The sequence below is a fragment of the Lactuca saligna genome, chromosome 8, assembly GCF_052625555.1.
Source record: "Lactuca saligna cultivar CGN05327 chromosome 8, ASM5262555v1, whole genome shotgun sequence".
In the NCBI taxonomy this organism is placed as follows: domain Eukaryota; kingdom Viridiplantae; phylum Streptophyta; class Magnoliopsida; order Asterales; family Asteraceae; genus Lactuca; species Lactuca saligna.
The window spans coordinates 8,984,759-9,054,558 of NC_136424.1; the positions used below are offsets into that span (position 1 = coordinate 8,984,759).

Here is a 69,800-nt window from a genome sequence, read left to right on the forward strand (position 1 = left end):
GGAACATTTCAACATAAAAGAGTTAGAAGAGATTACATACCTTTTGGTGAGTTTGGTTCTAAGGAGTTTGAGGGCCAAGCACCAATAGTGTGAATGCCTCAAATGGAATCACAAACACCACAAACTCTTGGAAAACTTTGAGAGAGTATACACCTTGTATAAAATCGGCCACACACATGCACACACACACTAGTTCACTAGTTTTCTCTTAGGCTCCATTTCATGCTTTATAAGCATGCTTATATAGTGTGCATGGTTAGGGTGAAACCCTAGTAACCCATGTCTTTTCCTTTCCAAGGATCCATGGGTTAAAAGCTCCATGGATCATCCATGGACTTCCACATAAGCCTAGCCCATTAACAAAGAGTATTAGCCCACACTATATAAAACAAATAGCCCATAATCTAATTAGTATTCCTTTTAATCTCTAAATTAATTCATAATTAATATAAGACTAAAACTAATTAAATAACGTAACTTCATATTAATATATTATAACTCATAATATATTAATAAACATATGTGTATAACTCTCATAAAATTATCCATAATAGTTTGGATGAGATGCAACCCAAATGGACCATGTCGGTCGGGTCAAGTATATACCAAATAACTTATGGACTTAGACACCTTATCCAACAGACTCCCACTTGGATAAGTCTAATAACTATATTTGCCTATAACTTCAGGAACCAACCAACAATCGTAGCTCTCGAAAACTCCCTCAAACTATGAAGACTCTGTCGAACTATGAAGCGCCATTTTAGATAAGTTATCACATAATCCTCTGTTCTCATGATATCAGCCGGACAAACACATGGAACTATGTCTTGCTTATTGTCTAGCAGTTGTTTCTCGATTTTCCGATTTGTTTGACGAAGAACTTCACTGAACACATCGGTTTAGTTCTGACCAGGCCTGGTACATGGGTCAACACAAAATCATCGAGGGGCCCAGATATCGCTTCTATTTCTATAAGGAACAGATAAACTTCGACTGATATGCTTGTTCTACTACTTATTGAATTGTACACAAAGGCACGTTTTATAACATCAAGTTACTGAGGTGTTTACGTGCAATCAATGCACAACCAACTCATATGTAACAACTCATATCTCTAGGTTTAAAGATTTATATGATGTTATCGTCTCACGATCACTCGAGATAAATTCCATGAAGTGATACAAGTGAGCGTGGGTTTATACCAATACTCATAACTTATGAGTACTCATGAATGTTGCAGCAACCATTGCCATGTCTAAACACCTTTAGGGCATCTACAAACCCAATTCATGACAATCTTGATTCATACCTACTTCCGACGTATGATCGATTGTGGAGGTTTGAATAAATTAATTATTCTGGAAGTCAAAACATGCAAAACTGAAACAATAGTAAATAATTGACAATGATAGTAACACTTTACTCATAAATAAATCACAAATTTTATTCATCATCAAACGTCAATTACATTTTACAAGTTTCAGGAAAACTATCTAATCTGTAAAACTAATATCGTCCCTCAGCCCGATGCGTCTTGCATGCTGAAAATGCTTAACCCTCATCATTCCCTTCGTAAGGGGATCTGCAGGATTCTCATCCGACGATATCCTCCTTGTCACAAGGAGTCCTTCTTCAATCTTGTGTCTTATGAAGTGATATTTTATGTCAATGTGTCGGGATCTGCCATGATCTCTTGGTTCCTTGGCTAAGGTAACCGCACCACTGTTGTCACAAAAAATCTCTATAGGTTCTTTAATAGCTGGTACAACTCCAAGGTCTCCGATGAAGTTCTTTAGCCATATCGCCTCCTTCGCTGCTTCACTCGCCGCTATATACTCTGATTCACAAGTCGAATCAGCCACCGTCTCCTGCTTGGAACTCTTCCAAGAAATTGCCCCTCCATTTAAGGTAAAGATCCAGCCCGACTGAGAGCGGAAATTATCCCTATCAGTCTGAAAACCAGCATCACTATACCCTAATACTTTCAAGTTATCACTGCCACCAAGGGTAAGGACCCAATCCTTAGTCCTCCACAGGTACTTGAGAATGTTCTTTACCGCTGTCCAATGAGCCTTGCTAGGGTTCCCTGATACCTGCTGACCATGCTCAAAGAAAATGCCACATCAGGACGGGTACAAGTCATAGCATACATGATCGAGCCAACTGCGGAAGCATACGGTAATCGGCTCATTTCAGCTATCTCTGCCTCTGTACTCGGACTCTGAGTCTTACTCAATTTGGTATTGCTTTGGATCGGTAAATCTCCTTTCTTGGAATTCTCCATGTTGAACCTTTTCAACACCTTATCCAAGTAGATACTCTGACTAAGTCCAATTAGTCTTCTACTCCCTTCTCTTAATATCCTTATCCCTAGGATATAGGTAGCCTCCCCTAGGTCCTTCATAGCAAAGCACTTCCCAAGCCAGGACTTAACCTCCTGCAAGGTTGGGATGTCATTTCCTATGAGTAGTATGTCATCGACATACAGTACCAAGAAGCTAACTATACTCCCACTAGCTCTAACATACATGCAAGACTCATCTTCGCTTCTCGAGAAGCCAAACTCTTTTACCTTCTCATCAAAACAAAGATTCCAGCTATGAGATGCTTGTTTTAATCCATAAATGGATTTCTCAAGCTTGCATACTCTATTAGGGTACTCTGCACTGACAAAACCCTCTGGCTGATTCATGTACACATCCTCAGCCAATTTTCCATTAAAGAAAGCGGTTTTGACATCCATTTGCCATATTTCATAATCATGAAATGTTGCAATGGCTAACATAACCTTAATAGACTTAATCTTTGCTACCGGCGAGAAGGTTTCATCATAATCAATACCTTTAGTTTTAGTAAAACCCTTCGCAACCAGTTGAGCCTTATAAGTATGCACTTTTCCTTCCATGTCTGTCTTCTTCTTGAAGATCCATTTGCACCCGACTGTTTTACGGCCTGGTACATGGTCGACCAAGTTCCAAACTTGATTGTCATACATGGACTGTATCTCGCTGTCCATAGCCTCCTTCCATTTAGCAGACTCCGGGCCTGCCATGGCTTCCTTTACACTGCTAGGTTCATCAAAATTTACCAGTGTACTATCACTGATGAACGTATCACCTTCCGTAGTAATATGAAAACCATAATAAAACGAAGGTGTGTTCCTAACCCGTGTAGAACGCCTTGGAGGTACAGACTCGTCAGCTGGATCAACAGGAGTTTCCTCCTCAGGTTGATTGCTAGTGTCTGAGGTTCCTTCACCAATTGATTCCTGAATTTCTTCAAGATCAATTTGCCTCCCACTATCTCCGTGGCTTATAAATTCTTTCTCGCGAAAGATCCCTCTTCGTGCTACAAAGACCACATTCTCACTGGGTTTGTAGAATAGGTAACCGAAGGATTTATGTGGGTAGCCAATGAAAATACACCTTTCACTTCGGGGTTCAAGCTTATCATGAGTTTCACGCCTCACGAAAGCTTCGCAACCCCAAATTTTGATGTGGTCCAAATTGGGAACCTTCCCAATCCACATCTCATGAGGTGTTTTGGTAACCTTCTTTGTAGGGACTAGATTAAGAATACGGGCGGCAGTCTCTAAGGCATACCCCCAAAAAGAGATTGGTAACGAAAATCGACTCATCATAGAGCGAACCATGTCCAACAAGGTTCGATTACGCCTCTCAGCTGCACCATTCAGCTGTGGTGTCCTGGGAGGAGTCAATTGTGAGACAATCCCACACTCCTTAAGACAGTCAAGGAACTCGGTACTAAGATACTCACCACCTCGATCGGATTGAAGCATCTTAATGTTCCTGCCCAATTGATTTTCTACTTCCTGTTTGAATTCCTTAAACCTTTCAAAGGTTTCGGACTTATGTTTGATTAAGTAGACATACCCATATCTACTAAAATCATCAATAAAAGTCACATAATACCGATTAGCATCCCTTGTGGCGGTTTTGAATGGACCACATACATCAGTATGTATTAGGTCCAACAAACCTTCACCCCTCTCACAAGTTCCAGTGAAGGGTGATTTTGTCATCTTTCCAAGTAGACAAGATTCACAATTATCATCCGATTTAAGGTCAAATGATTCCAAGACTCCACTCTTTTGGAGTTGGCCTATACGTTTCTTGTTTACATGTCCAAGACGACAATGCCACAATGATGCCTTATCTAGGCTAGTAGAAGAATCAATATACAACACATTATTTCCTAAGTTGTCTACAATCGACACAGTTTCATACACACCATCACAAGGTAATGCTTTAAAATAAAACACATTATTAAAGAAAACATTAATACCACCACATTCATTATCAAACGAAAAGGTAAAACCTTGTTTGTACAAAGCATGAAAAGAAATAATATTCCTCGCCATTTCAGACGAGTACACACATTTATTCAAATCTAATTTTAACCCATTATTAAGAAACAAAGTATAAACTCCAATCTTGGAAACAGGTGAAGCCTTCCTATTCCCCATGATCAAGTTTATCTTCCCGTGCTCCACATTCTCACTTCTTCTTAGGCCCTGCAAATCAGAACATATGTGAATACCACATCCTGTATCAAGCACCCAAGAGTTAGAATATGTTGAGTAATTAGACAATATAGTGTAAATACCTGCATGGGTGGGTTTCACTTTCCCATCCTTTAGATCCTGCAAGTACTTAGGGAAATTTCGCTTCCAGTGTGCCTTTTCATGGCAATAAAAGCATTCAGCATCCTTGGGAATGGCAGAAGGAGTGGCAGAACCGCCCTTGGTCTTTGATGAGGAGCCTTCAAGAGACTTTCCCTTGGTACCCTTCGAAGGGTGCTTCCTCTTCTTCCCTTTGCCTTGCCCAATAGCTATAACAAGGGTAGATGTTGGAGTAGGAGTAGTAGAGGTAACAACCGCTTTACCCTTAAGACTGGTTTCAGCGGTCTTCAAGAGTCCTTGAAGCTTGCTGAGGGTAACTTCCTCCTTGTTCATATGATATGTCATTCAAAAATGATCATAACAAGAAGGCAAGGAGTGCAAAATGATGTCAATTGCCAACTCCTCGGGGATGTTAACATTCAGCTTCAGCAAACGGTCCACATACCTTTGCATCTTTTGCATGTGGCCCGTGACGGATTCACCGTCCTTCATGCGGGTAGTTATTATGGAGGAGATTATTTCATACCGCTCCTGACGAGCACTCTGATGGTACCTTTCCATCAGGTCTTGGTGCATCTCAAAAGGGTAGAAATCTTCATATGACTTTTGGAGCTCGGCTGTCATCGTGGCCATCATGATACATGCCACCTTAGTAGCATCTCTCTCATAAGTCCTGAATTCAGCGATCTCCTCAGGAGTAGCAGTAGACTCATCAAGTTCTTTTAACTCCTTATCGGGGACATATTCCTTGTCCTCGTAACGAGTAACCATCCTGATGTTCCTAATCCAATCCATGAAGTTGGAACCATCAAAGATGACCCTCCCACAAAGATTCATGAGAGAGAAAGAACCAGTTGGGTTAGAGCCTGAAGCATTAGTGTTGGAAGACATATGCAAAGAGAGTAAGTTTAGATTAGATATATATAGGATCCTTAATAAGACACCCAAATGTAATATTAAGGCTAGGATCCAATCACAATATATTACACTTAGAAGAGGGATGCCGTAATCTAAGTAATAATATATTTGAAAGGTAGGTGAATGACGATTCACCAATTTCCACCATGAAAACGAAATGATTTATTAGGTTTAATTGGATTTGAAATTCCTAGATTCTTTTGAGATTCATTGAACTTTTCAATGGCATGTTTCAATCTCGATTGTGCCCTTCAAGTTTTGTGACTGGGATGCCGAGGATCACAAAACAAGGTGTGAATAACCATGCTAATTCACTTGGTACTCTTAATATTATCACCTAATCAATGTGCCGGTTAACCACACACGCTCCATTGATCTATGACAAACATTAAGTCACCCTTCGTGATCCTTACTAGTCCTAGTTAGTGTGTCGGTTAACCACACACGCTCCACCAACGACTTGGTAAGGTACAAAGTGTGAATTCCATGGACTAGCACCATGTTCACATTTTTCCTAAAATAACTAAGATTGGGAATTAAAAGAGTTTAGTTACTTTATAATATTCATTATACTTTTAATGAGGATTTAAAGTCATTGTTCTACCCGTTCGGCTAACGACCCTCCACCGATCAAGCAAGCGGTGGGTGAGAGTATACACCCATTAAGTCGCCATTTTATAGCAACAACCTTATACCCACCTTATAGACCGGCTTCATGAATGAGGCCTACTAACGGTAAAACGACTTATTCTTATACATATATATAATAATTAACCATTAATGTTATAAATAGTATAAGGGTTAAATTTTAACTATTAAAACTCTAAGGGTTGGAATTAAAGTTTATTAAAGTGTGTGAAACTTTACAAATTCCAAAACTTGAGGGCAAGTTTTGTAACTTTGCAAAACTCTTCATTTCATAACTTATGAATTAAAGGTTCATAAAAATGAAGACTCTTCATTTTCATGTAACTTATGTGTTTTAAGTGTGTGTTAAATAAGAGTGACCTTTGGAAATCCATAACTTGAGGACAAATTATGGACTCCATTAAAACACATAAATGATCAAGAATTAATTCTAAACAATTCAGCAAATAATTCCTATCATTTTCTAAATTCATAAGAACATGAACATGATCATCAAAAATTCAAGAATTATATGAACACATAAAATCATGGAATTTTGATATATGCTATTGCAAATGGATTAGAACAACCATTACACCAACTAAAATAAGTTTTATAACACCAAAACAATTTAGGATAATGTTTATATTCCATTTCCAGCAGCAAAAGTCGAGAATCTGCACTCTTTCGATCCTACTCGTCGAGTGCAAGAACTGACTCATCGAGTAGGTTGAAGTTTGCCTTGGACTCGTCGAGTCCCCCCAATGGACTAGGCGAGTCCACCATGCAGACAGCAACGTTTTCGACTTTTTTCACTATTTTGCATCAAGTATCAAACAAGCAAGCCTAGGCTCTGATACCACTGTTGGGTTTTGAGCAATCTAACATTTCCTAAGTGTGCATGCAAACCTAATAAACCTTGGATCTATGTTTGTCTAAATACATGCAAAATAATAATTTTCCAAGGTTTATAACCTATCTAACATGGCATGGGGAACATTTCAACATAAAAGAGTTAGAAGAGATTACATACCTTTTGGTGAGTTTGGTTCTAAGGAGTTTGAGGGCCAAGCACCAATAGTGTGAATGCCTCAAATGGAATCACAAACACCACAAACTCTTGGAAAACTTTGAGAGAGTATACACCTTGTATAAAATCGGCCACACACATGCACACACACACTAGCTCATTAGTTTTCTCTTAGGCTCCATTTCATGCTCCATAAGCATGCTTATATAGTGTGCATGGTTAGGGTGAAACCCTAATAACCCATGTCTTTTCCTTTCCAAGGATCCATGGGTTAAAAGCTCCATGGATCATCCATGGACTTCCACATAAGCCTAGCCCATTAACAAATGAGAATTAGCCCACACTATATAAAACAAATAGCCCATAATCTAATTAGTATTCCTTTTAATCTCTAAATTAATTCATAATTAATTTAAGACTAAAACTAATTAAATAACGTAACTTCATATTAATATATTATAACTCATAATATATTAATAAACATATGTGTATAACTCTCATAAAATTATCCATAATAGTTTGGATGAGATGCAACCCAAATGGACCATGCCGGTCGGGTCAAGTATATACCAAATAACTTATGGACTTAGACACCTTATCCAACAGATAGATGCCTACACTCATTCAAATCATGCATCCTCATTTCTGATAACAACCTCCATAACCAAAACACCTTTCCCCGCTGTAACCTTCATTCCTAAATATTCCCCCTTGATGTCAATGCCCAATGAGCTCCCAATGGAATCATAGATACTCGATACACTACTTACAAACATAACCCAAGAAAATTAATTCGGCAATCAGGGCATTATTCTCGGATTCCTCGGAACACTATCACAGAACATCACAATTGCCTGCCTTAACCACTTATCTCCTACCCCCAGCATAATACAGATACAACAATACACTCCCTCCGAATCTCGTAATTAATCCTTCATTTCCTCAATGCGCAACTTCGGTGTATCCAAACACTTAATTGGAATATGGAGAAATTGCTAACGCTTCAGAACACGTTGACGACCATCCGAAATTCTTCCTTTACTGCTCAACCCATGCTAGAATACACATACCGACCTGGGAGTTGGCTGCCCGATCATATCCTATCTACCCCAAAGGGGAATATAACAATCCATTTATCGAACCACAAGTCCTCAATTGACAACACCCTCCTTACGAGCCTACCACCTTGAACATCCCTAACCACCACCAGGTTCCTGACCAATGGTCACCTGCCGTGGAGGCGCTCGCCCTTTCTCAAAATGTACCTCATGCATTATCTCGCTCTGCACCTCGCCTCGACCACCAATAACTCTGGTCTCATGAATCTGAACCACAAGTCTCTATATCCAAATCTCCAACCGCTCTTGAACAAGTCTTTGGTCCCCTCAATAAAATACTCGGTTCTCCCCCACCGAGGGTTCGAACGATCACCAATTGACGCACTAACAATCTATCCCACAGACTGTTTCCACCAGTAACATCGCACCTACTCTTGTAAGGTGCTGCACAACGCCTGATGATCTCCCCACATAGAGATCAAGCAACCCCAATTACCCTGAATCTCCGATGAAATCCTCAGGAACTTCTCATCACAACTGCCTCTAGTCCTTCCAAAATCTCATACTATCCCACTACCAGACATTTCCACTGTCCAGTAATAACCCTGACTATTGGACTGAAAATACTAAATCATCATACTCTTCATTCTCGACTTCTCAACCAATGTTCCAACGTGTGAATCATCACAAGAACAGGGACTTCATTCCCATACCCAATACCCATCCTAGACAAAAGAGCCACTGCCCTGAGATACTCTTCTAGATTACCCGTTGCTACAGCTAACATATGCCCTACTATACTCAAATAGGGTGTATCCTGGTCCTTGACCATTTTAATCCAAACTGACAACCTGTTCATGATATATCATCACTTCACGGCAGACATGCTGCCAGATACTCTGGTGGAAGATCGCCATCAATATCAACCCGTAGGGTTTACTCCTAACCCCAAAACTGAAGTCTCACACCTCTTATGTTTCCCACAAGAAATGGTAATAGCACCACTAAGGTCACAGAAAGTGACATCTCTTCTATCGGCTGATTGCTCATCTCAGGCCGTAATTCTCCATGAAAGCCATATCTACTCATCCTTGAGTCTTGCGACTCTATTTGACATCTCACCAAATATACCTTGGAATTTATCTTGACCTCCCTCTCAAGGGATGCTTCTTTGAACTCATTCATCATGGCCTTCTGGCCTCATACTATATCGTATCTGATCTCTACCAAATCAATCATGATTGGATAACCGAAGAAACCCCAACATCCTTTGCTACAAGTCATGGTATTCATTCCAGGACATCACCTCTCAATCTGCTACAATGCATGGTACTCAAACCATGACATCACTCCTCAATCTACTACACTGCATGATACTCGAACCATGACATCACTCCTCAACCTACTACGATGCATGGTACCCAAACCATGGCATCACTCCTCAATCTGCTACGATGCATGGTACTCAAACCATGACATCACTTCTCAATCTGCTATGACGCATGGTACCCAAACCATGGCATCACTCCTCAATCTTCTACGATGCATGGTACTCGAACCATAACATCACTCCTCAATCAGCTACGATGCATGGTACCCGAACCATGGCATCACTCCTCAATCTACTACGATGCATGGTACGCGAACCATGACATCACTCCTCAATCCGCTATGATGCATGGTAGCCGAACCATGGCATCACTCCTTAATCTGCTACGATGCATGGTACTCAAACCATGACATCACTCCTCAATCTGCTACGATGCATGGTACTCGAACCATGACATTACTCCTCAATCTGCCACATAGATCCCCTGGTCTACTCCATGTTTCGAGTATGGGTCCTCTACTTTCGGTAGTATGGGCCCATACTACCTGCCACATCTACCCATACTTTCCACATTGACCATCCCAGAGTTTCTAAGTAGCTGCTCAACTTTCTCAATCACCAATCCCATCACGCATGCTCGCTCCCCAGCGAAATGCTCTACTCTGCTAGCGTACTCATCCAACTAAGGTCACTCCCTAGGCTCTTCCCAGGTTCTCACACTTCTCCGCCATCAGCTGCTGAAGAACTTCTAACGATGCCAACCATCTACCTCCTGAATATCATCATATTCACTCAGTAGCTGTCTCCCATCATCGAGAGCTCTACAAAGCACGAAGCAAGCAACATTCGGGCATCGAAGTACCTCCTCCAGCATGTAAAAACCTCCTTAGGTTATTATCCACTCGCTCTCCTCATACTCGAAGGATATCACTGAGGCTCCTCTCATGCTCGTCTAGGTACCTCTCCTAGATTACTCCTCTACTCAAAATCCTCTAAATATGGGATTCCTGTTGGATACTCTTACATACTCGAAAGCACATCACTAATAACCGCAACTCCTAGGCTAAGGCATCACAAACCAGGCCACTATAGTCATAAATATGGAATACCCAGCCTATCTCCAGCATGCATAATATCTCATAACATATATCATAAGCATCTCATAACACAAAGTAAGGGTATTTTGGGAAATCACCGTTCGGGCTCTGGCTGATTGTACACAATGCTCCTTCTCGTTTTCTCTTTGAACTCTTATTCACTTTAGAAAAATCATTTCTTTGAAAAGTTTCTCAATTCCTCAGTTTGAGTCTAGATTTACCCGAAGGTGCATCCGAATCCCTCAAACCAAGGCTCTGATACCAACTTGTAATGACGTAAATTTTTCAAAAACTAAGATTTTCATTTAAAATCACTTAATTCTTAAAACACTCTTCATAAAATCTCATTTTTGTTTAATTTACAATACACACCTCCATATTCAGATAATTAATAATCCAAGATCTTCAAAAACATAACTCTTCTTCTGGTGTGTACAATCGAGCCGGTGCCGTCCCGTGATCTTGAGAAAATCTGAAACACATAACACATAACACATAACACGGTAAGCACGAAGCTTAGTGAGTTCCCCAAAATACCACATATAACACATATTAGCCATCTCGAGGCTATAACTCTATGGTCCCTTGGGCCCTAACTTTGTGGACCCTCTGGTCCTAACTTTGTGGACCTTCCAGTCCTAACTTTGTAACTTTGGGATACACACAACGTAAATCACATAGAAATAATGCAGTGCAATACATCACATATATAACATAAAAGATACTCTATCACATAACTCTAGTTACCACTCAAGGTAAATTATAGTGAGAAGACTCACCTAGCAAGCAGAAAGCAGTTATCCTCACTCTTGAATCTCGAACTCGCCGCCGCCTAACACATAAGGCAATATCTCTAATTAACACTCGTGATCTCAACTCTAATTAAACCGAAGATTACTCTTTCCCCCTCTAATCAGGAAGTGCGTAAAAGACCATTTTACCCCCCGAGGTCCCCATTACTTATATTGACCAAAACCCCAAAGTCAACAGGAGTCAACTCAAGTCAACAGTCCACACTTGACCCTACTCGTCGAGTGCATCCTTGCGACTCGTCGAGTCCCCTCGTATTATTAGAACTCTACTCAGGTCTCACTCAGCTCGCCAAGTTGATCCCTAACTCGGTGAGCCAACACTAGGTTAAGGCTACTCGGTCAAACCCGCTATAACTCATCGAGTCACCTCATGGACTCGGCGAGTTGGCTCCTACAGATTGCTCATTCTGCCATATGAGGTCAGATCTGCAACCCAAACTCATAGATCTAACCTCCCACTACCCAATAGTCACGTAAATGTCTGAACTTGAGGCTCATGCATGGTGTATTTTGCTCAATACACCATTTGGACTCCATTGAACCTCCATAGATTTAAAGCTCCCAAACAACTCTTTCATGGCTGCCTACTTTCTGATTCCCTGGACCTCACAAGGTCCAGATCTACACATGACTTGAAAAAAGGGTTTGGATGCACCCATAACCCTATCTAAATGGTGATCCAAGCCCTAACTTAATCAACCAAGGAAATACATACAAAACAAAGAAGGGAAGATCTCATACCATATCTGGAGCTTGCAATGAATATGAAACTGATCCTCTAACTCTCCTCTTAGATCCTTGCAACACCCTTGCTCCTCCTTTCCAAGAATCAACCTCTAATAATCCATTTTCTTCTCTAGATCACCAATCACTCTAGGGTTTCGATCAAGGAACGAAGAATTTTGTGGGGAGGGGCCAAGGAGGCTATAAGTGCCTTTAAATAGGTCCCAAACCCCAGAATTTAGGGTTTCTTTGCCCATCACCTACTCGGCGAGTCCCTCCTCGGACTCGTCGAGTCCACCCATTAAACCTGCGAGAAAAACCCGACTTGACTCGGCGAGTTGGACCCTCAACTCGTCGAGTCTCTCCTATAATAACAAAATTAACTTGCACAATAATAACCCTGAAAATCCGGATGTTACAACATGTTTCGACTTCCAGAATAACCGGGTTATTCGAACCTCTACAGTCGGTCATACGTTGGAAGTAGGTATGAAGGAAGACTGTCATGAATCTGTCTGTAGATTATCTAAAGTGTTTAGGCATAACGTAAGTTTGCTGTAGATTTCATGAGTGCTTTGATAAGATTAGAGTATTGGATTAAACCCACGCCCACTTGAATCACTTCATGGATTTATCACAGGTGATTAGTGAGACGATAACATTGTATATTCTTGAAACCGAGATGTGTGATTTGTTATTTATTGGTCAGTTGCACATTTATAATAAGTAAACATACAAGTAACTTGGTGTTATAAAACTTATTGTTGTGTGTGATTCGATCAGTAAGTGCAAGCGAGCATTTGAGTTGAAGTTTATCCATTCCTTTTACCCAAAGTGGGATAAAAGCGATATCTATGGGCCCCTCGATGATTTAATGATGACACCCTAAAGTGCTTGGCCAAGCCAGGACTGATTTGATTTGTTCAATCAGTCATGGTCATCATAAATCGGAAATCGGGAAACAGAACATATACTGTGAGAATGATCAAAATCCATATCTCATGTCTGTACGATATCTAGAATGGAGGAATATATGATCCCTTATCTAAAGGATACGCCACTGATAAGATGAGAGTTCGACAGCGGCTTTTGGTAGCTAAAATTTGCTAGTCAATTTTTGAAGTTATACTTGCAACTATAGTTATTAGACTTATCCACGTGGGAAACTGTTGGATTATGTGTCTAAGCCCATAAATATAATTCGTATGTACTCGAATTGATAGTAGCAATGTCCTTTTGGGTTGCCTTCAAACCTGGCAATGGACTAGGATAATTGTTGGAGAGAGAAGAATGATTTATTAATTTATTACTTGGTTAATAAATTAATTTGAAATCAAGATAAATGATTTATTAATGTATTATGGATATAGTATATTGATTAGAAATCATATTGTTTAATTAATATTTAATCAGAAGTTAATTTGGAATTAATTTTAGGATTAAAGGAATTAATTGAAACTGCAGGGACTAAAGGTGACAATGTTTAAAAGTTGAGAATTGAAGCATTCTAGAACATCCCTTAGAGGTAGGGAACGAAATCTAGAGTGTCCTAGGGTTTCCTTGGGCTCTAAGGGTGCCTTGGAAGCCTTATTATGAGATATGTATAAAACCCATCAGAAGTTTCATAGATGGGTGGGTTGTGTGAGGCCGGGAGGCCAATTATGAGATATTTAACATTCCTCTAGGAGTGAGGAGTGAGCGCTCACTAGGATTATGTATAGTGTTTTGGTGTTGTGATGATACTTGAGACAAATATGGGTAGGTGTGGAAGGTAGTATGGACCCGTACAACTGAAAGCACAGGACCTATACTGTTGGATTAGTGTCTAAGTCCATAACTATTTTGGTATGTACTTGACCCGATGGTGCATGGTCCTTTTGGGTTGCCTTCACCAAAGCAACTTGATAGGATGAATTATGGAGAGAAATGATTAAATATGGTTTATTAATGTATTATGAGAATAATATATTAAAGGAGAAATCATATTGTTTAATTAATATTAGTCAATAATTAATTGGTAATTAATTTTGTGACTAAAAGAGATTAATTAAACTTAAGGGACTGGAATTGTAATTATAAGATAATTGCAATTTGGGTTGTGGATTGTCTTAAATTAAGGAGTGGATGAATTCTATGGGGAAACCCATGAGGAAATCGTCCAAGGCCTTAAGGAAAGGAGTCCATGGGTTGCTTAGGGTTTAAGCATCCAAATTAGGGTTTCCTTGTTAGATAACCCTAATAGCCTCACTATATACAGAACCCTTAAGGCTCAAAAACGTGGGGAACTTTTCTTCTAGGGTTAGAACACGTTTTGGGTAGCCTCCATCCTCTCTCCTCTTCATCCTCTTGCTCTTGGTGTTTGTGAACCATTAGAGGAGTGACATTTGTGACTCTAAGCTTTCTAAAGTCCATACAAGGAGGAATTGGGATTGTTATTGCTACATAACAATCAAGGTAATATCTTAAACCTAATTATATGTTAATATCGATTTCCATTAGAATTAGGGTTTATAGTCTTGGATAACTTGCATGTACAATAGAGAAACCTAGATCCAAACATTAGGGTTTGTATGAGCACATAAGATGTTCTTATGACCAAAACCCATCAGTGGTATCAGAGCCTAGATTGGTTTCTATTGTATTGATGCCTTTTATGTTGAAAAAATTCAATTTTTGTGGTTCTGCATGATGGACTCGATGAGTCCCACTGTGGACTCGGCGAGTTGCTCCCTACTCGGCGAGTCCATGGGGGTACTCGGCGAGTTCGAGCGACAGATGGAGCTATTTTCGGGATTTCTTGTTGTTTATCTTTGAAATACTTGCCTTTAACATATTAGATCAATATAAATCCGATTTTATCATATATATGAGTATATTCTTGATTTAATTAAAGATATTTATCAATTAATAAAATATTTATTTCCTTATGTGATAATTGATTAATTATTTTTATTAAATTGGTAAATTGTTTTGCAAGAAATCATTAAATAAATCAAATATGGATAATTATGTGATTAAATGTTAATTTAGATTATTTGTTATTTGATCCTTGTTGTTATGAAAAGTTTCATATTTTCCGCTTTAAGTTTTATAGTTTAAATTTGAACCCAAAATTTTTGTTGTTTTGAAATTTAAATAGTTGAAACCCTAATGTTTTGAAAAAGGTTTCAAAACTTGCCCTCAAGTTTTGGAATTTAAATTTTGATTAATAGTTTAATTTTGATGTATATTTAAATTCTAAACCCTTATGTTTTTGAAATGTTTCAAAACTTGTCCTCAAGTTTTGGAATTTAAAAGTTGATTAAAAGTTTAATTAGGAATGTTAAATTCTAAAACCCTAGTAATGTTTTGAAAAGTTCAATTCACACCCTTATGGTTTTATTAATTAATTAAGGTGTATAATTAAAAGAGGTTTAATAAATCCATAAAAGTTTTGGTTTGCAATTTAATTGAATTAAAAGTATAATTATTAATTTTGACCACCTAGTATTTTAAAAGTGTAAAATACACCCTATACTATATATAATATTAAAAGTCTAACATTATATATATATATATATATATATATATATATATATATATATATATATATATATGTATGAGTAAAAGTCAGTCTTACCATTAGTAGGCCTCATTCACGAAGCTGGTCTATAAGGGGTGTTTAAGGAAATTGCCTATAAAATGGCGATTGAATGGGTATCCACTCTTACCCACCGCACTCTTGACTAGTGGAGGGTCGTTAGCCGAACGGGTAGGATAGGACGAAACCTTCCATTATAAGTATAATGAAATACAAAAGTAACTAAATGTTTTTACAAATTCCCAATCTTAGTTACTTAGGCAAAGTGAATTGATGCAATTCCATGAAATTACACTTTGTGCCCTTGCGAAAACGTTAGTGGAGCGTGTGTGGTTTACCGACACACTAAATGGTTCTAAGCAAAGGTAGCAAAGGGTGACTCAATGTTTGTCATAGTTCGGTGGAGCGTTTGTGGTTTACCCGCACATCGAATAGGTGACTGTAACATGTGAGGGCACCATGTAAGTTTGCATGGTTATTCACACCCGATTTGTGATCCTCGTCATCCCAGTAATAAACAAGAGGGGCATATCGAGATTTAAACATGCCATTGAAATGTTCAATGAATCTCAAACGATCTAGGAGTTTTCATAGATTTAAAACTTAAATTTCTTTTTCGTTTTTTTTTTCATGGTGGAAATTAGTGAATCGTCATTCACTTACCTTCAAATGTTCTGCAATTTGGGTTATGGCATCCCTCTCCTGAGTTATAAAATATTGTGTTGGGTCCTAGCCTTAGTATCTCATTTGGGTGATTTGCTAAGGACTCAATCAATCAACTAACTTGAATTCGTTTTCTCCCGTTTTGTAGATGTCAAAGTTCGACAATTATGGTCTTCCCAAATCCCGTGGAACAAGCATTCCACATGAAGATGGTATTCCACGATTCAATCGAGGAACAAGAAATCATGCTTCACTTCCTCCACCTCCTCCAATTGTTCTCCCTAACACACAAGATCGAAGAATTGAAAGGTTCAATATCACTAAAGCCCTATTGGAAATGAAACATGAAGATGGTAAACTCGTGTGTGCCCACATTCTAGGAATGAAATCACACATCGATAGGTTGATTATGTTGGGTGTGTCATTTCCCGATGAGTTGGCTGTGAACTGGGTTCTGCAGTCACTCACTCAATCATATAATGAGTTCAAAAGAAAGTATTATATGATGGATCATGACGATAACCTCGTTGACCTAACTTACATGCTCATTGCTGCTGAATCAGAAATGATTTGGCGAAGCAATGGAGCGTATTTGTTGGGAAAGTCAACCGACCATGCTTCCGAGGACGTTCTAAGAGAAGCGACCTGCGTTTGCTGCCAAGAGAAAGGGCGTTGGATACAAGTCTGCCCAAAGATCCTGTAGAGTCCAGAAGATGGGAGAGTCAAAGTGTATGGCTGCGCTTCAGGTAAAATCCACTATCTAACTCCGTTAAGTTCCTATTCATTGATTCTTAATACATAATGTGATAAGATTGCATTTGAATGTTTTGCAAGATCGGTGAAAAGAAAGGAAGCTTGATGAAAGAGCAAGATGAGTCTAATCACAAAGAAATGGATCTCGATCGCATGGACTTGAAGATTAGATTTTGAGCTTATATATTTATGATAGAATTGTTAGGAATATTCGACTACATAGTTTTCAATGGATTTTGCATTGTAAGGACAAATGTTTTTTGCTGCTTTTATAAATAAAATAAATTTTGTTTGACTTATTTATTTATTTGTTTATTTCCTTGTGATGAAATCGTTATGAAAATTGATGTTTACATATTTCTACAACGAATGGATATGATTCTTATTTATGGAAATATCGAGAATTTACCAAATATGGAGAGTTTCTCATCGCCCAAATTTCAATTGGACTGAAATTTGGAATCACGCAACTTGGTTGCATGATGAATGAGAAATTTCATATTTGGAAATTAGACTAATTCGTTGACAAAGTGTCAAGTGAAGGACTAGGAGATCGAGCACACAAAGTTGTGTGTTGATCAAGTCCACCATAAGAGTAACAAAGATATTTGTCATGATTTACTAAGGGTTTAGTAAATATGATTATACTTATAAGATTAAGTGTAATTCGAATTGATTAAAAAGGTTTAAATCAATGGCATAACGAATAAGAAGAATCAAGTAGACAGAAAGATAAAAGGTTCTCTATTCTAAGAAGAAGGGAGAGTACCTTTTATGTTTTATGATAAGGTCTTAATGATTAAGAATCATATCTTAAATGATCCTCTAAGTGAGTCTTAGTACAATTGTATGTTTAAGAAGAGGAATTAAGAATTGAAAAAAGGGTTAAATCAAGAAGTCAATCATACTTCGTTCCAAAACAAGTCTTAGAGTTAAGATTGTTGCAATGAGTGACAAGTATTAAAAGGTTTATAACGTTCATCAAATGTGGAAAGTTGTGATGTCTTGGATAAGACAAAGACAAACTAGGACCAATTTATGAAGTGTTTTGATAAAAAATACACTAACTCTTAAATATTTGTTTGTCAAACAAGAGAATCTTATATGTCAAGGAGTCAGTGGGAGTCTTAATGGTCTTGAAAGGTTTCAAGAACAAATCAAAATAAACCTTATCGATCATCACTAGCACACGAGTTGAGGTTTACAACCTATCGTGTTGACATTATTTTGTTTCTGTGTTGTTCCAGTTGAGTTAATTATGCATGTGAGTTCTATGAGTTCTCATTTTGAATGCATAAAAGGCAAGGCACCTTAATCAATGAAAGGTACATTGATAGGAAATGGTGAGTTGCTTAACTACTTGGAAGACATGGTGGGCAACTGTGCTACCATAAGGCAAGAAAACAAGATTAAGAAAGTTTGGTCCATATGAGTTTGAATTTGTCGTAAACTTTGGTTTTAGCAAATTCACATGGATAGAAACACATACACCATTTAAATCTACATGTTATAAGATTTCCTCCTTCGTGAAAATGATTGTGAGGAAATGCTTTCACTAAGAAAGATTTTAAGAAGATAGTGATTGTACAATTGCATTCTCCAATTCGATTATGGTTACGGTATCCCTTTCCATAATTTGAATTGTGAGGTTTGGCAATTAGTCTTAATTGTTTAGACACACATATGAACTATCTAAGGCAAAGGTGTATAAGTTCAAGAAGCCTTGATAAAAGATTATCAAAGCATTAAGTATTATAAACATGGACTTAAGAAATTCAATAGGTATTGTTTTTCTAAAAGTTAAGATGTTTATGAATACATGTCGAAGCTAGTGGGAGCATAAGTGTTATGTTTATAATAATCATCATGACAGTGGGAGCATAAATGTTATGATTGTATGATTATTATGGAAAGTATTGCAAGTTAGCAATATTAATTATAGAAAACAAGAGTTATACCTTACAAAGTCGTAAGGGTTGTAAAGTTGTTTTGCAATAATTAAGGGAGAGAATATTATGCTTCATTTCAAATCTAAAGGCTTAGGTTAAGAAATGTTGATAAATTTAGTCAAAGGTACATAGTGTGTTCTTAAAAATTCGATTGTGATTACGACATTCCTCTTCACAATTCGAATTTTGAGAGCATAGCAAATAAAACATCATGCATCGTGTCCCATAAGCTTCGGGTATAGGATCGATTACAAATGATTTAATATTTGACCATTCTAAAATTTTCCAAATGTCTAGCGCATTTAGAGGGAAAAGGGACTAGAATCGGTTTTGACTAAAATAATTAAACAACTATCAAAGGACAATCCAAAGTTCGACGAGGATTGGTTGCTTGAGAGTAGTTGAAAGCATGGTATTGGATGAACCATATCGACATTATTATGAATAGAAAATATTATATTAAGAATGAGTTGTCATATGGAAAATATGGCAATGTTTCCATATTGGATGGACTATATCGACATTATTACGAATAGATAAGATTCTATTAAGAATGAGTTGTCATATGGAAAACATGGAAGCGTGTCCATATTGGGAATTGAACATTGAAAATCTATGTCTAGATTAGAAACATTTATGCAAAAGGATGTTCAAAGGAATGTACTTTGAGTGAGAGACATCATATCTAAGGAATTGTCTTGTAACAATCTCCGATAGAGGACTTTGTAATATCATTGGCAATAGTCTTTGTGACTTTGGTGCAGTGACATTACGAAAGGATCATTGCATAAAATGTTAGAATCTATCATATTCTATAAGTAGCAAGAATTTGATATTCTTTCACTTATGGAAAAGGATTTGGAGTTGTGAAATGAGAATGATTGGAAATGTGTTAAATTTGATCTATTTCACAAAGAAAGAACCATAGGTAAACATTGTGTGCATGCTAGGAGCATGGGACAAGTGTAATAATTCAAGTAAGAAGTCGATTACCCGAAACGACAAATAATGAGTAATCAATATGGTGATAAATAAAAGGTGTTTTATTTATGCTCAAAGGTTTGAGGCCATATGGGATTAGTATTATTCTTGTGTTTCACTTTGCATGTTTTGACTTCCTGAATAATTTAATTGGTTTAGAACAGTCAAATTATTTGAACGGGCCACAGTCGTTCATATGTTGGAAGTAGATATGAATGACGACTGTCGTGAATTGGTGTGTGGATTGTCTAAAAGAGTATTAGACATAAGTAAATGTTTGCTGCAACGTTCATGAGTGCTTATGAATAAGATTTGAGCATTGGATTAAACCCACGCTCACTTGGATCACTCCATGAATTATATCACGAGTGATTGGTGAGACGATAACATCTTATATTCTTGAAACCGATATGTGTGAGTTGTATCTTGCAAATCGGTTGCACATTGATAATATGTAAACGCACTAGTAACTTGGTGCTATAAAACATATTGTTGTGTGTGATTCGGTGAGTTAGTGCAAGCGGGCATTGTATCAAAGTTTATCCGTTCCTTTTATCCAAAGTAGGATAAAAGCGATATCTTAGGGCCCCTCGATGATTTAGTGATGACAAACGTAAATGCTCGGCCGGGCTAGGGCTAATTTGATTTGTTCAATTAGTCAGTCGTCATAAATCGAAAATCGAGATATTGTACAAAGAGAGTGATTAGAAATCATCTCATACGATATCTAGAATGGAGGAATATATGATCCCTTATCTAAAGGACACGCGTATCTGATAGGATCAGAGTTGACAACGGCTTTGGAAAGCTACGATTGCAGATCAGGATCTGAAGTCATACGCATAATAGTTATTAGACTTCTCCAAGTGGGAGACTGTTGGATTAGTGTCTAAGTCCATAACTATTTTGGTATGTACTTGACCCGATGGTGCATGGTCCTTTTGGGTTGCCTTCACCAAAGCAACTTGATAGGATGAATTATGGAGAGAAAGGATTAAATATGGTTTATTAATGTATTATGAGAATAATATATTAAAGGAGAAATCATATTGTTTAATTAATATTAGTCAATAATTAATTGGTAATTAATTTTGTGACTAAAAGAGATTAATTAAACTTAAGGGACTGGAATTGTAATTATAAGATAATTGCAATTTGTGCTGTGGATTGTCTTAAATTAAGGAGTGGATGAATTCTATGGGGAAACCCATGAGGAAATCGTCCAAGGCCTTAAGGAAAGGAGTCCATGGGTTGCTTAGGGTTTAAGCATCCAAATTAGGGTTTCCTTGTTAGATAACCCTATTAGCCTCACTATATATAGAACCCTTAAGGCTCAAAAACATGGGGAACTTTTATTCTAGGGTTAGAACACATTTTGGGCAGCCTCCATCCTCTCTCCTCTTCATCCTCTTGCTCTTGGTGTTTGTGAACCATTAGAGGAGTGACATTTGTGACTCTAAGCTTTCTAAAGTCAATACAAGGAGGAATTGGGATTGTTATTGCTACATAACAATCAAGGTAATATCTTAAACCTAATTATATGTTAATATCGATTTCCATATGTTAGAATTAGGGTTTATAGTCTTGGATAACTTGCATGTACAATAGAGAAACCTAGATCCAAGCATTAGGGTTTGTATGAGCACATAGGATGTTCTTATGACCAAAGCACATAGGATGTTCTTATGACCAAAACCCATCACATACACGTAGCAAGGAAGCCACAACCCCTGGGGTTTAGTTTGAAGTTAGTCCGATGATTATGGTATGGATTATTCGAGACATTTTGAGACCGGATCCAGATCGGAATCGAGAGCTGGCAGCCATGATAGACCAGTATTATTAGAGGATCTTGTCAGAGAGATCACCCGGGAGGAGGAGATTGAGATCATTCGGGGATAGATTCCGAAGATGATTGGGTCTTCCAAGACCGCCGTGGTTGAGTATTTCTACGAGTGCTATGCAACCATAGCCGAAGCGGCTGCTATAACAGTTTCAACAACTGTAACGACGATAGGGAGAGGAGCTGGTCGAGTTTTCGAGGACCATGACTTATTACTGGTATATATTCTGATGGGCAGAGGGCTACAGTTATCTAGGATCAGTGAGATGATCTGTGCTTGTTGCATTCCGCGGGATACGCGGGAGAGGCTAGCACATGAGTTTCTAGACTTTAGGCTTCAAGATTTTGTTCGATGCCGAAATGTAAGCCGCGGGGACTCCAGAAGGAGTGATGATTATGTTCACCTGGGGTTTTGGAAATGGAAGTAGGATGGTTAATTGATGGATTGGACTATCATTTTATAGGGCAAATATTATTCCTTTCAATTTTCAAGCTCAAAGGAGTGGGTAAGCTTGTGATACCGGGATCAGGTTGTACTCCAGCTCGGGGTCAGTTGGTTGTAAGGATAGGCAACATTATTTCAGCGCAGGTGGGTCGATGTGGCATAAGTAGTTTGTGAGGTTTGGTTTGCCTTGGATCTCTTGTATTAGGCGGTGATGATTAGGGATGAGCAGTTTGTTCCAAATCCCAATCCCATACCGGTAGCGTACCGGAACCAGTACCGAATTTAAAAATATGGGATGGTACTTGGTACTCAAAATACATGAAATTCGGGAATCGTTACCGCCGATACCGGTACTAGTACTGAAAATCGGTATTCCCGGTACCAGTACCAGTGTTGTTAATTCGGTTCGGTACTCGGGATTGACTTTCGACCAAATTCGGTTTTCGGGAAATCGGGAACGGTACGAGTCGGTAGCGGTTCCGTCCCACGCTCATCCCTAGTAATGATTGATTGTGCGACCTATTGCACTTTTGGGATTTGTAGACTATATTTGGGGAGTAGATGTAGCCCGATTTAGGGTAGAGGTTGCTTTAGTTAATGCAATTCAATTGTGGACGTTTGAGCGGGTAAGCGAGCCAGGGTGCGAACCCTGAATGGAATGATTTCTAGAGCCCGAGAGCGGGAGGCTTGTTTGGAACACCTTTGGAAAAGGAGTATTATATAGGAGGTATGCGGACATGGTTCCATAGGATGGTTATTCAACATTGTCAGGAATCGGTGGTTTTAGTAACCGTTATTGATTGGCGGATGAGGGTGCCAAAGGAAGTAGCTCGTTGCTTAGGTATTAGATGAAGTATCTGTCTTTTGGTCTTCAAGATTTGAGTGTGGGATCATTCAAGCATTAAGGACTGTCAGTTTTACTGAGAATCAGGAAGTGTTCATCTGGTTCTTAGAGTGTGAGATTAATTGGGATTGTCAAGTAATGGGACGCTAGTTAGAGTGTCGCGACAACATGTCTACCATGCCAATGTGCGCCTAATTAGGTTGTGGTATCCCTTTTACCGAGTCGTGGTGCCTTTCTCATTTAACATCCTACTTTCACCCCACGTTGCGGTACCCGATATTACTACATCGTAGTGAAAGTACATTGCCCTCTACTTACGACGAGACTTTCTTCTATTTTACCGCTTTGCCCACCACGGCGCGGTGCCTGCATTTCAGTAACTCCTTAACCGATTCCATTTTAGTTATAGGACAATTTTGCTATAATATTCCAGTACTTATAACTCCTTCATTGTAAGCCCATTTTTTATGATCTGTATATCCATACGGAGGTGAAGATGAGTTCTACGTCTCCATTAAGTCACTTCAAACTGACTACTTAAGGGTCTTAATATATTAAGTCACAAACTTGGCTTGGAAAGCATAAAATTATCATTTTACCCTTTGAGGCCTAAATGCACTATCTCTTGCATTTTTTTGTTGAACTCACTTATCTCGTCTGATAAAAGTGACTTAGACTTATCTTGACTGATTTCATGAAATTACATATTCTCAATTTATGAATTTCCTCTAAATGACCAAATTGCCCTATTGGTATATTATTCACCCAATGTCAAATCTCTCAAAATTTTGGGTTCTTATACTTATACTCCCCTCAATGATTCTCTTCGTGCTATATATTTTCTCTTATTTCTCAGTTATATTATGTTTGTATCGAACATAACAGGTGTAACTTTGTATTGACTATATAAGAGTGCTTAGTTTCCCTGCCTGGTCTCCTGATTAATGTTGGAATATGGATCTATTTGAGTCGTGTGGGAGTGGTTCGATTAAATGCTTAAGATATATTTACGGAAAAATTAATTTAAAAACTATATATATGTTGTGAGTTTGAATGTTAGAATGTTGTTGTTAGATGGTTATTGAAAATCGATTGATAAATTGAAGTGGTTGGTTTATGGATCTGGTTTCCCGATTAATGCTAAAAAATGGAATCTATATAAGAGCGATTGGTTTTTGGACATGGTCTCTTGATTAATGCTGAAAAATGGAATCTATTTAAGTTGCACGAGAGTTGTTTTAGTAAATGCTTAAGAGACATTTACTGAACAATCAATTTAAAAACTACATGTGTTTAAGAGACATTTATTGAAAAATCAATTTAAAAACTATATGTGTTGTGAGTTTGAATGTTAGAATGTTGTTGTTAGATGGTTACTAAAAATCGATTGATGCATTGAAGTCCATATGAGTTGCAGGTTTTTGATGTAAAAGGGAAGCGATGATTCCCAGTGAGGATAGAGATGTCAGAATCTCTGCAAAGCAGGGATAAATATCATTGGTGAGAGAAAAAAGATACACTGAGATGAATGGGTTATGGGACCAAACTGATTGTATAAGTGATGGTTGACGGAGTTGAGATGAGGTGGTGTCGGTGTGTATTGGTTGCTTTAGGTTTGTGAAGTTGGATCCTCTAGCGAGTTATGGTATGCATCGATGACAACCACACGATGACGACCACAAGCTTTCTGGGGGACATCGATAACGCCGACAACGGTTTCCAATAATAGAGGCGGACTAGAGAGATGTATGTAGGAATAAATATGGTGGTCGAATGAGGCTGGAGGTGCACAAAACCCGAATCCGATTCGGTTTTGCTTACGTCATAAAAAATCCGATCCGGTTCCAACCGAAATCCGAATCCGATTTGAAACCGGTTTAAACCGATTTTAGTGGGTTTTAATCGAGTTTTGGGGTGGATTTGGATCCGATTTTTTACGAATCCGGTTTACGATTCGGTATCAAATCCGAATTGGAATATAGGATTACGATCCGACTGAAAATCCGGTTTTAAATCCGATCTGATCCAATTTGGTCAAAACCGGTTTTGACCAAATCCGGATTCGGATTGGATCCGATTTTGAATAGTGAATCCGGTTCTTGTATGCATCTCTAAATGAGGCCTATTTGAATCCGGAAGGGTTAATGAGTTTTGGGGTGTTGGTGGGATAATAGGACCCACATTCTTATTAAATAGTTTTTAACTTTTAAATGTAATTAAAAGATAAAATATATAAAAATGGTTTAAAAGTATTTTTATACAAGTAAGGGATCAACCGAAAAAAATTAAGGAATAAATTTAATATTTCTCGAAACCACATGTACCATTTCAATTTATGAAGATTAATCATGAAACGATTAGAAGGTTCAAGGACTATCCAGTGAAAAACGAAAAAACTGGACTAGATCCATAAGTTAAGGCAAACCACATGAAAGAAATTCGTAATTTACTCTAAATAAATGCTTCACTTTAATAACATATATAATTAAAATAATAATCGTGCAAAAGTGCTAAAATTTACATAATCACATGAAGTCAAATCCGTGACACGGTTATTCAAAAATGATTCAAATCGCTTTTATATAATTGGATCACAAATCTATATATATTCTTTTGCCGTGCTTTGGTTTGCTCTGTCTGCTTACCACGCTTCGCATAAATCTTTTCTTCTTCTGTGCAATCGTATCGCGGCTTTTCCGGCGACCGCCTGATCCTCAACGATCTCTCAAGTCCTGCGGTCCATAGACGGGTATGTTCAACAGTATCACTATCTTCACGCGCTGATCACAGATCACACGATTCTAACCCCATTACATTTCGTCATTTGATTCAGAAGTTCGATTTGATCTGCTTAGCGAAATTCCGGCAAATTTAGCTCGAATATTTTGTTTACAATCCGATTAATGCTTTTAGGTTTGGGACGATTTAGTGTAGCCACCGTAATTCTTATCAAACATACCACGATTGCACGTTTTGAGTCTCACATTCTCAGTTTTCACGCTCGCAACATCTCAGTTCTTAATTGATTGTATTGAGGTTATCATAACTCTCTTCTTAGTGTTAAGGTTCCGTGTGGTTCATATAAGTACTTGTTTTATGCCAAAGTTCTCCAATGAAGCAAGTACAATGCACCTTTTTGTTTTGTTCAAAAATTGTAACTTCTAACATGGTTATTTGACTTGTAAAGCTCTATCAAGCATGATTTATGTTCACATTCTGTAGAATCTCCATCATGCATAATAACATAGAAAATCGTGATATCAGATGTGTCCGAATTAGTGATTGGCAGTTTGGTTAAGCATCTTAACCCGGATAAATGGGCATAGGTTTCTTGTAAAAGCCCAAACCTTGTGCAGTATGTAAGTGGTTTGGATTATGTCAGTGTGGGTTGTACATATGAATGTAGGCACTTTCAGCAGTTAATTGAGTGGCAGCCTTACTTTTGTTCCTTAGCTAACTCTTCTAGATGTTTACTCATGGTTGTAGATATAATGCTGTTTAATTGTCCAAAGTCCAAACTGTATGGTTTTCCTTGTATCCCAATATTTTATTTTGTTTTCAATACCTTTTGGCTTTCGGCATGGTGATCATTTAAGGTCTAAAGCTTTAAGCGTTTTGCTTGGGCATGCCATATTATTCTAGGTATTTAAAGAATCAGATTCCTTTTCAGATGAGTTCTTTACATGAGTTACAATCTTATATAATTGGAGGTCTAGATTTGGTTCTTAGGCATGCACAATGATATATGTCTGAGTTTTTTTTAGTGTAGAATACATGTGAAATGTGGTGCATATCATGTTTGCAAGGATTCAGTAGGTGATTGTAAATTGATGATATCCAGGAGGCATTTTACTTATTCAATTGGGAATAAGGGGGATTTAAACTTTAAAGTGTAAATAAAGCTCCCACTGAAAAACAAAACAGATAGGGAATAGGAAGATCTCATATTTAAATTGATGGGGAAGTCTCTTCTGTATTTCTGTCACCTGTTACCTTATTCTTTTGACTAGTATTTGACTATATTGTATATAGCTTAGCATCCAAGGAACCATGAAAGCATAAAGCACAGGATTGCTATACTATCTCTTTGCTTATAGCAAGATCATTTCCTGATGCTATATTTGCATTTTGTTTAAATACATCTGGAGTATTACATATTTCTTACAGAGTCTATATGAAGTTGAAAATAAGTTATTTCCTATATGACTAGCATTATGCTCAATAGTCTTATAGCTTCTTATTTCCTTTTCCGCATGCTACAGGTGGATTTCATTTCATTTCATTTTGTTGCTAAAAAATGATGCAATGGAGGAGTTAATGTCTTCAAGGAGAATCCGTTACCACTAACATTGCTTCTTTAGTTTCTTTGGGTTTTAAAAAGCCATGGGATCGGGGTCCCCTAAACCAATGGTTGCGTATCCAAAGACACTTCTACCAATTGCAACTTCAGTGGGGGGACTTGCCTTGTTCTTAATTTTTGCCTCTTTGCTTCTTGTCTATCAGCCAATTGGATCTAAAGTTAGTGGCTACTTTTATAACCTTGATGAACCTAGCAAAATTGAGTTATCACCCTTTAATAATGAAACAAGCATATTTGAGAACAGTGTTAACGATACAGAAACAAATAGAAAGATTGTTGATTCAGCTACCGACAAGATTGTTGATTTTGATATTAATAACACTGTTGATTCAGATGTCAACAAGACCGTTGATTCAAATATCAACAAAAGTAAAACCATTGAGTTGGATATCAGCAAGACTGTTGACCCAGATGTCAACAATAACATTGACTCTGATGTCAACAAGAACATTGATTCAGATGTCAACAAGAACATTGAATCAGATATAAACAAGACAGTTGAGTCAGATACCAACCAGACGGTTGACTCAGATATCAAGAAGACGGTTGACTCAGATATCAACAAGACGGTTGACCCAGATGTCAACAAGACGGTTGACCCAGATGTCAACAAGACCATTGACTCATATATCAACAAGACGGTTGACTCGGATATCAAGAAGACGGTTGACTCAGATATCAAGAAGACGGTTGACTCAGATATCAACAAGACGGTTGACTCGGATATTAACAAGACGGTTGACTCAAATATCAACAAGACCATTGATTCAGATATCAACAAGTCCGTTGAACCAGATGTCAACAAGTCCATTGACTCAGATATCAACAAGAAGATGGTTGACTCGGATATCAACAAAACTGTTGATTTAGTTATCAACAAAACTGTGGATACAGGAACCAAGAAGAGTGTTGATTCAGGTACCAATGTGTTGTCAATGCCTTTACAGTTCTAAGGGGTTGTTTCTTTTTCACTTGATAGGCTTAATAGGTTAAGCACTTGATTGGCTGTTTCTTTTTCTATTTAATCTGGACAACAACTTAATGGGCTAAGCCAGAGAACCTGGCTTAATGTATTAAGACAATAACCCTTTACCTTTTTTCCCTTCTTTTTTTCCTCCCAACTCTTGTCACAGCAAAATTTGATGAATATATAGTTAAAATTGATAAATATTGTGAAATCTAAGGGTATGTCTGATTGAGACAGCTTATTCAGTCCAGAATAGAAAGAAAGCTTATGTATACAGTATACAAGAGTTTATCCTGACAGAAATCATAAGGCATTCAGCCACTTTATTGATATAGAACTTAATGGGAAAAAGTTATAGATATGCTATAAACTTATTTATGGTTTTGATGGTTGGATTTGTAGGGTGTGATCTGTATGATGGGAAATGGGTATATGATTCAGCTGGACCTTTATACACAAACAGTTCATGCCCTGTCTTGACACAAATGGAAAACTGTCAAGGAAATGGTAGACCTGATAAAGACTATGAGAATTGGCGATGGAAACCCACAAAATGTGATCTTCCTAGATTTGACCCCAAGAAGTTTCTGGAATTGGTGAGAGGAAAGACATTAGCTTTTGTAGGTGACTCTGTTGCCAGAAATCAGATGGAGTCAATGTTATGCATACTTTGGCAGGCAAGTATTCCTTCTCTAATATAATTACTAGGTCAAAATACATAAAAGCCACTCTATTTTGGTCATTAAATTTGGTAATTCTTCTATGTCAACCACTTTGACCTGCTATAGCAGGTTAAAGAGGTCACAATAGAAAAAAATTCAAATTTATTTTAGTGAAATATTTAGTGCCAAAGTTTAGTATCACATGTTTCACTAAAGCCACTAAACTTTGACAAAATTTTGTATTGTGACCACTATAACTTGCTATAGCAAGTCTTAACAGGTGAAAGCGGTCGACATAGAAAAAATTGTCAAACTTGGGTGGCTTTCATTGATGAAATTGAAATATAGTAGATAAACCACAAAAAATGTCCAAAATATAGTGACTTTTATGTAATACGCCCTAATTACTGTATGCAGTTATCTTTATTTTGATATTAATAGAAATAAATAACCACAACGAAATCCTTTTATGACATGGATTCCTAGTTTTCTATGATATTCCACGATCAATACAATTGAAATGAATTTAATGAAATCAAACTAATTTGCAACTTTGTATCGATTTCCTAAGTTCTAAAATCGTTATTAATGTCATGTTGAAGCATTCTGAAAAAGAAAAAAAAAACATTGTGTTTATTTTGTGTGGAGAAGAACTTTTTTTTTCTTTTTGTTTTGGTCACGAGCATTTAAATTAGGTTAAATGCAAGAAATAGCAACATACCTTTATTGATTTTTTTGTTATAGCATCCTACTTTCGTTTCTTCCTATTACAACATTGTATATTGAAAACTGTTACCCAAAAGTAGCAATGTCGTCCAAATACAATGCTAAAATTGGGTAGAACTTTTAAAATAAAACACATTAATAAGAAAAAAAGTCACAAGTATAATGTTGTAATAGAAAGAAATGATAGTAGAATGCTGTAATACTAAAATAAAGGAAAGTATACTGTTATTTCTTGCATTTTATTTTATCCCCTTCAAGTTATCAACAAAACACTACAAATTCGAAATGCTGGTCTCAAACTAGTAGAACTGCATATTAATTTTAAATTAGGAAGTATTAGGTCTCCTCTTCTCTTGCTCTTAATTTTTTTTGTTCTCGGCTTTCATCATTTTATTGATTTAGTCACTTTAACTACTTTTTTATAGTGATTCAATCCTTGTACTTTTTTCTTTCTGAATTTCTGAGAAGTATTCCAAAAATTACAGGTGGAAGTTCCAAAAAACCGAGGGAACAAAAGAATGCAACGTTATTATTTCCAATCAACATCCGTAACAATCATACGGATATGGTCCTCATGGCTAGTCCACAAAACAACCGAAAAATTCGATTTTGCACCCGAGGGTGTAGACAAGCTCCACCTTGACATCCCAGACGAAACTTTCTTAAATGACATTCCCACTTTTGACATCCTCGTCCTTTCCTCAGGTCACTGGTTCGCAAAACGAGCCGTGTATATTCTAAACAACGAAATCGTGGGCGGACAGTTATGGTGGCCCGATAAATCCCGCCCCCAAAAAATCGAATCCCCCGAAGCTTTTAAAATCTCTGTAGCAACTATTATGTCCACCCTAGTGACCAGCCCGAGTTACACCGGGCTGACTGTGGTCCGGTCGTATTCACCGGACCATTACGAGGGTGGAGCCTGGAACACAGGCGGGTCGTGCACCGGGAAGGTGAAGCCCGCTGTGGATTTAGTGGAGAATGGGTTTACGAATATAATGCATGATAAACAAGTGTTGGGGTTTAATATTGGTGTGAAAAATATAACGAATAAATCCCGGGTTGTTTTTATGGATATAACCAAAGCTTTTTCGTATAGGCATGATGGTCATCCGGGCCCGTATAGGAATCTTGACCCGAATAAGGTGGTGAAAAGGAGTGCGGATGGGCGGCCCCCACCGCAGGATTGTTTGCATTGGTGTATGCCGGGCCCGGTTGACACGTGGAATGAGTTGTTGGTTGAGGTTATAAGGAGGGATTTTGAGGGATGACTTTTTGATTGGTTTGGTTTGCATATGGTGTAGAGTGGAAGGATAAAATAGTTGTACTATGTTGTTATAGATAGGCTGCTGCTAATATATGAGTTTTATAATTTCTTTTTGTTTACATTATTACATTGTGATACTTTCTTTGAATTTCCGACCCTTTAAGTTATATGATATATCGGAATATTATTATTTGATAATTATTATTGCACTACTGTCACGAAAACTTATAATCAATTCAAACATGAGAACTACTAAATTTTGTGTCTCAAATTGACTTGTACACCTCTCCGAAGATTTTGATTTTTGAACATTCTTACATTTGATATACTTAGAAATATGACCAAAATATAGACAAGAATAGTAAAGATACACAATTCACAAAAACGATATCCAAAAATTGGTTCTCATTATGCCCTCCTGTTCCCAATTGTACCAAATTGTATGTTCCTTTTGGTTGTGTATTATATGTTTATCTAGCTGAGTTTATATTTATCATTTGTTTTATTGTATTTTGTTATGGTAAGATTTAAATTTTACGAGAGATATATTTCAAACCTTATTAAATAAAACAAAGTTGAATTATTTAAATCTAATAATGTAGATCTATTTTAATATGTTAATAATTTGAAAGAATCTCGAGTGTTTTTAAGTATACTCTCTTGTCAATACCTAATTTTGTTCATTATAAAACGATGGTAAGTATGTATGACTAGTATTAATAATCATTATAAACTGCTTTAAACTATTATATTTTGTTTATAGAAACATATTTTATATTAGCTACAAACCAAACATTCATTTTATTGTTGTTACCGTTGATACTATTGGCCCATGTTTGAAGGCCCTTTCCTTAATTAATGCTACTAGCAAGTGACAAACGAAACGAAAAAGGTACAGTGGCAGACAACACACGCACTTTCACTCGCTCCATTTGAAATTCAAATTTTTTTTTCCTTCTCTAAATTAATTCCATTATCAATTGTCTCATTTATCATATTCTCTGTTTCAAACGGTCGAATTACCTCTCCATCTCTCGATTTCAAATCTTCAATTTCTTGCATTGCTCTCATACACAAAATTTGTTTCTCAACTATCAGATCGTGTTCTCTGACTCTTTCGCTTACTTCTCCACTACAAATTCACCAATCACTTGACCTTGTTTGCGAATCCACACAAATTCAGGTTTGGGTTTTAGATCTGAATTGTTTTTTGTTTCATTTGTCAATTCCTTCTAGATTCTGCTTTTATTAACCCGAATGTGTCCTTTCGTGTACTCAAATTTAGTAAAAGATAAAAGTTAGGGTTTGAATTTTGTAATTGTCAGCTTTGATTGAACGATTGTGTGTGTTTTTTTTGCTACTCATTTGCTCATAATCTAACAAGGGCTTTTCTAATTTATCTGAATTTTTTTACTTCTTACTTGTTTATCTGTTGATTATGCTTAAATTATGTACTCCTTCTGCCTTAAATCATATATACAAAAGAAAGGATAAGAGTTTGTGGAGCGAACTAAATGTAAATGCCAAAGCGATGTGAAATTTCCAAAATCTCAGGCCTCTTTCTTCATCAGTGTTAATAGACTGATTCCAAAAAGTTTGCATTTTTCCATCTCATATCTAAAAGTTTTGTCTCAGAATGCCTACACCCTTAAACGATCCACTTCTGCAAGTGGAAACTACATGTGGATCCCTTCTTTATGAACTTCAGGTATCCTTCTAAACCATTTTAATTTCTACTACCCCCATATTTCCAGTTGAACATCTATAATTTATATGCAAATCACGAAATAAGATAATATGGGACGAAGTTGGTGAGTCGGATGTTGAAAGGGACAAAATGCTCTTAGAACTTGAACGCGAATGTCTTGAAGTATACAGAAGAAAGGTAGATTTGGCTAACAGAAGCAGAGCTCAACTAAGACAAGCAATTGCTGATTCTGAAGCAGAATTAGCAACCATATGTTCTGCCATGGGGGAACGACCTGTTCACATTAGACAGGTAATGATATAGGTTTTAGTTACATAGAATGATATATTCTTTTGTTTTTCTTAAATGTAATTCTCACTTACAACATTCTATGTTATGCTACGTTTTCAGTCTGATCAGAATTCTGGGAGCCTAAAGGCAGAACTCAGAGCCATTATTCCTGAACTAGAGGAAATGAAGAAGAGAAAATGCGAGAGGAGGAATCAATTTATTGAAGTTTTAGAACATATACAGAAAATAAAAATGGAGATTTATGCTACTTCTTTCAAAATTGTATTGGATGAAAGTGATTTATCTTTAAGAAAGCTTGAAGAACTTCGTGCCCAACTGCAAGCACTCGAGAAGGAGAAGGTGAAATTACTTGTTTGACCTTAAAGTTAACTGGTATCACAAAAGCATATTACTAATTACTTCTTACTGCTTCTAATATCCAGAGTGAACGTATTAAGCAAGTTCTGGACCACATGAGCACTTTAAATTCACTGTGTGTGGTGCTTGGGATGGACTTTAACCAGACAATTCAAGAAATAAATCCTGGTTTATCAGAATCTGAAGGAACAAAAAACATTAGTGATGATGTCATCAGGAGGCTTGCAGTTGTTATAGAAAGATTACATGAGGTCAAAATAGAAAGAATGCAAAGAGTAAGTGCAATGTCGAAAATGAACTGAAATCACTATCTATGTTTTTTATTAGCCCCTTATATTATATGCTGACCTTTTAAATTGTGATTTTTTTTTAGATTCAAAATCTTGCAAGCTCTCTATTAGAGCTTTGGAATTTGATGGATACACCAGTTGAAGAGCAGCAGGTGTTTCAAAGTGTTACCTGCAACATAGCTGCTTCAGAACAGGAGATAACTGAACCCAACATGCTGTCTATTGAGTTCATTAATTTTGTAAGCTGTTTGAAAGTATAGATTAATGGAAAAAATAGAAATTATAATGTGTTTTTTTTTTTTGTTAAAAAAAGGTTGAGGCTGAGGTGTCACGCCTTGAAGAAATGAAGGCTGGCAAAATGAAAGAGCTTGTTTACAAGAAAAGATTAGAGTTGGAAGATATTTGCAGGAAGACACATTTGCTTCCAGAATCTGATACTTCAATGGAGATTGCCCTTCAAGCTATTGAATCTGGTATAACATATAAAGAGTGACATATTACTAAATACCAACACCAACATTTACTGATATATGTTTTGATTGATAAATGAAGGAGCTATTGGCCCTGATAATCTCCTTGAACAAATTGAGGTTCAAATTGGGCGAATTAAAGAGGAAGCTTTTAGCAGGAAAGAAATACTTGAAAAAGTTGAAAAATGGATGGCAGCTTGTGAAGAGGAGTGTTGGCTAGAGGAATATAACAGAGTTGATTTTCTTTCCTTTTTCCTCTATTAGTTTAATTTTTTTATTTTATTTCTAGTAAGTACCCAACTAATTGAAATTATCTTCTTTTTTATTTTATTTTTAAATAATCTAGGATGATAATCGGTATAATGCTGGAAGAGGTGCTCATCTTACACTAAAGCGTGCAGAAAAAGCTCGTGCCTTGGTTAATAAACTTCCAGGTAATTACTAAAAGGATGAATGATAGAGAATAGCAACATTTTTTTCTTCTTCTTATTATTATTATCATTATTTTTTTTTTTTGGAACAGGAATTGTGGAAGCATTAGCTGTGAAAACAATAGCATGGGAGAATGAGAGAGGAACCGAGTTCACTTATGATGGAGTAAGAAAAAATCTTGATTTTTTGCATCTAATTTCAAGAAATCTAATCTGTTTTACATTATTTTATGCAGATCCGACTTCTTTCCATGCTTGAAGAATACAAGATTTTAAGGCAAGAAAAAGAGGAAGAACGAAAACGACAACGGGTATAAAATTTAAGATATCAATGCTATCTAATTTCAAATTTTTTATTAGAGACTTTACCATATTTCATTTTGTGTGTGTTTAGGACCAGAAGAAACTCCAAGAACAGTTGATAGCAGAGCAGGAAGTGATGTTTGGGTCAAAACCAAGTCCAATGAAGCAAAGTGGGAAAAAGGGGCCTAGGATGTCTTGTGGTGGGGCGAGTAACAGGAGATTATCAATGGGAGGTGCTATGCATGCACCTAGTAAAACAGATTTTCATTCCATTAGAGCCACACCAAATAATAATAATACACGTGTCACCAAAAAGAATGATCGTCACTTAAATAATAAGGATGATGGATTTGGAGCCCTTTCAGCTGGTATATTTCTCAAATTCTATCTCTTTTTTTTTTTTTTTTATTATAACATGATTCCTACTACTTTCATTTAGTTGATTATAACAATATATCATATAAATACATAACTTTTTTCTTTCTAACTTGTTTAAATTGATTAATATATATTTCAGGGAGAAGAGGTTTGGACATAGCTGGACTTCCTGCAAACAGAAAACATTCACTTAGTGAAATCGAACAGCCACAATCACTCTTTCGCAAACCCTTTTCTCCAATTTCTTCAACAGAATCATCGAAATCATTATTTGAAGATTTCAGCAGAAAACACGAAATGTTGCAGAAAACAATTCAAATCAACAACAGCAACAACACAACACCTTTTGCTACACCTTCAAAACCCACAGCATCATTGAGTATTCCAGATGATGAAAATAGAACTCCAAAACACAACATGATTCCAATGATACCTTGCACACCATCAACAGTGTCTGTTCCCATGCAGACTTCAATGACACCGTGTCTGAAGGAGATGCTGATTCCTGAAGAGATTATTGAGTACTCTTTTGAGGAAAGGAGAGCTGGTTTTGTGCTTCCAAGAGCACATTTGAAGACAGTTATCACTGCTATTTGATGTTTTTTTATGGATTTAGTTTTGTTTATTGCTGTTATTGACGTATTGATGCTTTGAAGTCAATTGTATTTGGCTTTTACAAAGCTTATGTGAAAAAGAAGCTTGCTTTTTATTTCTTTATGTTTTCTGTATCAACCATTTTAGTGTCAAAATGGCCAAAATATAGTGGTGTTTTTTTTGGAATATTTCCCTTAAAATATAACACTAATTTGACAAAAGAAAAACATTGATATGTTGGAACTTATTTCATTCGTTAAAATAGATTTTTAGACAAAATTGGTAAACCATGTTAAATGTGACAAACATACCAAGTCTAGGGACCATTTACCTTTTTACTGCAATAATGTCTGACAATTGACCAATTATGCAATTCACACAATGAAACGTCTATTTATTTAAATTTAAATGTAATCTTTTCTAATGATTTTCTTTGTGCAAAAAGATCAAACTTGGATTTGTGTGGATGCTGAAAAATGGACATATTTGACATCTATTTTTTAATTCCTTTGATGCGATTTGGAATCGACCCCACCAATGACCATTCCGATTGCAATTGCAAATTTTTTGAATCAAAACAACATTTCGTAATCATGCTAAATAATCAAAATGTAGGCAGCAGTTCAACTACCCCCAAAATATTTATTCAGAAATCGTATATGCCATCAACCCTAATTGATTCAAATGGGCATTCCAAAAATCACATGAATAATTAATTACACTAAAGGAGTCAATGAGCAAGGGATAACTGCAATTTTTCTTTTTCAGCCTTCCAACCTTTATTAGTCTTGTTGATAAATTCTTCTACTCTTCTTCTGAGATCATCATCCTGTTCTTCCTCATTCTCTTCGACTGATAAAGTGCAGTCATATGACAGTTCGTCAACGTCTATCAAGACATTGACACTAGTTTCCTTAGGCAGCGTAGTTGGAGTGGTGGTTTCGAAGGTTTTGTTGTTGTTAACGGCGGGATGTAGCGGCGGTGGTGATGGTGGAGGAGGAATTGGAGTAGCGGTGCAGTTATGGTGAGAATTTGAGGCGGGTTCCAAGCTAACAAGGATCAGAATGACGATGATCAGATTGCATAAAAGAAAGATGAGATGTGGATTTGAAGCAGCAACTGCGATCAGTTCGCATGTGAATTCAAACATGGTTTATCGTATGTGTATATGAGAGAGAGAGAGAGAGAGAGAGAGAGAGAGAGAGAGAGAGTGTTGAATACTTGAATTGGAGTTGTTTGGGAGGGATGAAGGATTTATAGGAAGAAGAAGAAGAAGAAGAAGAAGAAGAAATAAACTTGAGTGTGCTGCGTAAGCTTTTGAATAGGCGAGGTGTGATATGGAAGTTTACGAGGGATTGACTAGTTGACTTTTGGAAATAAAATGGAATTGTCCGGTAGTATACAATGAAATAGACATATAAATACGGTGAATTTATGTTAAAACTACCATTAAACTAAAATAACAATAATAATAATTAATAATAAATAAATAAAAACTATTACTATTTTTTGAATTGAAAAATATTTTAAAAATAGAAGTCACAGTCTTTTATATTGTTTGGGAAAATAATTTAAAAGGATAACGAAGTTTTCAAAACGTTTACAAAATATAACTGTTGTTTTTCTAGTACAAAAATTATCATTAAAATATATTATTTGTACGCCGAATAACAACAAAGTATACATGCATTCAAATAAAAACTTGTAATAATCGGTTATCTCAAATAAATAGAAAAATAATTTAAAAGGTAACAAAGTTTTCAAAATGTTCAAAAAATATCATTGTTATTTTTTGAGTAAATTACACGAATGGTCCCTATGGTTTAGGGTAATTTGCACGTTTGGTCCCTAACTTAATTTTTTAACTCGGAAGGTCCCTATTGTTTGTTTTTGTTACGTGCTTGGTCCCTTTCTTATCTAAAAAGACTATTTTGCCAATGATTTTCTAATTTTTTAAATAAACGCATTCTCAATCTCATTCTCTCACCTTACCTTACCTACCTCACCATTTTTTCCTATTTAAATAATAATCTTTTTAGGTAAGATAGGGACCAAGCGCGTAACAAAAACAAACTGTAGGGACCAAGCTTGTAACAAAAACAAACATTAGGGACCTTCCGAGGTAAAAAAATAAGTTAGGGACCAAACGTGCAAATTAACCAAAACCATAGGGACCATTCGTGTAATTTACTCTTATTTTTTAGTACAAATATCATCGACGTATACCATTTATACACATAATACCAAAGAAGTACAAATTTAGTATAAAATATACCATTGAAGTTTTCAAAATGTTCAAGAATATCATTTTTGTTAACTTTGTTGTTGTCGATTTATATAGAACACAGTCACCAAAGACCATACCGCATCATATCAGTTCATAACAGTAAGTAAATGAAAGAGAGTTCACAACTGGTGTGAATTGATATGACGTTGCATGATCTTGAGTGACATTGATAGAGACCTATTAGAGTAGGTCAAATTCCCAAGAAGGAAGAAGAAGAAGCAACACAGTGAAGCAAATTTCTCTATTTTTCATTCATACGTCTAAAAAAGAACTTACAACTATTTAAATAAACTAGAAAACAACTACATCTAGGAAAAAAAAATGGTAAGAGACCTTATTCACGCATCAACGTGGGCTATTATCTAGCCACTTCTATTGGCACTAATGGAAAAAGACTAAGGTGTTGTTTGATTTTCTGAAGCAAAAATTCATGAAGTCTGCGGACCACCTCTACAACCTTCTGCAGTAAAAGAGGTGGACCAAACGGCTGCAGACTGTAATAAGAAGCGTGTTTGTTTTTTTTAACATCTGCATATTGCTGCAGATATTAAAAAATTAAAAAAAAAAAACTAATTTTATAAACTGAAAATAGTTTTTTAATACGTAAAATTTAATAATGTATAACATTTCGGTAAAAATTAATGATAATTCAGTAAAAAGTAATGATATTTCAACAAAAAATAAAAATATTTTAGTAAAAAATAATGATATTTCATCAAGAAATTATCATTATTGAATATATAAAAACGAAAAATAAATTCAACAAGAATAAACAAAAAAACAAAAAAAAATGTGAGCTAAAATTTTAACAATATATAATCAAAATTTCAGCAATAAAAAAAGAAGAATAAGAGGTTGGAAGAGGCAGTACAAGTGTTGCGCCAAACAGAGCACGCGCAGAGGTTTTTGACTCAGAAGACTTCTAAAAAACAAACAACTGCGAGATGAAAAGTGTTGCGCGTGTGCTGCGCTGCACTTCAATAAGAAGTTTGAAGATGTTTTTTTTTTCCAAAAAACAAACAGCACCTAAGTCAACTAAAACTACTTTTGATGCATCGTTCCTTCCAATTGTCAAGTAGTTTAACGGGTTTGTGGGTTTGGGTCAATGGGGTTCTGGATCTTATCAATACCCCACCCATGAGAATTGACCTTGTCCTCAAGGTCTGAAATGAATGCTGCCATTGGGCGTGGGAGTGATCCCTGCAAGGTGACGGTATTGTGGCCATGCTGAAAGGTGAGTGAAGGAACTGAAAAATCGGTTATAAACGGACCTAAGGAGCGTAACCATTCGAACCCAAGTATAATATCGAAGCCTTTGAATGGCAACACAAACAACTTGACCGAAAATGAAGCTTCGTTGGGTGTGAAGGGAACGTCAGGGCAGTAGCCGTTGCAAAGTAGTGGGTCGCCATTGCCAATGAGGACCGGAAATGGCGATGCAGTCTGGACCAGAAGGTGTAATTCAACAGCTATGTCGGGCTGGATCAGGTTATGAGTGCTGCCAGAATCCACCAGAATTTGAAGCAATGTGAGGTTGACAAAGCCTGTAAGACGTAAAGCTGAAGTAGGTGCAATTCCATAAAATGTTGTTGGGGATAGAGCCAGAAAGTGGGGAAAGTCATTTGCCTCTTGAAGAACATGAACATGTTGTTGTGCAAGAGGCTTGGGAACGTCCACTTCATTGTGAACTATAAGAAGGAACTGTGGTGGATCACATTTGTGGTTGAGGTGGTACTTTGCGGGGCATCGAAAGCAATGACCTGTGGCACGCCGTTATTGGAGTTGCTCGGGCGACAAGCGGGCAATAAGTAAGGTGGTGGTGGAGGACACCGGAGCCGGTAGCAGTGGGGGATTGTGTGGAACAGTAGGAAAAGAGATGGGTGATGGGACTATAGAGGACAACGGTGTGGGATCAGTTGGAGAAATGGGGGAACAACCAATTTTGTCTTCAATTAATTTAGACAACCCATATGCTTGATGTAGGGTAGTGGGTCGTAGCACAGCGAGTTCCGTTTGGATGTCTTGGGTAAGGCCCGAGAGATAACAGTTAAGGAGGGCCTCATTAGGGAGCCCGGTGATCCGGTTACACAGCTTCTCGAAGGCAGCTTGATAGGCGGCGACAGTGGTGACTTGTTTGAGTTTGAAGAGAGAGGCTTGGTGGTTTTCATAATCTGACGGACCGAACTGGAGTTCGAGAGCCTGTGAAAATTCTGGCCATGTTCCTAGAAGTTGGTTGTTGGCAAGGTATTTATACCAACTCAAGGCATCCCCGGTGAAGTAAAATTGTGCCAAAGAGAGGTGTTGTGGTGGTGGAACGGAGTAATACGTGAAATAGTTTTCGGCTTGAAAAAGCCAGTCGAGGGGGTTAGATCCATCAAAGGTTGGGAGATGAATTTTTGGTGGCCAGAGGTTGGTTTGCGGCGGCGGTGGTAGCGACGACGGCGGTGGTTGATGTTGTTGGCGGGGAGGAGAACTGATGAATGGGCCACATCCTCGACTAATGAAGCAATTCGAAACTGAGTGTTACACCTTGCGTATTCCAACCCGATGGTTGAATGGACCCGACATGTTTGGTATTCAAATTTGATGGTTGATTGGACCAAACAACTTATGATACGAGGGTATTCCATCCTAGGGATGATTGGTCCCATCGTAGACATGCCTGGTATTCCAGCCCGAGGCTGACTGGACCAGGCATGATTATTTGAGCATGCATTTGTATATGTTGTATGTTTGTATGGTGGTATTTTCGGGAAACTCACTAAGCTTTGTTCTTACAGTTTTGTTTATGGTTCAGGTTCTTCGGAAGATTCATGGCAAGGCGAAGGCATGACTGTATACATCCTTAATTTTACAAGAGACTGGGTCTTGGGAGACTCCGATTTTAAATCATGTTTTGGAAACAATGTTTTTGTAAACACTTTGTTAATAAAGGAGTTGTTTTGAAAAGTTTAAATTTGTTGATATTTTTGGAATGTTACAGCAATCTCGACATCTAAAGGACTATCCAGATCCCCCGAAGCTCCAATAAATCTCTTGCTAAGCGCAAGCGATACAAAGGATCAGGTAGCCCTCGAATCAAACATTACCAAAGCAAGAACATCGTTCATGAGGAACGACCCTAAAATGAAACACATAAATATAAGCAAGCAATTCAATATAAATAAAAAAGATAAGGAGAAGATACATACTCGTCACCACAACAGGTGTCCTGCGAGCCTCTTCGGCCATTAATTGGAAAGCCCTGCTCTTCACCACATGTGATCCAAAGAGTTACATGGGTGGGTGTTGACATCGGCCCTGCAACAACCAAATTCAGAAATTAGGCCTTCTTGTGACCCATCTAATTGCAATGAAAGCAAATCAGATCTGATCATGGGGTGGTGGTGGTAGCAGTACAATCCCTGCTATAATGACCCGTCCAGCCGCACTTGAAGTAACCTAAACCACCCACCCCGCACGGCTCGTCATGCGCCTTACCACACATCCTACATCGGCTCCGACCCTGCTGGCCTCTCGCTCTCGAATCCTAAACCTTGGGCCTATTACCCGAACCCCCTGAAACACGAGCTTGTTCTGGCTTCCTTTTCCTCTCCATCTCAATATCAATTTACATCTCTTGGGCTCTCGCTACCATATCCTCTAGTGTCTTGCAGTTGGATCAGATCATAAACTTCAGAATATCACTCCTCAACATCTCGTGATACATCTCCTTCTTCATATCCTCGTTCGCCACATACTGTGGAACCATAAGTGCCATCTCTTAAAACATCGCGGTGATCTCAACCACCATCTTAGTAGTCTAGCGGAGATCCTGGATCTCTCGCGCCAACTGTTGCACCTCAATCACTGGTGCAAACTCATCCCTAAATTTGGTCACAAAATCATCCCATGGCATGGAATCATCAGCCTCATCACCAACGAAGCCCCCAACCTCCTCCCACCAGTCTCATGCCCTGTCCTTTAGAAGACAGGATGCAAGTCTGACCTTTATCCCCTCGGGGAAACTATTGGTGCGGAAAGCGTTGGCAACATCTACTAAATATCACCTACTCGCTACCAGGCCCTTCTCCCCATAGTATTCTGGATCCCCACACACTTGAAACTCCTTGAAGGTCAATGAATGCTCCCCTACCAAGGCCACCATCTCATAATGAAATAAGCTCAACTGCTCATCCAAAATCTCTAGAATTTCCTCCTTGACTGTACCAAAGATCATAGGAGTCTGCACAAGAATGCAATGCGGAATCTCAGATAAAATGAACTCCCTCGTATGGTCATCCAACTGCCCGACTCCAGAACCTAATCTCGAGCCCTCACTAATACCAGAACTGCCAATTGGCCTACCACGTAGAGTCCCCATACTGAAAGTAGACCATCTAAACCATCTAAATACACAACAAAATATATCGAGGGAACACAAACTCTACAAGCTTCTTGGTTTCATCGCAAATCGTCTTGACTCGAGTACATATCCTCTGCATCCAGAAGTATGGGCCCATACTACATTCCAGGCTTCCATATATATCCGTACTTTCCTCAAGGTTTGCCTTGAATCTGCCATGTCACTTTATATCCATACAATTAACCCTGAGCAAGATAATACTCCCAATACTACATCTCTTCTAGGTTTTCCTAGGGAAATCTCCACACCACTCTCCGTCATCAGCTGCAAAAGGAACTCCCACTAACTTCCTTTAACTAGCTCATGAATACCATTACATATCACCAAAACCAGATATTTCTTTGAATGAGAGGTCTCACATTACAACGGTTGGACTCATACAAGAGTTACGTAATGGAGTTAAAACCTAACCTTCTAAAACTATCCAGTCTCAGTAATATGTAACTTAACATATTTGCTTACTAGTTAGCTAAAACTAGTGAGAACTCCTAAAAAGCACAAAGCAAGCAACATTCGATCATCAAGTAATCAGAACAAGCATAGCCTAATCAGTCCATCCTATCACTGATTAATCAGTACTAGCATGCAAGTCTACAAGCTCATACAGCAGGCATACAAAGGTATCTCTCCCAACATTCTATCATGAAAATATTAAGCAGATCCGTAGCCCTAACTAGTATGCGATTCACAAATTCACAAATCAAATCATATCAGATAACATGTATGGGTATCTTAGGAAAACTTACTAAGGATTTGGTAAAGTTTTTGAAAAAGAAATGTTTTTAAAGAAAAGGGTTTTCTAATACAAGAAAGGGTGTCCAAATCCATCAAACCAAGGCTATGATAACAACTTGTAACATCCAAAAAATAAGACCCAAAAATTTCATTTTTAATTTAAATAAAACGTTATTTCAAAACATTATCATACAACCCAAATAGACCAAAGTATGTTACTACATCATATCATATAAGAGTAAATCTCAAAATACAGAAAAGGCGGTGTATGTTCTGCAATAATCATAGGCTCTTCCCTTTCAATCCTGAAGTACCTGAAACATAAACTAAAAATCATAAGCCCAAAGCTTAGTGAGTTCCCCAAAATACCCCATACTATACATAAATAAACATATATCGGGGCCCCGACCCACATTTTGCCTCGCCCGACATCGAGTCCCACTCGGCCTCCCCCTCCCCCCCCCCCTCCCGACATCGAGCCCCATTCGGATTACAGATATGTCATTCATTAGGCCCCGCCTGACATCGGGCCCCACTCGATACGCATAATAAGCATATAAACATATAATCATGCTAACACATGCTATAATCATAAAAACAATAGCATATAACACAGTCATCGGGCCTCGCGCGACATCCTTCTAGCACATAACACATGCAAGATTCACACAAACTTCTAGCATCCTAACATAATAATCATGGGTCAGCATTGGTGCCTTCGACCCGCTAAACCCAGTGAGGAAACTCACCTTAGACTTTTGAATCTCATAGATAAATCTCTAACTGTTGGCCCACCAAAATCCTCACGCTATAATTATAAAATAACATCTAATTAATAATTGGATCCCGACTCACACTCAAAGTCCAAACTAGGGTAAAAGACCTTTTTACCCTTTCCCGAACTTGGCCCAAGGCCAAGACCGAAACCAACTGTCAAAAAAGCCCAAGTTCTAAAATAATCACCCGAAGCACAAATATGGGCCAGTTTTCCAAATTGGGCCCAAATCCCTTCATGGGCCTTCAACTAAAAGAGTCCAAAAAAAATAACATCAACCCAAAAACAGGATTTTGGTGGCCCAACAAGTCTCAAGACTACTAAGGTCCAACATGAGCCCAAAACCAAGAAGCCCACAAATCCGAAGCCCGCTGCTGAGTACGCATGGCGTACTCAGCTCGCACGCTTAGTGTACTCACTTTGGGGATCATACGTGCATCGTACCAGTTTGTACGCTCATCGTACTCCCTATCTTGGCCAACTTCCATCAGTAAGCTCTTAACCGGTTAAGACTTCAACCCAACACTCAGATCTGACTTCCTTAAGGTGGTTTATCACATAAAGTTGGCAACTTTACATGCATGCATGGCTTAATTGGGTTTTATTGCTCAAAAGAAATTAACAAAGGGTCTTAACACAAGCATGGGTCCATAAAAACCTCAAAGCTTGCATTTTGATGGACAAAGGGACAAAAAGAACCCTAGATGTACCATCAATAACTTCTGGAGTGAATCAAGAGGCTCAAAAATCACTCAATGGACTCAAAAAGCACAAAATAGCACCAAAACTAGATCTAACATCATAGATTATCAAGATGGAAGATTTTTACCTCACAAAGATAGCAAATGATGAACAAAGCTCAAATCCTCAAGCTCCAAGCACAACTCCAAAAGGTTCACTTCTTCTTCTCTTTCACAAAGAACCAACAATCATTCTTTATGGCTCAAAACTCTCAAGAACTCACCAAGGTTTTGATTTCTGGAAAAGAGGGGATGGAGGTTGTCGAAACATGACCAAATAAAGCTATCATACGGCTTAAATAGGATGAAATACCCTAGAAATTAGGGTTTCATTAACCACACGTATGCCATTTGTACACAATGTACGCCTAACGCACGTGGACCAAAGGCACGATCACTCTGGGCTAGTACACAACTAGAATTTTGTAACAGCCCGAAATCTCAAGTATTGTTAAAATTACATTTTGGGGTGTTTTAAAGGGGGGACTCGGCGAGTTGGAGCCAGACTCGCCGAGTAGGATCGCAGATCGGGTCGCGGGTTCGCGACTGGACTTGACGAGTCCAGATAGGGACTCGGCGAGTCTGCGTTGTTTAGCGAAAACCCAAACCGTTCAGGTTTGGGACGTATAAAGGGGATCATTGGCCGTCATTGTTCCCTTTTAGCCGTCTGAGAGGAGCCCTAAACCGATTGTGTGCATCTGGAGCAAGGTTAGAGGCCATGGGTGATTGTGAAGGAGTTGTTGTGCAAGGAAGGGAAGGTTTTGGCTAAAGGAACAGCAAGGGAGTCACATGCTGAAGATTGGGGACACAGAGAATACATTATCCAAGTATGAATTCGGGTATACTCTGTTATGTTGATATATTTAGAGGATTAGGGTTTATGGAACCCTTTTGTGATTAGATTAATGGTTACCCTTGTCCCCCAAACGATTGTAACCCTGTGTTGGGACCCTTGGAGGTCCAGAAGATCCCAGGTCTGTGCATTTCGGGAATTGGTGAAGGTTTTGGATTGAAATCCTTATGCCTTAGGTTAACATGGGAATTATGAGTCTTGGGGTGTAGCATGAGCACCTAAATGAAGGCCTTTTGTGATGGACCAGCTTAGGAGGACCAGACCTATGATTGGTCGGGACGATTCTGATCTTAGGAAGCAGTTTGATCGACTGCATGGCATGGACTCGCCGAGTCGGATGAGCAGACTCGGCGAGTAGCTTGAAGAATAGCTGGGACTCGTCGAGTTGTTCTTCAGACTCGGCGAGTGGAGTCGGGGTGGCCCCGCGATTCTTCCAGGAGTAACTCGTCGGGTCAAGGAGGATACTCGACGAGTAGAAGGGAAACTTTAGAGGTCTGGAGGATGACTAGACTCGCCGAGTCGCCAGGGTACTCGCCGAGTCCGGTCGAGTTGATCGTGGATTGTTGACCAGAGTTGACCTAGGTGTGATTTCTTAGGGTCAGTTGTCTTGAAAGATAAAAGTGTTAATAAGGGACGTACGATATTGCAGGGAGTTTGTAGCACGGCGGATCGGGTACGAGGGATTTCAGGAGTTGCTAGCTTCCAGCATCCACGAAGTGAGTCTTCTCACTATACTGTACCTGGAAGGGTTTGATTGTGTGACCGGAAGGTCGAATATGTTATGTGTTATGTATATATGCTATAAATGGAAAGTTAGTTGCTACGTGTGATATGCATGTTTATATGGGCCGGAAGGCAAAGCGTTATGTGACAGCAAGGTCAGGTATGATATATGATATATGTGCTTTATGTGTTAGAGTAAATGTATTATGTGCCGTATATGTTTTTGGGCCGGAAGGCAATATGTTATGGGCCGGAAGGCAATATGTTATGGGCCGGAAGGCAATATGTTATGGGCCGGAAGGCAATGTACTATGGGCCGGAAGGCAACACGTTATGGGCCGGAAGGCGATTATCTCATGGGCTGGAAGGCATTGTGCAGTGGACCGGAAGGTCAGGGCCTGGAAAGGCGTATGTGCGTAAGGTGTATATTGGGGAACTCACTAAGCTTTGTGCTTACAGTGTTTTATGTATGTTGTTTCAGGTTCTTTCAGTAACGCGGGATGGCACCGGCTCGATTGTACACACCAAAGAAAGAGTTGTATTCTGGAGGATCCTGGTTTTCTACTAAGTGAAAATGGAACTATGTTTTTGTAATTCAAAGGTGTATGAGATTTTAAACAAGTGATTTAATATTAATTTGATTAAATAAATGAAAATTTTGCCTTGAAAATCACGGTGTTACAAATTGGTTTCAGAGCCTTGGTTTGAGGGATTCGGATGCGCCTTCGGGTAAATCTGGACTCAAACTGAGGAAATAAGAAAAAGTTTTCAAATAAACAGTTTTCTAAAAGTGGATAAGAGTCCAAAGAGAAAGCAAGAAAGAACAGTGTGTACAATCAGCCAGAGCCAAACAGTGATTTCCCAAAATACCCTTACTTTTGTGTTATGAAATATCTATTATGCACTTTATGAGATATTATTGCATGCTAGAGACAGGCTAGGTATTTCATATCTTAGGACTAGAGTGGCCTGATTTGTGATGCCTTAGCCTAGGGTTTGTTGTTATATGTGCGTTATGCTTTTGTGTATGTGATGAGCGAGAATATCCAGTTAGGACACACGAGGGGTAGAGCTACAGAGTTCAGTGGTACTTCCGAGGATGAGCCGAGAAGGTGGAGCTATCACAGATAGGGAGTCCTATGTAATCTTCGATGCTCGAATGCTGCTTGCTTTGTGCTTTGTGGAATTCTCGATGATGGGAGTCAGCTACTAAGTGAGTATGACGATATTCAGGAGGTAGATGGCTGGCATCATTAGGAGCTCTTCAGCAGCTGATAGCAAAGAAGTGGGAGGACGGCAGAAGGGGCTAGGGAGTAAACCTAGCCAGATGAGTGCGTTGGTAGAGTAGAGGATCTCGTTGGGGAGCGAGCATGCACGATGAGATGGGAGAAAGAGCAGGTCGATCAGCTACTTAGGAACTCTGGGATGGTCCGTGTGGAAAGTATGGGTAGATGTGGCAGGTAGTATGGGCCCGTACTACTGAAAGTAGAGGACCCATACTTGATACAGGGAGCATTCTGAAGGTTCTAAGGAACGGGATGAGAAGTGATGTGATGGTTCGAGTACCATACATCGGAGCAGATTGAGGAGTGATGTTATGGTCAGGGTACCATACATCGGAGCAGCTTGAGGATAGATGTTATGGTTCGAGTACCATACATCGGAGCAGATTGAGGAGTGATGTTATGGTCAGGGTACCATACATCGGAGCAGCTTGAGGATAGATGTTATGGTTCGAGTATCATACATCGGAGCAGATTGGGGAGTGATGTTATGGTTCGGGTACCATACACCGGAACAGATTGAGAAGGGACGTCATGGGATGAGTACCAGGGTTCGTAGCGGATGATGCTTGTGACTATCTTGCTATCGGGTCATGATCGATGAGGTAGAGATCGGATGCTATGGGTTTAGGCCTGTAGACCATGATTAAGTATGGGGAGGCGTTCCCCGAGAGGAAAGGCGAGTGCCCATCAGAGTATTTTGGTAAGAAGTTAAAGACAGAGGAAGATTTCGGTTGAGTCAAACAATCAGGCGATAAGGGAGAGGCCATCTTCTAGGAGGGTGGTGCCATTTATGTTCGTGAGCAATACACGAGGGGCTTGATGTTTCAGTTGTGGATTTGGGAGTACACCCTGCAGGTAGTTATCGATAGTGATTTCCCTCAGAGTATCAGGTAGCAGGTGTGCCACGAGGCAGTGACTTATCGAGAGCAGACAGTCAGTTTGGGACTGAGGTAGTCGAGAACCACACCACACCTAATTGGGAATAGTAGGTTGTGTTATTATGGTAGCAGCGGGGAGTTCAGTCGAGCTTTGCAGTGCAGAGAGTTTTCGTCTATGTTGGGAGTGGGTCCTTGTCCTTGGGACATTGGCACATTGGTTGATGAGTCGAGGTGAGAGGAACGATGATTTGGCGGTGCAGTATATGAGCCAGGGATGTTATTGAGCAGTTTAGATGCTTAGTGCTAGATTGGCATGGGATTTGGATCGATTAGAGGCAGTCGTGAGGAGAAATTCTTGGAGAGTTAAGCAGAGGTTCAGAGTATAGAGGGTTGATTGACTTCCTTAAGGGGGGGAAATTATCGGGCGTTGCGTAGCACTTCCTGGAGCAGGTGCGATTTCGCTGGTGAATAATAGTCATGGGTTGGTTGTGTGCTAATTGGTGATGGTTCGAACCCTAAGTGGGGGAGAACCGGGTGCAGTATGTAAGAAAGCAAAGATTTGTCAAGAGTAGTTATAAGTGGAGTATAGAGATATGCTGTAAGAAATCATGAGACCAGAGGTGTCGGTGGTCGAGGAAAAAGGGTCAGAGTGAGTTAATGCGGGAAGTACTTGAGGATGAGAACGAATGTATCCATGACAGGTGTTTGGTATTGTTGCAAGTAGACAGAGAATGAATGGGTCGGTATACGTATCCTTGTTTGGATTTTGAGTGTCGGGACAAAGGGTTTCGGAGAATTATCAGCATATTCCGTAATGTTAGTGTTTTCTTGTATTCCGATTGAGAAATTAGATGCACCGAAGTTGTAAGGTGGAAAAATTATAGATCTAATTATGGGGATCAGAAGAAATGTATTATTGTGTCTATATGATGCTTGGGGCAGGAGATCAGTGGTGGTGGCAGGATCTTGTGATGTTCTGTTAGGGTATTCTGAGATATTCGGGTATGATATCTTTATTTCGGAGTTATTCGTGAATCTTGGACTGAATCAACGTGTGGCATATCAAGTATCTGCGGATCTAGTGGGAGCCTTCGAGTATGGGCATCCAGGGAGATTATTTGGGAGAGTGGATTTTCGCAAGATGGGAGTTTGTTATGATGATTGCCTCCATAGTCTATGATGGATATTCGAGTCGCGGTACTTACAAGACAGAGGGCGTTGTGATACTGCGGGGAGCTAAAGTACTCACTAGATGGCAAGACAATTTCGATGTTGGAATGTTTTCGAACAGTGTATGAGGTGGAAGAGTTGTGAGTTTGGGTAGCCCTGGTATTAAGTCTTTGGAGCTTGGATGTTGAGTCGGGGGCAAGACGGGGGTCTCCGTCTCTGTCGGGAGATGCGGGGAAATGCGCAAGGAAGATGCGCAGCAGAAATCAGAGATTAGAGTTGAGACGATCCTCGGTTGGATTGTATTTTTCTCTCATGAGGAAAAGAGGATTTCGTGACTTGCGTGTCACCGGGCCGGGATAGTGGTCACGGGGAGAAAGTTAGTGGGATATTTGGATCACAATATGGGTGACCGTTGGGGGCGCAGTTGTGGAGCCAAAAGCTGATCTGGTACCCAGTCTTGAAGAGGGATATGGGAAAGGAGCTTATCATGATGACATCTGAGGACACTTTAGAGTGGATGAACGATACGGACGCTCGAAGACATGCTTCGGGCATGTGTATTAGATTTCGGAGGAAGCCGCGATACGTATTTATCATTGGTTGAGTTGTCCCATATCAACAGCCATCATTAGTGCATTGGATGCCGCCCTTTGAGCTGTTGCATAGGAAGTAATGTTGGACCCTCATTCACTGAGGAAGGGTAATGCATGGACCCGAGAGTCCTTGCGAGCAGATCCAGAGCATGTGAAGCATGGAGTAGTGGCAAGGTTGTCAAGCGGATTCCCTAGGTAAGGGAAGAGAAAGGTATGTTGGGACTAGTGCAGCATGTGTATGTGTTTGCAAGAGTAGAACTCGTGAGAATTGCTCTGAGAGTGAGAATGGATCTCGCAGTCGTTTCGAAATGGATAAAGTGGGCTTTGGATCGGGGATCCGGTGATTCATGGTTTCCTAACCCTGATGGGCCGAGTGATCGTTGAGATTTGGAGCAGAGTTGCATCTTGGGTAATTCTCGGTTACAGGGAGTGGTGGACAGTACAAAGATAGTGCTTCAGTCGACAGAGCAGATTCAGCAGGTTAAACAGGTGTTATTGATCGCCTAGAGCTGACAGAAAAGTTATGCAGTCAGACGCCGTTTCGAGCATGAGTTTCAGGTCGGCGACTTCGTACTCTTGAAGGCCTCTCCTTGGAAAGGAGTGATTCGATTCAGGAAGAGGGGCAAGTTGGGGCCCCGGTATGTTAGGCCTTTTCGTGAATATGCGAGGGTAGGGCGGGTGGCCTACCGTTTGGAGCTGCCAACGGAATTGGGATAGATCCATGACACTTTTCATGTGTCGCAATTGAAGAAGTGTATAGCCGATGAGTCAGCAGTGGTTCCACTAGAGAACAATTAGGTGGATGCGAGCCTGAGTTACGCTGAGAGGCCAGTGGCCATCAGGGATCGGAAGATCAAGGTTCTGAGGAACAAGGAGGTACCTCTGGTATTGGTTCAGTGGCAACCTCGGAAGGGATCAGAAGTGACTGGGGAGCCGGAACGTGAGATGCGGGAGCAGCATCCGGGACTATTTTCAGAGTGAGACTTCGAGGGCGAAGTCTGATTCTAGTGGGGGAGAATTGTAACAGCCCGAAATATCAAGTATTGTTAAAATTACATTTTGGGGTGTTTTAAAGGGGGGACTCGGTGAGTTGGAGCCAGACTCGCCGAGTAGGATCGCAGATCGGGTCGCGGGTTCGCGACTGGACTCGACGAGTCCAGATAGGGACTCGGCGAGTCTGCGATGTTTAGCGAAAACCCTAACCGTTCAGGTTTGGGACGTATAAAGGGGATCATTGGCCGTCATTGTTCCCTTTTAGCCGTCTGAGAGGAGCCCTAAACCGATTGTGTGCATCTGGAGCAAGGTTAGAGGCCATGGGTGATTGTGAAGGAGTTGTTGTGCAAGGAAGGGAAGGTTTTGGCTAAAGGAACAGCAAGGGAGTCACATGCTGAAGATTGGGGACACAGAGAATACATTATCCAAGTATGAATTCGGGTATACTCTGTTATGTTGATATATTTAGAGGATTAGGGTTTATGGAACCCTTTTGTGATTAGATTAATGGTTACCCTTGTCCCCCAAACGATTGTAACCCTGTGTTGGGACCCTTGGAGGTCCAGAAGATCCCAGGTCTGTGCATTTCGGGAATTGGTGAAGGTTTTGGATTGAAATCCTTATGCCTTAGGTTAACATGGGAATTATGAGTCTTGGGGTGTAGCATGAGCACCTAAATGAAGGCCTTTTGTGATGGACCAGCTTAGGAGGACCAGACCTATGATTGGTCGGGACGATTCTGATCTTAGGAAGCAGTTTGATCGACTGCATGGCATGGACTCGCCGAGTCGGATGAGCAGACTCGGCGAGTAGCTTGAAGAATAGCTGGGACTCGTCGAGTTGTTCTTCAGACTCGGCGAGTGGAGTCGGGGTGGCCCCGCGATTCTTCCAGGAGTAACTCGTCGGGTCAAGGAGGATACTCGACGAGTAGAAGGGAAACTTTAGAGGTCTGGAGGATGACTAGACTCGCCGAGTCGCCAGGGTACTCGCCGAGTCCGGTCGAGTTGATCGTGGATTGTTGACCAGATTTGACCTAGGTGTGATTTCTTAGGGTCAGTTGTCTTGAAAGATAAAAGTGTTAATAAGGGACGTACGATATTGCAGGGAGTCTGTAGCACGACGGATCGGGTACGAGGGATTTCAGGAGTTGCTAGCTTCCAGCATCCACGAAGTGAGTCTTCTCACTATACTGTACCTGGAAGGGTTTGATTGTGTGACCGGAAGGTCGAATATGTTATGTGTTATGTATATATGCTATAAATGGAAAGTTAGTTGCTACGTGTGATATGCATGTTTATATGGACCGGAAGGCAAAGCGTTATGTGACAGCAAGGTCAGGTATGATATATGATATATGTGCTTTATGTGTTAGAGTAAATGTATTATGTGCCGTATATGTTTTTGGGCCGGAAGGCAATATGTTATGGGCTGGAAGGCAATATGTTATGGGCCGGAAGGCAATATGTTATGGGCCGGAAGGCAATGTACTATGGGCCGGAAGGCAACACGTTATGGGCCGGAAGGCGATTATCTCATGGGCTGGAAGGCATTGTGCAGTGGACCGGAAGGTCAGGGCCTGGAAAGGCGTATGTGCGTAAGGTGTATATTGGGGAATTCACTAAGCTTTGTGCTTACAGTGTTTTATGTATGTTGTTTCAGGTTCTTTCAGTAACGCGGGATGGCACCGGCTCGATTGTACACACCAAAGAAAGAGTTGTATTCTGGAGGATCCTGGTTTTCTACTAAGTGAAAATGGAACTATGTTTTTGTAATTCAAAGGTGTATGAGATTTTAAACAAGTGATTTAATATTAATTTGATTAACTAAATGAAAATTTTGCCTTGAAAATCACGGTGTTACAAATTTCATCCAATGCTCGTGAAGGGAAGGCATGGACGAAATCAAGGCTAAGGAACTCCTTGTATAGTTGAGGAAACTTGGTGTCAAAGCTAGGGTTAAAGGGATATGCCCTAGATCCTTTGATTGATGACCAAGCAGCCCAATCCCTTTGTCCAGGGGCCTTGGAAGAAATCTCCTAGGGTTTCCTTAGAGATTTTTGTCCACCCCTTTCAAGAGGTTCTAGAGCCTTCATTTCTCAACTATTAATCAATAACAAAATGGTCCATATACTTTTAATTGATACAATTAATCCCAAAATTAATTTCAATTAGTTTCTGATTAATTATTAATTAAATAATACGATTTCTAATTAATATATTATTTTCATAACACATTAATAAACCATTTATTTAATTTATTATTCACATAATAAATTAATCTCTCTCTCTAAAATAAGCATGTCCAATTGCTAGGTTCTGAGGGCAAACCAAAAGGATTGTGGTACTTTCAATTCAAGTATATATCAATTATAAAAATATATAGTTATAGAAGACGACTTTAACCCCGAAGAAGATGAACAACATGTGTTAAGGGACGACACCCCTTGTGGGTTTATAGGCGAATAGTCATTGGCGATTTATGATATGGGTTGAGTAACTCAAGTTGCCTTGGCATTTTAACTTTTAAGCACCTTTGGTAGCCATGCTACCTGACGATTTCTTAGTAAGAAAATAAATTTAAAAGAATAATGTTGTAAGTTTTACAAAAGTTTCATGATTTTTTTTAAACCATGGGTTAAATGTAACAAATACAACATTGTCTTTTTAATTTGATTTTATAATATTTTACGCGTAAGACGCATAACTGGAAAGTACTTGCTATTATAAAGAATTATTTGATTGAAGTAAATTAGACCTTTAATCATACTTTTTAATGTGAAATTCTATACGTCCCCCCTCTCAAAGTGCTTAGTATACCTCATTGTGATTGAAATAATGCGTGTAACCCTTATGATTTAATAATTTATGTGAGTGTGTGTTGGGGTAGTTATAATAGCATCCCATTTAATCAATGAATTGACTTTTATAGATAAGATCACCCTTCGTTCTATTTTATGTGGGAAACTACGAGCCAAAGATCATGCGTTTTTTGAAACATAGATTTGTATTTTTCTCTCTTAAAAAAAGAGAGGCATAATTATCAATATATATATATATATATATATATATATATATATATATATATATATATATTATATTTATATTTATACCTTAAAAAGCGTTTAGCATGTTTTGCTGAATTTTAAGAGGTACAAGGTAATCAACAGTATATACAACCATTTTAAGCATCAAAAAGTATCTAATCTTATCTGGTCAAAGTCAAAAAGTCAATACGTAATTCAAAAGTTCTAAAACTCAAATTCAATCTCAAAGTTTCTAGGCTTTTGACCCGGTCTGCGTGCTTAAATTTCTGCAAAAATGTCTCATTTCTGGTTTGTCTTCCCTATACACTTTATAAAGCATTTCCACATAGTCTCTCTCTCTCATCCTCTCTCTCACTCTCTCTCTCATCGTCTCCTAACCATCGTTTCCCCTGGTTTGCTTCCACCACTGGTAAATATTGATACATCGCAGCCCTCATATACCTATTTTGTTTATCTTCTACCACCATAGAAGTCTTCCAACGATAGTTGTAGGTAATTATAAATAAAATCTCATCCCTTTCCCCTCTCATACTACATATATGGTACCATCCATTCAGCCGATTGAATTGATCAACAGGAGATACAATCTATAAGGAATTTCCTCTCTCAGTACCTGCTTCCGATGCTCTTGCTCCAAAATTCGTTCATGGTAAACCCCTCCCCATCTTCTCAAGATTCCGCTTATGCTAAATCGCACCACTACCACGAGAAAATCTTCCAACCATCCACCGTACTGCCTCTGCTAAACCGTACAACCACCCTAATCACCTCCTCCACCACTTGCCTCTTCCATACCGCCACAGTCGAACCACCAGCACACCAGCGCATCACGAACACATATTCGCACCGGTCACCACCTCTAAAAATAATAGCCACACCATTAGGTATGCCAACTCTCAGCTAGCTTTCTCTCTCTATCTCTCTCTCTCTCTCTCTCTCTCTCTTTCTCTCTCGCTCATAAACCCTAACCGCACCACTTAATCTTCTTCTATTTCTATGTACAACCTAAATTCCATCACCATGAATGCCATCTGTTACCAGATCTCTAAAAACCAACGTCTTTTTATGCTCTGATTTAGGTTTGATCTAATGGTTACATATGTTTAGTTTTCTTGGATTTGTTTTCTCATGAAGTATTTTGTTAGTTGGATCCTAATGAACATTTGGTCTCCATTGATAGATCCGGACTTGGAACGTAAAAAGGAATAAATAAAATGGATTTGTCAGGTGATCTTCACTACACCAAATCCATCTACATTTGTTTACCTTCGTCATTTATGGTTACTAACTTTCAGTTTGCTGTTATGGTGATTTTCAAGTTGTTCATTCTGTTTTTTGTTCATTATGGTAAGTTTTCTTTTCAATAAATTATGCTTCAATTTCATATTTAACTATATATGATTTTTTTAAAACTACTAATTATATGGTTTGTTTAGTAATTGGAGCTTGCTTGGAGACAAGGCCCATGCCAGTTGACTGGGAAATAACATGACAGGTAACATTTTTTCTTTTGTTCTTGCTACTGACTTCACATGTTTGAAGGTAACTTAGGAAAATGGTTCATTACAATACACTTACATGGAAAGTAAATACAATATGTTTGATTTTCTTGATGCCTTTTTATTCTTTTTGTTGTAAGTTTATGATAGTTAAATCACTTGATAGTTATTATTTTTTTTGAATAACACATTTGATAGTTACTATATTTTTAGAAAATTACTAAAATAATATTTAAGAGATATTTATTTGGTTATAAATTTAGTGAGTCATGTGTAGGTTGGGATACTGCACAAACCAGTTGATAACAAGATGAAATCATCTAATATTCCTGTTTATGTTGTTTTCAGAATTTAAAAGCTTATCAACAATCCTTATTGGTCAGATTTTTTCTTTTAAAGTTAGTGTTTTCAAATTTCAAGTTGTTTTGTTGATTTTATTTTTTAATATGGGTGTATGGTTTTATTAGAAGACAATGGATTTTGTCACACCCCCAAACCGGAACGGCGGAAACGTTCGAGGGCGGATGACTTCATGTGGTAACGTAACAAATGAATACATAGTAAAGAAAGCAATATAACCATCATATATATAATTGAAAGTTTACATTGTTAAAAGAGTACATGTTCAAAACCAATTACAATATGATGCGAAAAATATGAATTTAAACTGGCGCCGCAACGTTCCTTCTTCAAAAAGCTGTTTGGTACCTGCAATTACTGAGTCCATGGGACATACAAGTAGTTTTGAAAGAGTAGATCAGCATTTAAGCTGGTGAGTTTCATAAGTATTAAATGATAGTATTTGTATGAACTAAAATGAAATGGTTTGCTTTTGTTTGTTAGTTTCTAGAAAATCCCATATTTCCTACTGGTATAAATGTAGCCTTAAATCAAGACCAACGTTTGTTAGAAAGTTGATGTTTTCCCATCTGCGAGTAGTGGTTTAGAAGTTCCAAACTTGTATCCCAATTAGGTTTTTCATGCCTAAAGTAGTTAATTTATGTACTTATAAACCCTCCAATACGTCTGAAAAACCCCGTAAATCAATGTGTTTTAAATACTCTATGTGAGTTTTATAACCATGCTATTGACTAGAAATGCCTATACACAACGTTCTTCAAGCGTTGGAATGTTCTGACGTTTGTCACCCTAAATGGTGTACTGTAGCTAACAGTCAGGGTGCGGGGTTGTCAATCCCGTATAGATCTATACACAAACACCATGCTCCCCCTCCAAGGGATTCTGGTATATAATACAGGACTTGAAATGCGTACTCGAGCGTACGTGAAGTTTAATGTCTCACAAAACTTAGTATAAAATAGATTTACGTGTGAAAATGTTCGTTCGTTCTTGTATATGAAAGTAACTTCTTGAAATAATATTTCCAGTATGTAAAACTTCGTAGTGTTCTCGTAAAACTATACCTATTATAGTTTTCTAAAAGTCCGTTTCGTTTGTATAGTAATACCTATTGAAATGCTCACTGGTCATGAAAAGTATAATTTTTGTAGTGCCTAAAACTAGACACATATACCCGTAGTATAAACAGAGTGTTTGATTTACATAAATACATAAATCATTTCTTATTTCAAAAGATAAGATCTTATCGTGGTATAATTTGCATACGAAAGTTTCCCTATAATAGTTATAAATCACATATGATTCTATTGATAAAAAGCGTATAATGAAACTTTATATAACACATAATAATAATCGAGTGTTTTACTTGTATTCCCCCGCCCCCCCTAAAAAGCATAAAAAGTATTTATAAAACATTTAAAAGTGTGGATTATAGGGGTATGAACTCACTTGAAAGATCGAAGAAGGCGAGATGAAAACCGAGCATAATTTTGACTCGAGAAAGTGGATTTTCTCGGGATTCTCAGGAATCTCGGGAGCACAAACGACCTTCGGGACTTGAGCAAGGTAACCGGGACTTCGGGATAGCACGTGCACGGAAAACGAGGCAAAAACGCAAGAAAGATGAGAGGAATTGGCCACTTTCTTCGGAACCCTCGCATCTCTTTTATAGGGGGTGAGAACCGCCTCGGTACGTTGGGCGTACGCGAGTATGCTGGGCGTACTCGTACGTCATGCGTGACTGCATCCTCGACTGCTTCGGACTCCGGATGGGACGGGGCATAGCCTCGCATAGGGGCGACGTGGACGATCCGAGGCCTAGGCCTCGAGTACGCTGGGCGTACTCGGCCCGTGACTCAGCCTTCGGATATACTGAAATTAAACATAAAAATTATATTTTTATTATTTAATAAACTTCAAAAATTCATATCTTTTTCATACGAACTCCGTTTTCAACGTTCTTTATATCCACGCGTAGGTGAGACTATACTCTACAACTTTCGTTTAGATTCCATCGGAAAAATTTGAAATTATTTTTATTATTTATTTTTAAAAGGTCGCGGTAAGAAAATTTCGTTAGAAATTCATAACTTCATTATCTGACGTCTGTTTTTGCCAGACTTTTTACCGTTGAAAAACCATTATTGAGACCTTCGATTCTCATTTAGGTTATTCCGGTCAAAAGTCGCTCGATCTCCGTTTCGAGTTTTTAGTTGTCCGTTGCTAAGCCGAACTTGGAAAATTCATAACTTCCTTATACGAAGTCAGATTTGGGCATTCTTTTTACGTACGATCACAGTTTAATCATATCTAACATAATAGGTAATTTAATTAGTGATTTTTGGATATTTTATTTTCGAAGTTAATTTCATTATAATAAACGTGGTTACAATACTTGACTTTTTAGGTCGTTACATAGAGTTGAAATATCGGGTTGTCACAGATTTCCCTAGTTTTCCAGGGGCAGCTTTAGATTGGACTGTTTCCGGTCCTACATACGTTTACTCTTCTCTAACGATGTTGTTTTGTTAAAACAGTCAAACAAGCTTGGGATCTAGATCTACTTTAAACAGTGACATTTGAAGCCGCGAGGATGAGACCAGCAACAATGTTGATACAAACATTATCATCCTACATGTGTAAGTGCCAAGTCTCATCCCTTTTTGGTGACTAAGATGTATACAATGCCTTAGATTTGCTTAAGGTTTTGGAAAAGGAATGTGTCCCATATGAAATAGGAAAAATGCCTTCACATAATGATGGAATGGGTGCAAGATCCAAATGTTGTCTGATGGTGGTTATATAATCTTTGGTTATTATCATGAACAAGGGTCTTGGTTGAGGATGGTATTTAAGCTATGGTGGAAAGGGTAGTCGTACCTTTGTTAAAGGGTGTAAGGATGCAAGCTTTGGTGATCATGATGGAGTAGGTCCTCTATTTTTCCACTTCCTCTTAAATGGTTATAATTTTTTTCTGAACATATCCTGAAGATGAACTTAATACATTTTAACAATTTACAATTGCTTTTGATATTTATTTTTTTCTATGATTCTGAACAAGTTGTTGCAGATTTAGATTACTGAATTTTTTTATCTTGATCTTAATTACTATCCATATTTGTTAACTTCAATTGGTTTTGAAGGTTGACAACAAGAGATTTACATAAGGTCGGGAGGGATTGACAAGGTTACAAAAGCCTAAAAACATGAAGTAATCCAAGAAATAAAAATGATTGTCTCTTGAATCTGATATAAGAAATATGTAGCCTTTAATTGATTTTCTGACAAAGATATTTAACTATCTCTATAGTTTTCCTTCAATTCCTATCTTTACAATATTTCTGGAGCTCTCATGGATTTAATGGGATATAGATGCGTAGAGCGCTGTAAATTATGTTTTTGATAAATATATTACCTGTCTTCACAATTTTTTTGTAAATTCCTATCTTCACAATCTTTTGTTAGAGCTTTTAAAGATTGAATTAGATATAGATGTGTTGAGGGTTGTAACAAATTTCATGAAATTTATATAACACATTCTGTTTGAGTTTATATAAAATTAGGTTTAGTTATGTAGCGAGTCTTAAATCATAATTTTAGTTTTTACCTTATCGTTATTAGGTATAAAGGATACAATTTTGTTTAACCCATTGATAAACATAAGTACATTAATGTAGTTTTATTTATTAAAAGGTGTAAAAATAATTAGATGTGTAGAGGGTTATAAAGTATGCTTTATGGACCAAAACCGATGTAGAGGAAAGAGTTCAATAATAAGACGATTAAAGATTAAGTTTCTGTTATATTTATTAAATAATTAGATTATTAAAGTTGAAGTTGAGTGTTTTCTGAGAACCAAGTTTCATAATAAATTGAATTACAACTGCAACATATTTCACTTATTATAATATATCTTAATTATGGTTAAGGATTTTAAAAAAGCTTAAATCACTATAACTCGGTGACCTGAATGAATACAAGCTGTACATTTCAATTTGACAAAAAAGTTTTGTGTGGAGCAGGAAAGCAGGAAGTAAATCTACATATAAATATGAACTATATATTTTGACTTAAATTATTGTATTCAAAAAGTTCAAAAAGGACTCCAAAAAGTTCAATTTTAGGTTTTGTCGTGTAAACAAAAATGACAACTTTAGACAATAGGTTTTATTTTTTAAAATTTTAAAATTTCAAATATTACATCATCAATTTTAAATTTTCTAAATTTCGAATACTAAACCAAAATTTTAAATTTTCAAATATTTATTTTCTAAGGATATATAAATATTTGAATAAATTTTATAATAAATTACTTTATATCCAAAATAAAAAATAACAATAAAAAACTATCGTATTTATTAATTTTGTTAGAAGATATGTAATATTTAATATTTAAAAATTAAAATATAATATAATTAACGATCTCTGCCGAAACGTCGATTTGTCATTTGACCTCAGTTGACCACCTAACCCAATTAAGAGTCTCCACGTAGGCGTCGATTTATCAATTATAAGTCAATTGTGACAAAAAAAAAATCACAATCATAGCAAAAAAACGAAGATTTAATCGCGTTTTTAATCAATATTGTACACTTATATAAAAAACAACAATGAACTTTTGTTTTTAATCCAGAACAACAATTTTTTTAACAAAAAACATCAACATATTTCTATTTTTAATCCAAAACAACAAATATAAAAGAAGACATTTCCAAATTACATATAAATACTGAAAGAACGATCCGTCGAAAGTAACTTATGTTCTTAAAATATAACGTATTTCTGAATAATTGTCGGAAAAAAAAAATTATTCAGCACCATTGAGTCGGTAATGTACATTTAGTTTAGTGTGTTGTACCATCTATTCTTTTGTAAATATCTTCATTTATATACATATTAGGTTGCATCTACATTTGTAATGAATCTTAACTTTTTATTTTTAATTCTTATTGATTTCGTTTCTGCTAGCATGACTTTTATTAATAATCGTTTAGATATAATAAACTTTTTGCACAAAAAACTAATTACCTCTAAAACTAAAATCTGAAAAAACCATTTGCACCCGACGCTTGGTGCGGGTAAACGGCTAGTGTGTTTGTGTATATATATATATATATATATATATATATATATATATATATATATATATATATATATATATATATATATATATATATATATATATATATATATATATATTTTCGGTGGAAGCATTAAGAATTGCCATGGCAATATCAGCTCCGTAGTTTAAACGTGTATCTAAACCTTATATAGTAGGTGTAATTTGTCTTGAGACTTTGTTTATTGAATTAAAATTCGGTAACTACTTGGATGTTCATGAAAAAGATTTATTTTGGACTAGTGTTTGTGCTAAGAAATTGAGATATTTGACTTCCATTATTGCAGTAACTGCTCTGTTTCTTTTATCAATTTGGAATTGATCTATCAATCCATTTGCATTTTTTTCTCTAATTGAACAGCATCATGTAATAAAACCGAATAATAAAATGTACAGCAGTTCAACTACCCCCAAAATCATTGTTCAGAAATCATTGTTATAATCCACTGCTAATCTTTAATTGGATAAACAGGTTGTAGACATTAGACAGGATCAAATTAAGAACCTCATTTCTAAACTAACCAAACCGTACTATGCTAGAATAATATTGCTATCAACCAAAGTCAACCCTATCCGGGTCCAAGTCCAACTCGGTTTATTGATTCGACCCGACTTCAAAAATCACATTGCCTTTTAGTTTTTACTTTGTCCCCATAGATAATTACAACAACACCTAATTATGGAGTCAATGATCTATGGATAATTGCAATTTTTCAGCCTTCCAACCTTTATTAATCTTGTCGATGAATTCTTCCACTCTTCTTCTAAGCTCATCATCATGTTCTTCCTCGTCAACGTCTTTGACAGATAAGCCACAGTTGTTCCACAGTTTGTTAACGTCTATCGAAACATTGCAATCGGTTGTAGTCGTCGGTTGGAGCTGCGTTGTTAGAGTGGTGGTTTCGAAGATTTTGTTTTCGTTAATGGCGGAAGGTGGTGGTGGTGGAGGAATTGGAGTAGCCGTGCAGTTATAGTGAGAATTTGAGGTGGGCTCCAAGTTAACAAGAATCAGAACCGCGATGATCAGGTTGCAGAATAGAAAGATGAAGTGTGGATTTGAAGCTGCAACTGTGATCAGTTCGTATGTTAATTCAAACATGATGTGTGTGTGTGTGTGAGAGAGAGAGAGAGAGAGAGAGAGAGAGAGAGAGAGAGAGAGAGATGAGTTGGTGTTGTTTGGGAGAGATGAGGGATTTATAAGGAGGGAGGAGGAAGAAGAAGGTCGTGCTGTGTAAGCTTTTGGATGGTTAAAGTGTCATGTGAACGCTAATGAGGGTTGACTTTTAATAGTATAATAATGGAAATTATCACACAATTTTTTATAATTCAAATAAGTTCTAGATACTTTTAACCAATAACATGATATATATAATGTAAGGTAAACTATATTCTAACAAACAATAATATATTTTGGTACTTGTCGATTTATTCTTTTAGCTATTTTATATAATAATTAAATTATTATATATTTTTGACTTATTAAAAACCTTAGTCTTCATGATCCTGTAGTAGATTTTTTTTTTTGAACGCCAGTATTAGATGAAATTAGTAATAAGAAACATCAATACACAAAGTATTTTCACTCTTTTATAAATTTATCATTTAATTAATGTTTAATAAGATTATAAAAATATATCTTTTTTTTGTATTTTATATTTTATATACTTCAAAAAAGATGCAAGAGGACGCGACGCAAGAGCACATCTAATGTATGTACCAAAATTTCTAGAAATATGTTTATACCGAATGAGTTTATTTCAAAGTGCATGTTCACCAAATTTAACATCATATTATTAAATATTACATATATCTAAAGTTAACCGGAAGACATCTAAAACAATATCAAATGAAAAATAGTAAATTGATATTAGATAAAGTGTTAACTAAAAGAAACCCTAATACATCATGTCAAATTTGGTATATATGTTAAAGTAAATAAATTATGGTATATACATATTTAAAAGATATATATTTTTATATAACTAAATGAACCATTTGATGCATTACATTGAAGATGTCTTAGGTTCCACTAATATATATATATATATATATATATATATATATATATATATATATATATATATATATATATATATATATATATATATATATACACTTCATTTTTACAAATTTATCCATTTAAGTATTTAATCATTTTAATTCTGGAAATATAATTTAACAAAAATATGTTGCAATTTTCTCTATTTTTGCCATGATATCAAAATCAAATTACCAGAAAAATATATTGTTGAAGTAAAAAAATATACAATGGTTGAATTAGTATAATACATATTTCCGTGATTAGAATGATAATGACGTAAAGAAAAAAAAAAAATCGTGTTTTTAGATATGTATCCCAAAATGGAGCATTAAACTTGATATTTTACAAGCAAATTGTTGAGACCAATCATAAGGGTAATCAGCAATTATATCAAAAGCATTGGTGAGGCTTCTAACCACGTAGACAATGTAGAGTAGGGTTTCCTTTTAATTGCAATGCATTTAGAACCATGTTCGAAAATCTAGAATAAGGATTGCTATAATTAGGTTGGTGCGTGTACCCTCACCGCACACCACCGTATCGTTGATGTGGCTGTGCGGTGGCCACAGTAACACCGTTTTTCCAAAACCAAAAACCACAGCTCAAGTATGAGTAGAAATTTATCAAGAATCACCTCATTCTGTCTTTCTTTTCTTTCTCTCCCCCTTCAACAACTAGATTTCAAAATTTTACTTTTTTCGTTTTTTCTAATCGACAAATGATAACAAATGTGATTCATTTAAACACGCCTACAAAACATCGATCATCTTACGGGTGAAAACTTGATTCGGTTTTGAAGATCGAGGTGGATACGAAAATGATATAAATAAACAACCATTGGGCTTGTTTTAATTATATTTTAATGATTGTTAAGTTTTAATTTTTTTTTAATCTATATTACTTTAGAATTTTAGTTTAAACTTTTAAATTAAGGGCTTGTTTTAATTATGTTTTAACTATTGTTAAGTTTTTTTTTTTTTTTTTTTTTTTTAAATTTATGTTACTTTAGAATTTTAGTTTAAAATTTTATATTAATGAAAATTTTGTGTTTTTTTTTTCAATTTTGTTTTTAAATATTTTGTTTAAAAAGGTGAATTGAAGGTAAGGTGATATTTCCTAGAGGAGGAGAGGATGATGAAAAAAAATAACATAATGCTAAAAGTTGACAGAATGAGTTGCTTCTTTTTTGTGTGAAGATCTACGCAACCATTAGACAAGATAACAAACATGTTAATCATGTTTTTGTTGAAATTTTTGTTGATCACTGAAAAATTAAAGAAAAATGATTGTGGTGGTTTTCTGACATGTTGATATAAGACAACCGAATGTTGCAGTTAGAAAGTCGGAGACGGCCCACCAAAGAATGAAGCGTGTAAAGGGTGTGAGAGTAGGGTTTACGGAGTTTGAATCTTACCGAGAACATAAACGTGTACCCGTAGTTACATTTGGTTTATGCTGTCGAAGTGTAGTTGGATACTTTATATTTTATTGCTAGTATCTAGATGCACTATATTTGTTTACCTTTCTTCTTTTTACGTCAACTTCATTGATCTATATATATTTTACCCTTCTTTTTAGTATCAACTTTATTGATCTATATGTTTCTTTGTCAAACAATAGCGTTTATTCTTTATCGTGTATTTATGTTTCATATGTAGGAAATAATCGGGTGTGGACTTGCGTATTTCTTTTATCTTATGCTGGAAGTCATTAAATAAAATCCATCTAGACTGCCCACGTCTAACAACTTTTCTTTAATTTACCATTATTGTTGTTGTCTGATTATTATTATTATTATTTCTCTCTAAAAGACCTTTATATTTATACAAAATATATAATTTGGATAAAACAAGTCATGTATATTACTTGGTTTCTATTTATGTTTCACGTTTATTCAAAACCATTTATTCTTATGATCAAAAACTAAAATATGGTTACAAAAGTTCATTAGCCTTTTACAACAATTCTTTCATCCAAAAGATCAAACAACCCATGTCGCCATCTATATCACCTACCGCAAACCTATTGTCCTCCTCCACTTTTTAACATATTATCTCTCATATTTATGCAAAACAATATTAGTCAATTAAAAATATTCATGAAAAAAAACTGAACTTGGAGTTTTCACATATTTGACTCATGGGTGTAACCAATATAGAGCATGAGTGGGTCTTGGTCTACCCACATAAAATTAATGTTTTTTTTTTTAAACCGGCAAATATATATTATATAAAACACCAACCCAGATGCTAGGGAAGGAAAAAGAAAACAAAAGACAGAGTTCAATAACAAACAGTTTAACGGGGATCTAATCCAATCACCCCAATTAATACTACACCTACCATATCTATGTTTTACCCACATAAATGTCATAGACTTAATCGAATCGACAACCTTAATCGGATTAACAATATCGCCATTAAAGATTCTATCATTCCTGACACGCCAAATAGCCCACAGAGCACCATAGAGGATCGAGAACAGTGCTTTCTTCTTGCGATTGGAACCCATCTTCAGTCTAACACCCTCATCAATAATTCCTCGAACCGAGTTGGCGTTTATCTTCCCGATGCCGCACCACTTCTCCAAACTCCTCCCTACATGATCCGCAAACGGGCAGTCCACTAGGAGATGGTCGGAAGTTTCTAACCTCGAGATACATGCACTACACCATTGGGAGTCTACCTTAACATTCCTGCGGCTAAGGGCCAACAAAGTTGGGATTCGACCCAATCTAGCTCGCCAAGCGAAACATAGAACTTTCATTGGCACCCACTTAAACCATGGAAATTCACCGTCACATATTAGGTGTGGGGATCTGTCTATTCTCGTTTTCATCATAGCTACACAGTAATTCTCCTTACAAAAATCAGATTCCCAGGTATCGCGCCGGTTGGTGTTCTTCTAATAACGTCATGAACTAGAATGTTTACTTTTCTAAGTTCATTTTTGCATCTAACAATATTATTCCAAACTTCAGGGATATATTTTGAAGCAGCAATATTTTCATTCGGACTCCCCCCGTATTGAATACCGTTTATAACACTATACCATAATGAATTAGGAGACGTTTTGAGCTTCCACCACCATTTAGATAATAAAGAAATGTTAAGAGCTTTTATGGAACCAATACCGAGACCCCCAACTTCACGTGGTGCGATTAATCTCTCCCATGCCACCCAATTGATCTTTTGGGACTCAGCTTCTCCTCCCCAAATAAAGTTCCTCCGAATCCTTTCCAAGATTTCTAGTATACCTTTTGGGGGCAGCGAAGATCGATAAATAATAATTGGGAAGATTACCCAAGACGGCTTTAGCAAGCGTTATTCTACCACCAAAACTTAAATTTTTTGTTTTCCATATCGATAATTTTGATTTGAATTTTTCCACAATTGGCTTCCAATTTTTTATTAAGTTCATATTAACCCCAACCGGAACCCCAAGATACGAAAAGGGGAGGGAAGCCGGTTCACACCCTAGCGGGGTAGCCCATCTTTCAACCTCTCGATCGATCACACCAATGCCAACAACTTTTGATTTTTTAAAATTCACTTGAAGCCCTGATGAAACGTAAAAACATCTAAGGATACGACCAAGGTTATCGATATTATGCTTTGACCATTCACCCAAGAAAATCGCATCATCCGCATATAATAAATGTGACAACGGAGGCCCAACGTTTGGAATAGAAATACCCTTGAAAATGCCCTTTTCCACAGCTTCTTTCATAGCAATATTTAAACCCTCCATTGCCACGATGAAGAGGAATGGCGAGAGCGGGTCTCCTTGACGAACACCTTTTTAAAGTGGGAATTCACTTGTCGGACTACCATTTATGATCACCGACGCCCTTGCTGATGCCAAACACCCTCTTATCCACATTCTCCATTTCCTTCCAAATTCATTTGCGACATCATAGAATCCAAGTAACCCCAATTTAATGAGTCAAAGGCCTTATTAAAGTCTGCTTTGAAGATGAGAATTTTTTTTCTTTTTCTCCTTCCCCCAGGAGCAAATTTTATTGACTATGAGCGGGCCCTCCAAGATGTATCTATTAGCCACAAACGTTGCTTGGACCTCATCAATGCATTCACTGATCACTGATTTTAATCTGGAGGCAAGTAACTTCGAGATGATCTTATAAATAGACCCAATAAGGCTAATGGGTCTATAGTCATTAAGAATAAGAGGGTCCTTTGTTTTGGAAACTAGTGTGATGAAGGAGGAATTGCAACCCCTTGATAAAGATCCAAACGCCTCAAAATATCTAACACAACCAACAATATCATCCTTTAGAATCGACCAAAATCGTTTGAAGAATTTAAATGTGAAGCCATCAGGCCCTGGGGCTTTCTCGCTACCACAACTCCAAATAGCATTTTTAATCTATTCACAAGAGAAATTCTCCTCCAAAAATCCACGGCTGGCATCAGAGATCATTTTGAATTTACTACTGTGAAATTTTGGTCTATCTGCCCATCTTTCGCTGAATTTTTCAGCAAAAAATTGTGCCGCCTCTGCTTTCATGGCCACCGGATCACTCGCCCATTCACCATTAATTAGAATGCCATGCATGTGATTCCTCCTCGATCGGTTGGATACATAGCCATGGAAAAAACGAGAATTTTCATCCCCGTCAGTCGTCTATTTAATCCGGGCTTTTTGCTTCAAATCAATGATTGCGAGCCTTTCAAGCTCCTCTATTCTTCCTGAAATTCTGGTTCTTTCATCAAGATCGACATCATTAAAATAGCCACATTCAAACCTTTTATCAATATCATTACGTGCCTCCTTGAGTTTTATAAGTTCTGTCGATTCCTTAGAAAACTCCAAAGATCGCCATTCACAAATCGTCTTTTTAATTGCTTTCAATTTATTTAATAGCTTCGAGTCGGGGGGACCGAAACCGCTGAATTCACGACAGGCCTTACTAACCACTTCATCGAACCCTTTTCTGTTCAGCCATGATTTGAATAGCTTGAATGTCAGGGGACCGAAGTTTGCTCTGGATTGAGATAGTAGAATGGGATAGTGATCGGATTTATCTCTTGGAAGAGCCATGACTGATACATGATGGAACAAGTTGGAGAACTCCGAACAAACAAGAAAGCGATCTAGTTTGCTAAGTTTCGCTCCAGACTTTTGAAAATAAGTAAATTGAAAACCCCCTATTTTTGGCTCATGAAATCCCGCTAATTCAATGATTTTGTTGAAATAATTAGCACTAGATTGACAAAACATGGAATTAATACGCTCCTCCTGTCTTCTCACCACATTAAAATCACCAAAGACTATCCAACATGTTGTGTGGGATTTTTTGATGATAAGAAACTCCTCCCGTAACTTGAGCTTATCAGAAGGGGATTGAGGACCATAGACATTCACAAACGCCACCGGGTAAGAGAAGGCTGAACAGATACCAATAACAATAAAAAAGGAGCGAGATTTAATTACCTCAGAAGAAGTGAAGTAATTCCTGTCCCAAATAGATACCAACCCACCAGATCTCCCAGATGCATTTTCATATGCGAATTCAAAATTGTAATCACCCCAACATTCTCTAATCATCTCACGATTAAGGGACCCGTCTAGATGGGTTTCCTGTAGACCAAAAAAAGAGGCTTTATGAAGACGACGAAGCGATTGCACCCAATCCCTCTTACGAGTTTCACAAAGGCCACGGATGTTTAAAGAAACTATATTCATCGAGTATGATTACAAGCACCTGTCTCATCCATAGCTTCAATGAGGATCATATTTTCCTCATCGATATCAAACCCAATCGAACGCCCAATCCTTGTTGTGCGCACAATCTCAGGGATAGAAATTATTGTCGGGTCAAGATGAACGTTATTTGAAGCTGGATTTGAAGGGGATTTGTTTAGCTTAATTATTTGGGTATCCATTTGAGGAGCTTCTGACTCGAAATTTGGGGGTGGGGGGAAATTTCTGTCGCATAGATCATTGTTTTTAATTTTCCGACGTTTAGAGTAGGATCCAATGAAATCAAGGTCTGGCCCCAAGGTATCTAAATGTCCTGCTTCATTAAGCTTTCCAAAATCCAGGCCAATAGTTTTGTCAACCTCCGGCCCACCATTTGATGGACTGACCCACTTGGAGTTAAATGGCCCAAAACAACCATTAGGTATCAGATTTTTTAGTTCTCCGAATGAATTATTATCTGACGAATTCAGATTA

At 37.6% G+C, this 69,800-nt stretch overlaps 3 protein-coding genes across 3 annotated transcripts; 2 read left to right on the plus strand and 1 right to left on the minus strand.

The window, feature by feature from the left end:
- The first annotated feature begins 25,897 nt into the window (after positions 1-25,897).
- YLS7 (trichome birefringence-like protein (DUF828)) lies at positions 25,898-31,478 on the plus strand. The gene is made up of 4 exons (XM_078971858.1): positions 25,898-26,047; positions 27,561-28,576; positions 29,028-29,302; positions 30,499-31,478. The coding sequence occupies exons 2-4, from the start codon at positions 27,682-27,684 to the stop codon at positions 31,282-31,284; spliced, it is 1,956 nt and encodes a 651-aa protein (XP_078827984.1). The 5' UTR covers positions 25,898-26,047; positions 27,561-27,681; the 3' UTR covers positions 31,285-31,478.
- Positions 31,479-32,194: 716 nt separating this feature from the next.
- Positions 32,195-36,225, plus strand: PLE (Microtubule associated protein (MAP65/ASE1) family protein). The gene is made up of 13 exons (XM_078971857.1): positions 32,195-32,463; positions 32,916-32,988; positions 33,073-33,279; positions 33,379-33,618; positions 33,702-33,911; positions 34,010-34,165; positions 34,240-34,399; positions 34,479-34,630; positions 34,743-34,830; positions 34,920-34,993; positions 35,064-35,138; positions 35,222-35,498; positions 35,648-36,225. The coding sequence occupies exons 2-13, from the start codon at positions 32,917-32,919 to the stop codon at positions 36,103-36,105; spliced, it is 2,169 nt and encodes a 722-aa protein (XP_078827983.1). The 5' UTR covers positions 32,195-32,463; position 32,916; the 3' UTR covers positions 36,106-36,225.
- A 32,021-nt stretch (positions 36,226-68,246) lies between these two features.
- LOC145009381 (uncharacterized) lies at positions 68,247-69,308 on the minus strand. Its single transcript, XM_078968090.1, has one exon. The coding sequence runs from the start codon at positions 69,306-69,308 to the stop codon at positions 68,247-68,249; it is 1,062 nt and encodes a 353-aa protein (XP_078824216.1).
- Between the last annotated feature and the right edge of the window lie 492 nt (positions 69,309-69,800).

Bases quoted from the DNA above. Each gene is read 5' to 3' on its own strand.
- YLS7 (XM_078971858.1), top strand. From the start codon at position 27,682: ATGGGATCGGGGTCCCCTAAACCAATGGTTGCGTATCCAAAGACACTT. The intron at 28,577-29,027 runs GTACCAATGTGT...TTGGATTTGTAG, and splicing joins CAAGAAGAGTGTTGATTCAG to GGTGTGATCTGTATGATGGG. The intron at 29,303-30,498 runs GCAAGTATTCCT...CAAAAATTACAG, and splicing joins TGTTATGCATACTTTGGCAG to GTGGAAGTTCCAAAAAACCG.
- PLE (XM_078971857.1), top strand. From the start codon at position 32,917: ATGCCTACACCCTTAAACGATCCACTTCTGCAAGTGGAAACTACATGT. The intron at 33,619-33,701 runs GTGAAATTACTT...TCTAATATCCAG, and splicing joins AAGCACTCGAGAAGGAGAAG to AGTGAACGTATTAAGCAAGT. The intron at 35,499-35,647 runs GTATATTTCTCA...TATATATTTCAG, and splicing joins ATTTGGAGCCCTTTCAGCTG to GGAGAAGAGGTTTGGACATA.
- LOC145009381 (XM_078968090.1), bottom strand. From the start codon at position 69,308: ATGAATATAGTTTCTTTAAACATCCGTGGCCTTTGTGAAACTCGTAAG.